Here is a 64,445-nt window from a genome sequence, read left to right as displayed (position 1 = left end):
AATGCCCTCGCTTAAAAAAAACTAATAGGAAGATGCTGCTTTACCGTTTTTTTTGTTTCAGGACAGGAAAATTGGATCCTGACATTTTCTGGAGTTTGGCTTTCACATATGAAGAACGCAGCAGGAGGTTGTCCAGATCAGACACACTCATACGATGGGAAAATGTGTGGAACACTCATGTAACGCCTGGGTAGCTCACGCAGGACACTGGACATGACGTAACAGTTGCGTTGCATATTTTTTACAGCACATCAACACCGACATCTGCCTTTGCCGCCAAAAGCTCTCGAATCTCATTGTCTTTCCAAGTCAACATCTTTGTTAGTGTCTCCTATGTGTTTGGCTCCGGTTTTTCATTGTGAAATATTTGTATTCTTGTTGTTTTGCATCTGTTGTGCGTTAACGTCATTCACACGCGCACTCGCTCGCTGTGACATTTTCCTGCTGTATTCTCACATGGGCTCACTCAACATTTTCCTGACCTGTCTAGAAAAGTCAAGCAACTGACTCGGACAGCCTCGAAAGCAGCGATACCATAACCATGGACACACACGCACAGGATCTATAGTGGAAGGTGTACATGTAGGTTGACACATGTGAACACAAATACAGTAGAAAAGAAATACAGTGTCATAACCCTGCGGTCCCAGTCTCGTTGGGAGCGGGACATCTTGAAATCTCCTGCTCTGAACAACACTCGTTCCCTCCTCTCCCTCCTCTCCCTCCTCTCCCTCCTCTCAGCTGCTGATGAAGACGAGGGCGTCCCAGCTGAGGGTTTTGTTAACATAGGAAAAAGTTACAAATCCCCGCTCTGCAACTGGCTGGAAAAAAAACTTTCACAAGCACAGTGCAAACAGAGGCAACTTAACAAACTGGTTTCACAGTTTATCTAATCAGGAATCAACATTGATACACTGCAGCCACAGGATGGTCCAGGCTTGCATTGCTTTGAAATAAACTTGGCATTTAGGGGGAAAAAAAATAGTGTTTGCTTTCAGCGGCTGATGCAACAGGAAAGCAAGAGATGAAAACATCCTAATAAGCATGTCTCGAAACATTCTACGTCTCGCTGATTTAACAGGCATCTAAAGTTAAGCGGCGCTGAAAATGCAAGCCCTGCTGTGCCTACTCTTCTGTCCTGATGCTCATTGACTCAAAGGATTAATTCCTGTTTGCAAAATAGCCCGTCGGTTCTTTGCAGGGAATCAACCGTGTGTTTAACTTGACCTGCGATTCATGAGGGCTGTTATTTTAGAGGCAGTGGTGTGTACTCTGTGTTTTTTTTTTCATCAAATGCTAGATTATTGATTCATTCTTTAGAAGGGGATTTCTACAATCAACAAATATTCAGTAAGGGACACACATGATGGTAACAGTGTGTATGGTGGTGTTGAAAATTCAAAATAGGAGGACCGATATTTACGGTGTTCATGAGGTTTTTCATGTGGCTCCAACATAATCACATTTGTTTCTAATTTGGCAAAAACAGACATAAAAAATTGCACATCTGCATAAGAGAAGCACGAACCCTGTGTTTGTTCGACAATTCATACAGTAATCAGGCAGCTGTTTAATGGTCTGTCACCAAAAGGGGCCTCTGGCATTTTTACCCAACAGATGTTCAGAAAGTGGGATATCATTTTATTTTGATGATTGACTCGAACGCAGCGATGGCCACTATACATAAAACGAGATATGATTTTAATGAGTATGATGCAGATGTACATATAAACTCTATATTCATTCATAATCATCACTAAATTATTGCCCTTTGATGACTCAAAAACTCACAGAGTGTCATGATGATTGGAGTGAACCTACGGGGCCAGAAAATCCCACCATCCTGATTTGCTACTGAAAGATAGACTTTTCTTATGTATTGTAGATTTCATTTCTTTGCTTAATTACACTGGCATTTTATCCTGGGACTGTACCCTCTGAGAAAAGTGCAGTTGAGAAGGGGGTGGAAAACTCCATCACAATTATATGTATGCACAGCCTTTTTCTGAATTCTGAGCAGGTTTTCCATCGGTGAAATTCCTGATGATCTGAGCTGGGCTGAGCGTGCGCTGGGTGCTGATGTGACTAACAGAACACTCCGGCAGCAGAGCGCATTTTGGGCTGTCGCAGAGGACTCTGGGTAATAAGGCTGTGCTTGTGTGCATGTGTGTGTGTGCGTGCGTGCCTGCATCTGTGTGTGTGTGTGTGAATGAAAAAGAAAGAACACTGCTTACGCCACCAGCCAAAACCACACTCTCAGATCTGCAGTACTGAATTGACCTCAAGCTAGAGACTTCCCCAAAGAGTGCAACATGCTCAAGTGAAAGAACACACACACACGTTTGTACCTCCATCTTATTGAGGTCACTCATCGACAGAATATATTCCCTTCCCCCTAAGCCAAACCTTTACCATCCAAATTAAATACCTAACCCTAACCCTAACCTAAACCTAATTCTAACCCTAAAACCAAGTCTTAACCCTCAAACAGCCCAATAAAAAAGGGAGGACCGGTCAAAATGTCCTCACTTTCCAAAAAAGTCCTCACTCTGTAGGGTCTATGCTTAAAATGGTCCTCACAAAGATATAAGTACAGGAACACACATACACAATGTCTCCATGACCTCAGAGGGCTTTGCATTGACCAACATTTTGACTCCCTGGAGACCTCCTCTAACCTGACCTTAAATATGTCTTCACCTTAAACTTCAATGACCTACATTTGGGGGACTTGCAATTTTCCCCCACAAGTAGGTGAATTTCCATTAATGTGACAGTGTAAGCAAATTTAGGTCCCCGCAATATGAGTATTACATAAAAATAAGATAATAAATAGTTTTGTATTTTGTATGGCATGCATTATTGGCTGCGTTTACAGCTTAGGGGCCCGTTTCACTGCAGGATTTCCTTTATATTTGTAATACAATATGTACTTTATGGGTCTTGGTAGTAGGCTATTTATGTAAAGTCAATATTTTAAGTATGTAAGTAATCAAGATTTTTACATAAGATTAACAATGAACGTAAATAATGTACAGTTCAATGTCAGTGAGTAAATGGGACATATTTTGCCAACATTAGCCACAACAATATATTTATGTAATATACATCAGTGTTGTGTTTGAAGCGTTTTGCTTAGTTCCAAAGTTGTCGAAATGGCTTGAATACTTAAGTATAACAATGTAAAATCAGTTGAAGAGAGTTTAGATTTGAGAGTTTGGCTTTAGTCCATCAATTGGCTCGACGTCACTATGACTGTGCATCCCAAAGAAGACATTGACTGAGAAGTTTACTTTGAAGGAGACGATGTGGAAACCGGGGAGGAAGAAAGTGGACATAAGACACCGTATCTTGTTTCAGCTCTCGCACTTTGTCTTAACATGGATTTTATAGCCTCAATAGATTGTACGTGATTATAGTATATTTCAACTCCATGTGAGGGCACAAGTGTCGTTTGGAGAAAAATGTAACCTTGAAGCAATGCAGCTTGCATTTGCTTTCAGCCTTTCATTCTCTATCGCATGGATTCCTGTTTGCTACGGTGTCTCTTTTGATACCACCTTTGCCAAATTAAAAAAAAACTCTACACATAGGAGCTGTAATAGGAAACTGGTAGAGTAAAGTTCACAGCTTTGTGTGTGTGGATATTTTTGGACTGAGGCATTTTTGCAGAACACGTGCCTACTTTGTTTCCAGGTCTCCAGGTCTCAACTCTGAGTCAGAGCAATTTGACAAAGCTCGTGCTGTGGCTTTTGTTTTGTCATATGCAAGCAACCCTTTATATTAACTACCATTAACAGCACCGATCAGAGAAAATCACAGTTGCTACTACTATTTTAAATTATTACATTCTATGTGTTTTTATAGCAGGTGTGTTATATATTACCCCTAATTCTCTCACCTCTCTCAAAATTCAGTACGGAGGCTGTACACTGACTAGGACATCGCGGCTTCAACCTGAGTAAAGTGTCCTCGGTATACCTCATCCCTTCTCTAAGCCCAGATGATGGATGGTCCTGCATCAAGGTCAGGACAGAGGTTGCGTGCCCATATTAACTACCCTCTTCCACTGATAGACTGTCAGACCCTTTGCGTCTGGAAGCCTCCCATTGGCCCTGATGTAAACAACTGCAGCGACAGTGGCTGCGCGGCGAGACAGAGGAAGGGTCCCAAACATGCATCACGCAGACAAAATATATATCGCAGACCGTTTCCTGGAAAAACAAGCCTTTTTTTCATGTTTTTATTACAACCTATCTTTTATGGCGTTTTAGTGCCTCATAATGTGATCAAGCTGCAACCCTCCTTAAACAGGAAATGAGAACAAGTTGAGTCAGGACTACAGTGTGATGGCGTCTCTTTCTTCACTGAGTCATAAAGCTGAGGCTAGAGGAGGGGGATCAACTGGATTTTATTTCAAGGATCTCCTTTGTTGCCTGGAAGATTTGCCTCTCAACAGCCGGACAGCTCAAGGCAAATATTGGACCCAGCTTTGACAGACAACTTCGTAATTCTGCAGTCAAGATGCTTCGAGTGACAATTACGATGAGATTTTCCAGCTCGGTGGTGTGCATATTTCTACACACACGCATATATATAAAGTTTTATGGAGCAGTCAGCGCCGTCTGGGAAGTTCTACCAAGAAAAGTGACATTAGCTCAAAACACTGCTGTGCCCAACTGCTACCTCACAGTGCGGCTCACCAGGCAATACACTCTTAGTCGTATATGGGAGTCTCACATAAATGCAGCCAGCAGGAACAAGTAAATGGCCTTATCAACCACACAAAGTGCTTCACAGTTCAACTCGCATTCACCCATTCACACACAAATTCACACATGCTACAATGCTTTTTTCTATCACCCACCATTCATACACTGTCGGTCAATTTGGGGTTCAGTACCTTACCCAAACACACTCTGGAATGCAGACTGGGGTTGCCTGGGATCGAACCACCGGCCTTCTATTTAGTGAATGACCCTCTCTTTCTCCTAAGCCACAGCTGCCCACTGTGCAAGTCCAGTCTCGGAAGTTGGAAAGGCTAAAGTCCTTTCGTCTGATGATTCCAAAGCAACATATGGAAAAATGTTTGTGAAGAAGACGATGTGGAAAGTCATTCAGGTCATGGTATATCCAAGTGCTAAAAAACAGGTCAACTGGACTTGGTTGAGTGTCTTTAAATTGTGTATCATAAAATGAATTCCACTCGTATTTATGTCTAGACTAAAGTCGTCTGAAATGGGCAATAGAGCTTGGATTTAAACAAAAAACTGATTATGCACGTGTGCTTCTTTGCTTTCCTGTCACACAATTCGTCTATCTGTCTGTCTGTGGCTCGCACATCTCAAGAACTGTTCATCTTTTTGGCTTCACACTTGCCATGTGTATTGTTAAGTGCCCAAGGAAGTGTGGCGTCCAATTTGGACATGAGATACACTACCGTTCAAAAGTTTGGGGTCACTTACAAATTTCCTTATTTTTCAAAGAAAAGCACTGTTTTTTTCAATGAAGATAACATTAAATTGATCAGAAATACACTCTATACATTGTTAATGTGGTAAATGACTATTCTAGGTGGAAACGTCTGGTTTTTAATGAAATATCTACATAGGTGTATAGAGGCCCATTTCCAGCAACTATCACTCCAGTGTTCTAATGGTACATTGTGTTTGCTAATCGCCTTAGAAGACTAATGGATGATTAGAAAACCCTTGTGCAATTATGTTAGCACAGCTGAAAACTGTTTTGCTGGTGAGAGAAGCTATAAAACTGGCCTTCCTTTGAGCTAGTTGAGTATCTGGAGCATCACATTTGTGGGTTTGATTATACTCTTAAAATGGCCGGAAAAAAAGAACTTTCATTTGAAACTCGCCAGTCTATTCTTGTTCTTAGAAATGAAGGCTATTCCATGCGAGAAATTGCAAAGAAACTGAAAATGTCCTACAACGGTGTGTACTACTCCCTTCAGAGAACAGCACAAACGGGCTCTAACCAGAGTAGAAAGAGAAGTGGGAGGCCCCGGTGCACAACTCAGCAAGAAGACAAGTATATTAGAGTCTCTAGTTTGAGAAATAGACGCCTCACAGGTCCTCAACTGGCAGCTTCTTTAAATGGTACCCGCAAAATGCCAGTGTCAACGTCTACAGTGAAGAGGCGACTCCGGGATGCTGGCCTTCTAGGCAGAGTGGCAAAGAAAAAGCCATATCTGAGACTGGCCAATAAAAAGAAAAGATTGATATGGGCAAAAGAACACAGACATTGGACAGAGGAAGATTGGAAAAAAGTGTTATGGACAGATGAATCAAAGTTTGAGGTGTTTGGATCACACAGAAGAACATTTGTGAGACGCAGAACAGGTGAAACGATGCTGGAAGAGTGCCTGACGCCATCTGTCAAGCATGGTGGAGGTAATGTGATGGTCTGGGGCTGCTTTGGTGCTGGTAAAGTGGGAGATTTGTACAAGGTAAAAGGGATTTTAAATAAGGAAGGCTATCACTCCATTTTGCAACGCCATGCCATACCCTGTGGACAGCGCTTGATTGGAGCCAATTTCCTCCTACAACAGGACAATGACCCAAAGCACACCTCCAAATTATGCAAGAACTATTTAGGGAAGAAGCAGGCAGCTGGTATGCTGTCTGTAATGGAGTGGCCAGCGCAGTCACCAGATCTCAACCCCATTGAGCTGTTGTGGGAGCAGCTTGACCGTATGGTACGCAAGAAGTGCCCATCAAGCCAATCCAACTTGTGGGAGGTGCTTCAGGAAGCGTGGGGTGAAATTTCTACAGATTACCTCAACAAATTAACAGCTAGAATGCCAAAGGTCTGCAATGCTGTAATTGCTGCAAATGGAGCATTCTTTGACGAAAGCAAAGTTTGAAGAACAAAATGAATATTTCAAATAAAAATCATTATTTCTAACCTTGTCAATGTCTTGACTATATTTTCTATTCATTTTGCAACTCATTTGATAAATAAAAGTGTGAGTGTTCATGGAAAACACGAAATTGTCTGGGTGACCCCAAACTTTTGAACGGTAGTGTACATTCAATATGAATACAGGCAACTAGCGGCGTCTGTCTCATCAACGTAAGTGATGATCACAACAAAAACATTGTTCATGACATTGACAAGTGATTCTTCAGTGCAGGGTTCTGTGTACTGAGTCCAGCAGCTGGTCTTCACTCACCACTGCTCAATTACTTTTCCAGTTTCAGAAAGAACTGCAACCAGCATCACCACAGGCCGAGCAAGCAGCCAATTCCTACATTAAGACATGTTTAGGACAGACCATGCGATAGTTTCATAAATGCTAAACAGTCAATGTCAAATGAAGACCTGTCTTGCAAAATCTATTAATTCTTCACAGAAATTAAAATCCGAAGGTGACACATGCTCTACGTGGATAAAACAAACCTGCTTCAGTCTCCAGCAGACTCTTTTTGTTCAAAGCTGACAGTACAGTCAGGTGAATAAGGAGCACGGTGTGTAGAGCACCTGTGTCTTCATGCTCCACTGACGGCTTTAAAAGAAAAGAGAGTTGCTCTGTTCCTCGCCGAGGTCTTTGGAAGGTGAACGGTAATTGCTGAGGGAGGATTTAGCCTGACGACGGAACAAAGCACCTGTTTTGTTTAACTGAGGTAACTCTTACTCCGAGATGAAGCACTTCTTTTCACGTGAACTTTAGACATGAATATATCATGTGGGTTGGCAGATCCCTGGGTGTTTGTGTGTTAACCACAGGGAGAGACAGACAGAGAGTGATTTGTCGGCTACATTATGAGACTCCTCACTGTTCTTGACTCATTAGCTGTAGTGTGGGCCCCGTGGTGATGACATCATGGTGACAGTATTAGCTTTTAAAGTCTGACCGCAGAGCGAGTGAACTGTGATGATCTTTTTGAAATAGGATTCTTTAAGTCTGACTTCACCGTGTGGTTAACTTTTCAGGAAACCCCAAACAGGTTATTGGACGGACACACACACACACACACTCACACGCGCTTCTCTCTATAGTTGTGAGGACACTTACCCTAACCCTAACCGTCACAACTAAATGCCTAACCCTAACCCTTGTCTTAACCCTCAAAAAGCCAATTTAATTTGTGAAGCCCAAACAAAATGTCTTCACAATGATGGCATTGAACTAAAATTGGTCCTCATAACTATAGATAGACATGCGCACAAACACACACACACACCTGACCTTGACCATAGTTACTACTTGCTTAACCCTAACCTCAACCAAAACTTAAGTTGAAACCAACTTAACCTAACCTTAAACCTAAACCTGACCCTAAACCTAAACCTTGTCTTTACCTTGACATTTAATGATTTACATTATAGGGACTATTTTTTTGGTCCCCATAAGGAAGACCAATATACTATAATATAATATAATACCTGGACTACACACACACACACACAGAGAGGAGAAAACACTATGAGCCACAAATCATTGGGAGTCATTGTCATTTTCAAGTGACTAAACATTATCTCTCCCTGTTACATGATGATGTCTGAGTGTTGATCAAGTCCGAGGCTGATTAAGAGCTTTGTTACGGGGCCTGTCGACGCTCCTCCAGAGCCTCCTCAGCCCCTGACTGGCATTGTTTGTGAGGAAGAAAGCTATCAGAGGATCTACACGAGATTAGAGTTGCCAAATGTTCCCTCTGCGGCTTCCTGTTTTGCCGCAGGAATTCTTTTGGCGAGTGCAAAAAAGAAAAAAGTACATTACTGCACAAACGTGACATAGTTAACCCTTTCCTTCAATTCAGCGCACTCCCATTGGAGGACTCAAATAAGATTTCTAGTAGATATTTTAGCTGAGGCTATCCCTTTAAGGTCTCTGAAACTTTGGTTAAATGAAGAGTTCAAGATTGTAGGAAACAGAATTTAGCCTATGTCCTTTTTTTCGAGAAAAAAATGAGAAGATCAATACAGCTCTCACTCTCTGGCTTTTTAAACAGATTGAGACATTTTTTATGTGGTTTCATCTTATTTTGGTATGATTTGTTTTTAATTTATCTATTCACTGTCTCACCTTTGGTCAATGTCCGTTTTAAAACACGTTCCATAAAGACACTGAATTGACTCATGTGTGGTAATTATGAAGTTGCTTAGCTTAGTTCAGCAGTAAGACTGGAAACAGAGGGAAACAGCTAGCTCTGAATATAAGATCACTGCCGTGTCTTGTTTGTTGTAAAAACAATGTGATGTCACGTGCCTGGCCAACATATAGTTTGGTGTGGCTTGATTTCATTTGAGGGGATTGTCGGGCCTTTGGCGGAGGTGTGCGCTCATGCCATTCTAGTTGAACTTGAAATCTCGTTTTCCGGTTTCCAGTCTTTATGTGAAGCTGAGATAACCAGCTGCTGAAAGTAGCTTTTACCGTACAGATTTGGGGGTCGTATCAATCATCTCATTAGACTGTCTGCAAGAAAGCATGTATGCATATTACTCAATTTTTTTTAAAGGCTATCTTATGAAGAAAAAAAGTTGCAAAATTTGATATGTTAGACTTGACATAATTTACCAACGTGTTGAGCCTCCTGCTGAAATTCTCATTTTCTGTCATTCAAATCCACCTACTCTATTCTCTATTTTCTTCCCCTTCCCATAACCATTTTCCTGCCGAGCCCCCGTCCTCCTGCTGTCTACTTTTTCCTTTTTATCCATCATCTTTCCCCCGTCACTCCTTTCATCCTTCCTTCACGTTCCCCTCCTTGTTTTCACTCTGCCACACCACCTCCTCTTCTTCTTCCTTTTCCTTCCATCTAAATTGCAAATGGAAGCAGCGCCGACTGCCAGAGGAGCTCCTCAATGTCATTAGAGCTGACCCTGTGGATTAACTAGACGAGAGAGGCGGTGTGGAGAAACTCCAGATCAATAACTCGGCTTATCCTCTGGGTTCCTTTACTTCACTTTGGATATAGATCGAACTAACTGCTGCTGTTGACTCTATCCATGTACAAACAAACAAAATGGTTATGATGTGTCAAAATATAAATCTGCATTCTTATGCCTCAGTCTTTTTTCAAATCATGCCAGGAAAACAGAATAATTAAGTAGATGGACAAGTTTACAGAAACCTTGAAACACATGCCAGCTACTGAGCTGATCAGGGCTCTTATAGATAGTCAGAAAAGACAATGTCATGTTTCCAAATCGGTAAATGTGTATCTGGGATAAAGTCAGACAACTTGACTCAAAGAAACGAGTCAAGACAAACAAAAAAATAAAGCAGCCATCTGACTGTGCCTCCACCTCTACTGGAGACGTAGATCAAAACACCAGCTCCTGTTGTCTGGATGGTCCAATTAACAAGGTGATGTGATATCTCTGAGATAAAGAGATGGATGGAGAGATAGACGTGTGTGTGTGTGTGTGTGTGTGTGTGTGTGTGTGTGTTACCGTCTAACTGCGAGTGGTTGATTTACCAAGTTGGCGGGCAAAGTCAAGTCACCATGAGCTCAAGTAAACCTGATAGGTGCCCTTATCAGAGACCGCTAAAGGCAAAGCCTATTATAAGTGGTCTCACACACACACACACACACACACACACACACACACACACACACACACACCATGTAGATCTCCATCAAAAGATCACATTACTGACACCAACTTGAAAGTAAAACATGCAGAGTTCTCATCTCCATCAATTTTACACATCCACAACAACCAGCTGCCTTTTACAAACCCTGATAAACACATTATCTCCCAGAAGCCAATGTTCTCTCTGCACCTTCACCACAGGACTTGTTCAAATTAAGTTGCTGTATCACATTAAGCTCACGGTGTATTATTTGGCAGCAGCAGATGCAACGTAAAAAAAGAGCTAAAGGATCATCATCACTCAGTGTTTTACTTCAAGTACAAAGAAAACGAGATCCAGCTTTTGATACCAATTATCATTTCTAGAGAATGGAAACGAACAATCATAAGCTCATGATTGGCTATGGGACACACCCCGGGACCCTGGCAAATGCCTACCTCTGGTGAGGGTGTGAAGTGACGATGGCCTAAACATCCTATGATCGTGGGGGGGGTTCACGTCTGATGATGGGTCCTAAAATTGAGAGAAAAAGATAAACCTAAAGTCAGGAAGGCAAAGCTTGAGGAAAATTAGTAGTGCAGCGAAGAAAAGAAAACCATGAATACACTCGAAATATGTGAACGTACAAAGCCAGGTTTAACACCAAATGAATGTGATTACAAAGCTGCACAGCTGACTCTGACAGGTACACAACTGATGATGTCCACTTGACATCTGCTGCTGGTTGGCAATTTATCATCGATTCAATTTGGAAGACCTTTACATTTACAAGGGTTATTAATCATCTCAACTCAGAATGTTTCCTTTTCGGTACTCTGCCCTTTTTGTTGTATAAAAGTGAACGAAGTCTGGAGAAGGAAGGGTTGCGTGTGTTTGATGTCAAAGTTTATCCATTAACACAACCCATCATTAATCTCTAACAACATCAGAGTCGTCCCTGATGTCAAACAGCTGCGATCTTGATTTCATGCGAATGCCACTCTGCACGAGATGCTATTCGGGGCTAAAGTACCACTGTAATAATAAACTCTTTCCACTGTTTATACGCCTGCATGGTAAAGTCTTTGAGCAGCTAATGGACACTTGGCTTCACTAACAGAGGTGATTAAAGTTTGTTGATTAAAGCGATTTCAGCTCTTAAGCTCTTCCTGTTTCAAACTGAGGAATTGCACTGAGATTCTGGTCTAAATATCACAAACTGTTAAACGTTCAACAACATTTAAATGTCTGTGTGGTTTAGCGATCGCCCTGAATCCCATTCTGTAACAGTGTCCCCCACACATGGAACAGCCTGGACGCAATCTCTAACAAGTCATTTGTCAAGTCAAGTGTTGTGCCTCACTACACTCCAAAGAAGAGCTGCTGGCAGATCCGTTTCCTCTCTCTCTCTCAAATAGAAGGAGACAGCAGGAAGGAGAAGATGTGTGGTCAAGTTAACTGGGGGCCTGGGGTCTTTAAACGCCTCGTGCTGTCATTGCTAATGGGTCGTTATCAGTGTTAAATGGCCGCGTTGAGTACCATGAACCTATCACAGCGCAGTGAACTCATTATGTTAAAAAATGTGGCTATTCATGTCAGCTTATTCAGAGGGCAATTCTGAAATGATTGATGCAAGTCTGGATGAAATAGGATGTAAAGGTTTGTAATGAAAAGTTTGGCTGCCAGTAAAGTTATAGTTGTTCTGTACAATGCACCAGGAGCATCACAATAAAGCATTTAGCGCCATCTAGTGGTTAGATGAGCTCAGCTGTTCGGGGTCAGTTCAACCAAATTACAAAATCCTATTTTCTCACTTAGGCCTATTAATAGATCATTTATGATTCCAATCAAATCCAATATGGATGGAGATAGAAATAGAGAGACAGAGAGAGTGATAAGAGATAGAAGAGAGAGAGAGAGAGAGAGAGAGAGAGAGAGAGAGAGAGAGAGAGAGAGAGAGAAAACAAAGAGATAGAAATAGAGAAAGAGAGAGAGAGAGAGACAGAAAGAGACACACAGATGGACAGAGACATAAAAGGAGACGGAGAGAGAGACAGACTCAAAGAAAGAGAGAAACAGTGAGACAGAAATGGACAGAGACTGACAGAGACTGACAGAGACTGACAGAAATGCTTTCTTCACATACTGGAAGACAAACACATTCTTGTGTAAGTGTGACTTACTGGAAGACAAACACTAGTTGATGCTCTAAAAAAAAGTGTGTGGGAACATCAACTTGTGTAAGTGTGACATACTGCCATTAAAATGAAACAACATCAATCTCCACTGTGTTGGTGAGGAAGCAGAGACGTGTAGAAATTTGTTTACTGTCTACACCACAAACTACACTCTCATCTCCAACAGCTCCATTTGGTTTATGATCATAAGAAATTCCACCATGTCACCTTTATGTCTTTTTAAGTGTCTGACACCAGCAAGTTCTTCTAGTTTTCTGTTTTGTTTTACCGGCACTGAGAAGGTTTCCTTTGTTCCACTGCTGGGGGTCATGTGGCAAACAGGTGGGCACCAGGCAGCAGTGGACTTAAATAGAGGAAGGGCCAATGAGGCGGTACCAGGTACCCACCACATCAGGGTCGGGGGACATTTAGTTTAGATATTTTGTGCATTTCATCAAACTTAATTTTGGTATTTCGATATTTTGCTTTGATTAATGGAGAGTCAACTATCCTGTTGAGTTTTCTTTTGTTGTTCGTTAATGTGAATGTGTTTTGTCTTATCCCCCTTTGTGGTGTCTGGTAAGTTGACAAAGGGAAAAGCAGCAGTGACATTAACATTTTTAGGTTTTTAAAAGAAACAGATTTAGTAATAATAATTTATAAAGTTGTCCTTATTTTATGTTATTGTCTGCTTAATCTCTCATTTTGTATTGATGCTGTTTTTATTTCCTGTTCCACAGTCCAGTTGGTGGCGGTTATGTCTCTAAGTTTGTTTGCCAACCACCAATAAACACCAAAGAAGAAAATGGCCGGTTAGTTGAGCTTTGTTAAATCAGTTGGTTTGTTAGCTTAATTTTATCATTATAGACTGAGTCTCTAGCTTTCGAACGCTTCTTTGTGCCCATCACGTAATTGCTTGTGTTTTATATATGATTTCCATCCTTTTTGTGTGAATAAAGTGTCATCAGGGCTTGTAGCTCGGGTCCTTCACACACCATGTAGGTACAAAGTTTTGATACTAATGAAAAGTCCCCTCATTTTTTTTTCAGTCAGAAAACTCCAGTTTGTGATATTTCAAGTCTTTGTGTTGAGATGAAACGATCCAGAAAAGAGGAAACAAACTCAGCTCTGCCCTCAGGCCAGAACATCAGGGTTCGTTTTCATCACAGATGAATAAAGGCAGCAAGAAAAACATCATGTCTATTCATGTCATAAGATAAAACACTGCAGATCAGATCCCATAGATTAGGATCACTACACTTAACCTCTGCCACCAGGTTGAGAAGTAAAATACCAAAGTCACCAGTTTATCATTCTAATACTACCTGGAGGCACAAGCGTGGGTAAGAGTAACAGATTCTGTTAAATTGGTCTGGTAAATGTCTTTGAACTGTCTTTTTTAAAATATCTATAACTATTATATTTTAGATGTGATGATTTATAATTTATTTGTTTTAATTGCTGCCTTGTGAAGCACCATGTAATCTGGATTTTAAAAAAGTGCTCAATGAATAAAGATAATCATCTCAATCTGTGTCGGACACGCTGGAAGCTGAATGACCTTCTGACTGGAGAACATACATTTTCTATGTAATCCTATTCGAAGGAACAAAAAGTGATCTAAATAAAAAATCTGATAAATGTGAATTAGAAACTAGATGGAGTTTACAAATACATTTGATAAAGGTCATTAACCAAGAAACAAAAGAGAACAGCAGAACGACACAAACCATAACACAAACCCTCCTATTCAAAGAACAGTTTCATGTGGGCAAGACATAGTACAGCTAACCGTTAATTGTTATTTAGATAGTTCACTCAAATGTTTTAGTTGTTGTTTACAATCTGGTTAGTCCATATGATAAATAAAATATGAGGTTGCACCATAAATATTAAGGTTTAGACCTAGTGAATAAAATATGTTCAATACTAGACAACTGTGGTAGTTTTCCTACCAAGGAGCTGATTCTTTACCTGTTTCTGTTGTTTGTTTGTTTGTTGGATGATTGGTTCATTTTAAGCAGAATTATGGAACAATTGGTGGAGAGATGGGCCCTGGGTCTGGGAATAACCCATTCAATGTTGGTGCAGATGCAGATTAATGATCGGATGCAGGTTTTTTTTTTTTTCTTGCATTTTCATTGCAACACAGGAGAAGTTTCATTGATGAGATCAGACATCAATGAAAATCCGATCAATAGATAGATAGATAGATAGATAGATAGATAGATAGATAGATAGATAGATAGATGATAGACAGATAGATAGATAGATAGATAGATAGATAGACAGATAGATAGATAGATAGATAGATAGATAGATAGATAGATAGATAGAAGGATGGACTAATAGATACATTTGTATTTTGTATTGTCTCCTCTAATTTACTCTGTGACATTGACTGAACTCTTCAGCCTCCTCTTCCTCTCTGACAGACACGCCCACCCTGGCCCTGACCCTGGACTGTGTGTTGTGGCTCCGCCTGGAATCAGGGCTGGTCCCGCTACATACCCTGCGCATGCTCAGTCGGATGAATCTGTTTGTTTTTTTGGAAGCTGTCAGTGACACGGTCTGTATCTCTGCTCACTGAATTACTAATATACATTCCTCCGGATTGTCTCACTGCAGGGAAGCGTGCTTTTTTTTAACTTTATAAAAAACTTAACTCGGGTTGTGACCATGTTGGAATCGACCGTCAAGAACTTCTGCATCAATTTCAACGTAGCGAGCGAGGGGAGGACATTCCGCAGCGGGCAGCTGGTCTCAGGACACGTCTCCTTCGACCTGAGCAAGAAGACGAAGATCACCGACATATCGATGCGTCTGAAGGGACAGGCCCACATCCACTGGTCCACTGGTGGAGGGAAGAAGAGGAGGAAGAGAAACTACAGTGCAAACGTCACCTACTTCGACCTGAAGAGCGTCATCCTGCAGGAGAACTCAGGTCTGATCCCGAATCAGCCCGTGTCTGTGATGTGCACTCACCGAGCTGTGGTTTGGATGCTGTGCACTTCCACGATACGTTTTTGTTCAGTGAACTTTTCTTTTTCTCCCTCACAGCCATTGGCGAGTCGGTGAAACTCCAGGCTGGCACGCACATGTATCCGTTTACATGCCAGATACCTCAGGGGTGTGTATGTGTGTGAGCTGCCCCCCCATCCTGGTTACTGAAGGGATGAGACTAAGAGGGAAACAATCTTTATTCAGATGCAACAGGGCCTGATGATATGGCTGGAAAATGATATCAAGATTTTCACATCAGTCGATATCGATAATAGCCCGATAAAGGTCACATTAAAGGCCATGCTGATGAAAAAAGAATCTGACTTTTCAGGAAAAAGTAGTAATGTAACGAGAAAAAGTTGTAATTTTAGGGGGTAAGTCCTAATGCAACGAGAATTAAGACGTAACAAGGTACAAAGGTCGTCATTTACCTGAAATAAGTTGTAATGTTACAAGAACAAAGTCATAATTCCCTCCGAATTTTTTTCGCAATATTACAAGAACAAATAATTTAACAAGAAAAGTCATGATGTGACAAGAAGAAAGTTGCCATGTCACTAGGAAAAAGACATTATTTTACTAGACAAAATTTGTGTCGTTATGAGAATTAAGTCATAATAGTTTTAGGCTATGTGTCATTTTACAGAGGGAATATCAGATGATCAGGCTGTGTTCTGTGTTAAAATTAGGAATTTAGAGCATCTTTGTAAGTTATAAGCATAGAAGTTTCAGGAATTTAAATAGCTTGTGTAAGAAACTCTCTTTTCCAAAGGAGACAAACACAGATTGATATTGTTTTAGTGTCCAGCCCTGAGATGCAGAGCCCATGGTGTATCAGTCCTGTTTTCTCCCCCTTGATCTCATCCTTTTAGATACTGTACTTTCCCCAGAGTTAAATGAATCTCTATTTGACCTTTTCCAACATCTCATCTTTGTTTTTTTATTTGTTTTTACCTCAATGCAGAGACTTCCCACCGAGCTTCAAGGGCGTTTGTGGAAAAATAGAGTATATGTTAACCGTGAGCATCCACAGACCCTGGCACATGTCTAAGGACTTTGTGACTGAGTTAAACCTCATAAACAGCATCAATACCAACCAGCCAGAGCTGAGGGTAAGTGAGCCATGAGCAGATAAAACACCCAAAGAGCTGCTGGGTCAATATTAACCCCCATGTTCGTCCTACTATCTTGGGAGTTGGTTCATTTTAGTACACAATTTTACAGCATTTTGACATTCTATCGAAAAGCAGAGGTGGAACCACCAGCATTAACAATGATTCTGTTACTGATTCTGTTGCTCCACTGAGCCTTCACATACAGTGCCTGCTTTGACGAGTCAAAACGAACACGTTTACACCATGAGACAGAAAGGAAATATATCTGAAAAGGCTCAAGTTCCATCATCATTAAATCAAATCATTAAACGTAATTACTGTCCATACAGACCAGTCCCAGGGTGTGTGGTGAGAAATTCTGGAGTTTTAACTGTGTTAAGTATGGGGACTACTTGTCCTGCTATGCAATGCAAACCTCTGCCAAGGCCCAACAGCCTCCTTAGGGTGATTTCACACGCACCTTGTTTGGCAGGGATCTTCAGATTTTTCAGTTGCATCCAAACTAAATTATCAGGTGTTAAATAACTCTGACCACGGTCCGCATCAGACAGACAAAAGTCCAATCAAAAGAGGTGGTCCAGTCTGCATCAAACTGAACCATGGTTTGGAGCGTTTGCAGTGTGAAAACATTTTAATTTATACATATATTATATTTTTGGGGATAGCAGACCAACTGCAGGAAGTTGTGACAGCGTTAAAAAGTAGAAGAAGAAAAAGACGCAGTAGCGGCTCGCAGGATTGTTTGTAGTCTTCACCTCCTGCAAGATAATGATCCAATGTAGACAATGTTTCAAAGACACGGTCCTGGGTTTAGACCACGGTTCAGACTTACAGGTGTGACAGCGTACTTAAATTCAATAAAGTCGCACTAAATTGCGTGCACTACAATATTTTATTGAGAAAATAAATACTACATCCACCCTGCCCAAAACTTGAACGCCCATCCCTACACCAAGTGTCGTGGAAATCCTTAACAATCAAATGGACTGGGTTGAAAACACAACCTCCTGGTGGAGTAAACACATTCTGAAGTCGCAGTGTGATTCATGTGCAGTTTGTGTATGTGTCGTATCATTTGTCTGTCAGTATGTAAAATCTGTGGATGTCTGCCGCACCTGTTTTTACGCTGGTCTTTTTCACAGGCTCCTCTCTCAGGCTCCAACCAAATGACTCTGTGCTGCCTGTGGTGTGCCTCACCTGCTATCACAATGACAGTCAGTGTGGAGAAGAAAGCCTTTACTCCTGGTACTCCATCCATCCATCCATCCATCCATCCATCCACCCTAACACACACTCATCCATCCATCCATCCATCCATCCATCCATCCCCCCCCAATACTATTGACATAACGAAAGCCGTGTCTGTTTTTTGCCTCCAGGTGAAACTGTGAAAATAATTTGTGAATTCAGTAACGGTTCATCTCGAACAGCCACTCCGAAGGTGAAGCTGTTGCAGAAGCAGACCTTCTACACCCACGAAAGGGTCAACAGGAGGGTGTATGACAAGAACTTGGCATCAGGGTTCGGGCAGCCCATCCACGCACAGACCTGCGACGTGCACACTGAGATGATGGTCTTGATTCCTCAGTCTGCGTCACTTACCATCTCTAACTGCAGCATCCTGGTCGTTAGTTATTCTATTGAGGTTGGTGCTAATCAAAGGCTGAATGCTGGACGAAATGATCTGGAAACAAATGTGCAGCGTTTGACTGTTCTCTTGTTTTTTTTCCCTACAGGTGAGCGTGACAGTGTGCTCTGGCCCTGACCTCACCGTTCTGTTTCCCATCATCGTTTGTGATACCCCTGTTCATCCTCAACCCCCTCCTTATGTGTGAGTTGATTCAGATGAATCTAATGAAATGCCAACATACTACAATTCCTCACTCTGCCCTGTGACTGGGGAGCCTTTCAGTATTTCTCAGGGTTTTCGTATAGGGCTCACCACAACAGGGAAGACCTTTGCCTCTAAGCTTTTCATTTTTTACTGCTGTTTGTGTAAAGATAACCTTTGTGTGTTTTTGTATGATGTGTTACATTTGCGAAAGTCTCTTATGCTCATTTTGACAAACTCCAGTTGCCAATTCTAGTCTTCCCACGATCAAATTCTGTCTCTTCAATTCATTGTGAACTGTTTGATGTTTTGCGTGTCTCTGTTCTGCTGCTGCAAATTCTCCTTCTGCTTAAACTTGCTTCGTGCATGTTTTCAGCAGGTGTTGTCAGGTCTTTAACACACTGTATGTTGCCAATGAAAAGTTTAATTTTCTACTCTGTTTATGATTTACATGCATACATGTATTTCTTTTTATTTCTGTGTCATGCTAATTGCATTTGGCCCATCTCTTCTTGGGATTACAAGACACCATTGATTTGAACACAAGCATCTTATTATGGCATTACTATTAGGGCCATATAAAGAAACCAAGTTTTTAGGAATTATTTGGCAATTTCATGAGAAAATGTCATACTGTTAGAAGAATAAAGAAAATACAGATATTTTCAGGAAATAAGAGGCCAGGAGAACGTTGGCTCTCCAGAGTTCTGCTACTTCTGGAGGAAAAATCTCCAACCAATCATATCATTTCTTGATTTCTTTAATTTCCTTGTCCACAAAAGAGGTAATTCTCTCCATGTGGCTCTTGCTTTGGAATAGACACTTTTTTACAAAATAACAAGATGCCCTACATTGCTCATTTTATCTCAGGCAACAGGCTGATCTTCTGATATTCCTCATCTAAAATGACACATAGTCTAAAATGACAACTTTATTCCCCTTAATTTATGACTTTATTCAAGAAATATCTTTGTGTGGCCTTAATATTATATATCAATATTATATCAATATTACAATGTAAAACAGTAATGTCATTTTTAAAGTGATATACACCAAAGTGCTTTGTTTATACAGCAAGTGACTCTTCATAGTATCACATATAAACCAAAGGTACAAAGCTTGCTTTGTGGAAACTGCCTGAAGCATCTTACTGCCATCAGACAAGATATTGTACATTTATCTCAGTATTAGTGTGTATAAATGCATGTATGTGATTATTGCCAATGTTTACAGGACATGTATTCGTTGTCAATATAAGAGTGAATAGACTGAGGTAGGAGGGAACATATGTTATATGTTATTGCTTTTTAATCAAGAAGCTGAATTGATGTTAATGTTATAAAAAAAGTACATTGGAATATGATATTGTGTTTTTATTGTTTCATCTCATCTTCTGTCACGTTTTTTAACAGATGAACTGTTGTCATATACACACTTTTGTATGTGAGCTGTGTAGAGAAGTGTTTCACTCTGCAATCTGACTAAATTAAAAGTTTAAGGACAAATGTGCTCGAACTGGTGATGATGATGATGATGATGATGATGATGATGATGATCAGCAGCAAACAGCTGAGTCCTCGGCTGAACCGATTCAACCCCATGCACCAAATTACTTTTTGCTCTCCCCTCAGCGGCGGAAACAATGCTAGTACTGTGAAAACTTCAGTTCAATCTTTTTAGCCCTGTTATGAGTCATAGTGAAAACCATTCACTTCATTTCCTGGAGGAAAGCCGCCTCCTCTTTGATTTTCAGCCAAATCTCCCTCTAATCGAGTCAGAACGGTTGATAATCACTAACTTCTGACATCTGGCTGATTTTGTTTTTTGTAGTTGATGACGACTGAGAGCAGCTTTACACATCTCAAACCTTTTACTGGCTTTCGTTCACTGTGTGTTCTCATCATCTCAAGCTGCTCCTTTTAACTTTAATGTGTTTGTTGAAACTAATGGAAACTAATGTTGTGATTTAGCTCTTTTCTAGGGTGCATGCACATCTCGACAGTCGTATAGCTGGTGAGCATACTGTCTAGCTTCAGCTGCTGCTGGACCAGAACCTCAGTGCCTGTTGTTTAGGTCAAGTCTCATTCGTGTCACCAACTGAATTGGTCAAATATATATGTTAAATATTACAATATAGTAATTATATTAATAGTTATGATGTGAGTGTGTCAAATGATATCGTCGTAATGTGAAGACGCTTTTTCACTTTTAGGTATCATTTAACTTTATCGTGCTATGCAGTAGCATGAGCGTATGTACTTTTGCACTTTTAGACATGGAATAAAATGTTGACGTGCGTTTATTTTGTGTGTGTGTCCCCCATCTTTTACTGTTTAGATATGCTGCTTGTCTTACAACTGTTATTGTCGCAAATACGGTGCAGTCAGTTTTCCTATAGGAGGCAGCATCGTGCAGGGTATTTATTCTAAATGCTGCTCTCCCTGTATCTTTCTTGCCCCCTCCCTTTATCATACTATCAAGCCCCCTTCTTTTTTTATTCCTAACAGAAAGCCATAAAGCTCTCAATGAGCTCTGAACACTTCCGATACCACGCACACATTTCACATACACTGGATGAGTCATCTGGTGACATCAACCCCTGCCAAGAGCAAACATCAGGGACATCCCTGCAAAAGGTGAAGAAATCAGTGGCCGAAGGCATTGTGTGTTTTCACAATGCAGGTCCCTCTGTCCGTCAAATTCTTGTGAACCATGATATCTCTAGTATAGGACCTGGGGGAATTCGGTACAAATAGTCTGATGGACTCAAGGATGACCTGATTAGAATTTGGAGGTTAAAGGTCAGGGTCACTGTTACCTCACAGAACAATTCTTTCCAAATCTTTCCAAAGCCTTGATAGGATCCAACTTTGGCACATATGCTCACATAGGGCAGTAATTATTGTAGTTACCGTAAGGCATTTTTTTGGTTACTATATAAATTCGAATTGCCATCAGTTGAGCGGATACCTCCACCAAGGCTGAACAATTCTACTCATGATAGTCTAGTTCTAGGTATGTAAAAGAAAAATGGAAGGGGTCTGATAACCTAAGTGATTAATCTGTCATTAAAACTCCCTAAACAATGAAAATTCTATCTAATCTATTTTATTCTTAACAACTAGTGCCACACAGTATTAAATAGCAACATAACTAGGAAGGCAACGGTTCCCAATAAAAACTTATTTTAAGAAATCTCAAAATATACAGCAGTTAGATATACATCATTATAATATCGTTATATATAATTATTAATATATAATTATTCCCCAAAAAATAGGTGAAAACATTTTTCTCATTAGTTTCTTCCAGGTCCCATTCCTTTATTAAGTTTGGTGGAAATCAGTTTAGTAGTAAGCCTGTTAAAGATAAAACCAACAAACAAACAACCTCCTTTTCAGAGGAAATAAAACTCTACATACTAAGAAACACCTACTAAAGTAATATTTACATATGATGAGGAATTACTACATGTTTTTCTGTTCAGTTATATAAATGTTCTATTACAGTAGCCATCCTCACATCTTTAGATACCAGGTGTACTGCTGATGCACCTCCCTTCATTCCTCATATTACTCATACTTTCCACTAACCTTTTTACCCCACATGATGTGTTGCGTATGTTGAACACACCGACACCACGAGATCCAGCAGCAGCAGCTTGTAATATGCTACAGCCATTTAGACAAATGGTGTTGTTGAACCATTGTTGATTTATACAAGAAACATAATATATATATATTTATATGACCCTCTATTTACTCCATTTTTGTCATCCCCCAGAGCAACATTCTATATATTTACAGCAAGTAATTCCGTCTGGCTGTAAATAAGCTGATTTACTGCGCTGTGGTTTAATCATTATCTAAAACTTCAGAGTTTATCTATCTGCAGAGACGCACCTCACACACAGGATATAAAATCTGTCTTCTCTGTCTCGACCTGGAACTCGCTTTGTACTCAACACTGTGCTTGGTGATCACACTTTATACAGGATGTCAAACAGTGTGAAGAGTTTTACAGTGGGAATTAATCCCATATCCAAAAGCGACGTTTTCACCAGTGGCGATTCGCTCACAGGACAGATCAATCTGGAGGTGTCTGGCGACTGCAAAATAAATGCACTCGTCGTGAAGCTGAAGGGAAAAGCAGAAGTGAAATGGACCGAACATTATGGAAAAACCACCGTAACGTACCACAACAAAGAGAAGTACTTCAGCATCAAACAATCTCTCTTTCAGGAAGGTCGCGGTGAGTGTACTTCTTATCTCATTCAGAGGAGAAGTAACCTGCTATGATCTGTTTGTTTTATTCACAGTGTATAATGGATATGGGGATACATAAGAATGAGTTAAGATATGAAAAGTTTATTTCATCTTTCATTTTTTGTTTTAAATATCATATATAGAAGCACAGTTGCTTTGCTGCTGTTTCTCTACATGTATCTCTCTTACACGGTGTCTTTCTCATCTCATGCATATACTTATATTTAGTGTAATATTTATTTTATTTCATATTAAATACATTACACATAAAAACTAGAGGGGCACTCAGAGAGCGTAAACCTCCGCCAAGACCCAACAGTCCCTCATGAAACCACATTTAAAATCAAAAGATCTACGGTTTTATCTGGATCTGCACCAAATGATACACATTCATTAAAATCCGTGAATTATTCTCGGAGAAATCAAGAAAAATGTCATGTCTCGCAATGTTGGAGAAGGTGAAATAAATCAACATGGATTAAGAAGGAGTTTGTAAAGTCAAGTCCCTGACTGACATAAGATTGAAGTTTTATGAGATGCCTATATGATTTGAATCAATCACACTGATTAAGAAACAGTTGTAAAAGGAACAGTTGCTCTTGAACTTTGTACCACTTCTGACATCTGGATCCTTCAGGGCAATTCATGTACACTTCTACCATTTAACATTAGCAGCCATGCTTGGCTGCCAATGTATTCATTCATTTATTTTAAAATCTTGCTTTAATCAGTGGTGGGTTAAGTCACTTAGTTTTGTTGTTGTTTTTCAGGCAGCACTGTCGGCCCAGGCTGCCATGTCTACCCATTCATCTTTCAGATTCCAGCACAGTGAGTCGATTATTATAAAAGAAAGAAACGTTAATGTAATATAAGACAGTGTTGTTGTGACTTACTGTTTTGTACTCTGTGTTGTCATGTCATGCAGAGAGCTGCCATCCTCCTTCAAAGCCTCCCACGGAAAAATCGTGTACACGGTGGAGGTGATCCTCAGCCGGCCCATGAAATTGGACAGTAAAGCTAAGGCTCAGTTCACCCTCATACACAAAGGAAACCCACACAGTGAGGCGTTGCTGAGGGTACCTACATTAAAACACACACAAACAAGGTCATGAATACACATCCATGGTGTTTTCCTGTTTGACTTTGACACAGTAATGAGAATTAACACTGTGTCTCACTAATATGCCTTTTTTCTTTGGTAGATCCCACAGCACAGTATCATCGATAAGAAACTGAAGTTCTTCACATCAGGAACAGTGGGCATGGATGTAAATATTGCACAGACAGGCTTCCGCCAAGGTATTACATAATCCATTCCCTCATTCACACCGATTATCTTATCAACAGGTTGCAGTAAAACAGCAAATCTTCCCAGCTGAACCATGTGTAGCTCAAAGTCCCTTTCCTTCATGGAACTTTTTTATGGTCTGAAGATAAGGACATTTATTTTCATATAAATACAAGGTTTTACCGTGTTTAGTGTTAAAACAAACCTTTGATGTATTCACACCTCAGCTTCACACGGTCTGGTCTGAGTGGCCAATATAAACAAATGAGAGTAAAGTTCGGTCAGAGATTGGTATTTAACAGATGAGTAATGTGGTAGATTATGAAACCAGTGCTGCTGTTTGGCTTCATTTAGCAGTTGTTTACATTTTTGTCACTTGTAGACAAGGAGGCAGCTGTTCAATAAAAGTTGCAGGGACTAGCTGCAAGTAATTTTTACTGACTTAAAAAATGTTTTTTATATATAAAATTCAGTTTTCTAATTTGAGATTTCAGCTTCAGAGACACACACAGTTACAGAACAAACCTGCCTTCAGACATGCACTGAACCTGCCAGCCGCCTGGTAAATTATCAGGAAAATTGAGCCCGGGTTACAATACAGCAGGAAAATGTCCAGAGAATTCACAGCGAGCGAGTGCTGATGGCATTTCTATCATGCAATGGACGCAAAACTGAAATAAAAAGAAATGCACATATCACCGGATGAAAAAGAGGAGCCATACACGTAGAAGATTCCAAAGAAAATGTCAACTTTGAAAGATTCCAGAGCTTTTGGCTATTAGGGCCGGAGCTTGTGTCGATATTCTGTAAACTAAAACTTAAATTGTATTTATTTTCGCAGTGATATACCTCAGCCTCCTGAACGCATTGTCCTGTTGTTGTGAACACTTATGACCCGAACAATCTCCTGTCCTGACATTACTATGTTTTTACCAGTGGACCAACGTATCTATTATACGTTTTGAGATAAGACTGGGTTGTCTCGACAGTGTTTATTGACTTTCGTCATTCTGAGTGCCGAGCTCCAAAGTGTAATGGAATGCGGCATCACTCGTGTGTAGGTGTCAACAAGACCATAAGGGCTGCTGTGTTTTCCAGGTGAAGGCATCAAAGTTGTGGCCTACATTCAGAACAAGTCATCTCGTGACATTAGGCCCAAGTACTGCTTGTACAGGAAGTACAGCTACTTTGCAAAAACGAAGAGGCGAGTCGAAACCAAAGACATCCTGAAAGAAGTGGGCGAAGCCATTCCACCTTCGGCAGGTCAGAATGTCACCAGGATCATCACCATCCCTGCCACCACGTGTGCGTCCATCTTGAACTGCAGCATCATCAAAGCTGAGTACAGACTCAGGGTGCGTGTCTCCCTTTCCAATAAGTGTCTGTGCATGTCTTCATGGCAACAGGGCTCCATGACCAGAATAATAGATGCTGAGTTTTTCTTCTTCACCACAGGTCTATCTGGATGTTAAATATGCTACGGACCCCCAGATCAAGTTCCCTATAGTCATCCTGCCTGCTTCACAGGGGCCTGATGATGAGAGGCCGCCCCCTGCATATGGATTAGATGGGTATGCAAACTCAAGCGAAGGGACCAATTTCCTACAAAACCCAACTGCCTTGGAACCATCTGCTCCACCTCCATCCTATGGCACATATGCAATGTACCCCTCATTGACTGGTGCTGTTGGGAAGTACTAGATTCTCAAATACAGATAATGTGAAGTGCGCAGAGAAGTTGTTTAATTCACGATATAACACATGACTCTAATAAGTTAGGGTCTACCACTATAGCTGTAAAGTATTTAATATGTTTCTGCTTAAACCCTTTTACTCAGACAAGTGGAAAGAATGCTACCTGCAAAACCCTGAAGATAATCTTAAATTGTTGGTTGTTGTAGAAGCTAAAAAGTAGAAAATGTAATGTAATAAAATACAGTATTGGTAGTATACTACATTTCAGTGTTCCATTTAAGCTGTAGCTCCTGTATCACAGATAGGATGTGGTTGCCAGTAAATACTGTAGCTTTCTTCACTTTATTTCATTGCATCATGTTGAATGACAATTGCTCAACTGCTGCATATTACGACACACAGAAAATGCCTTAGACTTGCTGCTATTACATAAACTATACGTGGGAAAACTATTTTCTATTGCTCCTTAATCAAATATCTTATTCCAGTGAACACAGAAGAAAATGTAGTTTCCATTCTTTCCATATCTATTTCAGATGTGATGTCACTCAGAGAACAATAGACAGTCGTATAGATGGCTTATTAAAAAAATGCTTTATATTGTCTCAGGGAATGAAGGCACCTCTGTGGATCCATAAACTGTTCTTATTTATAATGATTATGAATTATTGTGCCTATACCCCAATCAGTCAATGCTAGCATTTTTTATGTTACTTTTAAATTATGTAACTTATCATATTTATATCATACTTATATCATACAGGGACAACATTACAATGTTGGACAAGAAGAAACCAGTCAGCTCAGCAGTGCAATAGTTAAATTAAAATAAAAGCATGGTAGAAAGAGCTTACTATAAAAAAGTCAAAAACCAAAGCTATATACATTCAAAAGGGCAGTGTGACATTCGTTACAAAGTTATTTTGTAATTTTGTTAGTTATTGTACATGTGTATGTATAGTTAGTGTGTGTGCATCAGTTGTTTCACATTTGAATGAATCAGTAAATCAATATAAGCTTCAGACGGAACATATTTGTGTTGACTTTGAAACACACACACACACACACACACACACACACACACACACACACACACACACACACACACACACACACACACACACACACACACACACACACACACACACACACACACACACACACACACACACACACACACACACACACACACACGCTCTCTGTGCCTGTCACTTGGTTTGTGGCTGGTTTCTACACAAGTGCTGGAGGTGGGCGTGGCAGAGCGTCATGTCAGGTGACAGCACCTGGACTCCATCTGGCCCCTGTGTGCCAGGGGAACCGATATTAAAGTCTCAGTCAGAGCTTGTTTTTCTCAACTTTTTGGGTTGGTGGTTGGTTTGTGTTTTTGCACCACACACCATTACAGTCACATTTTCTTACTCATGCACCCACCCACCATGCTGATATGACTTCATACACTATTGTTAGTGTTAGATATCCTCCATATATTAATAATTACATAATAATAATTAATTGATTGTTATTTTCCATGTGTCTCCATCTTTTGTCATAGCCTCCCGTTTGGTTTGTGACAACCTGTTCTGGTTTTCACTCCTTTCTCTTTATTAATTGTGGATGTGTTTTGAGTTTAACATGTAATAAACCACAGTGACATCTCCCATTTGCTATAAAAGCCTGGTATGTTTGCATCTTGGCAGATTGCTATTATAAGGGAGGATTTCCTAGGTAGTAAGTGAATGCTAGCAGACCATCTGTGTGTAACAAGCAGAGTGTATGCCTATGTGCTATGTAGATGCATGTAAGATACTATTTTCCTCTTTCATCCCAGAATGCAGAAGATTGGCCTTATTGCAGCAGCAAAGACGACAGAGAAGCATTAGTAAAATGTAATAAACACAAGGAAATAAAAACAGGGGCAATCTTTAAATATAATGAAATATAGGAATGGCAATAATATAATGTAAACAGGATAAATAGTGTGTAAGTGGGAATGCACATAACAATGTTGCAGTTACGGGGACAGATTGATTACACAAACTAATGGGTTTTGAAATTGTACCTTAGTGATCAGTAGTGCAATAATGTGGATCGTGTAATCCGGGGAAACTGTTGGTTGAACACTGTAATAGATGCAGGAACTAACTACTAAAACTCTGCCCATCTTGCACCACTGAGTTCCGACCAGGTTTGGTCCAAATTTGGCAATCACTTTCCAGTGTGTCAAGATAACAATGGACCAACATCACGCCTGACCACACCTCATTTTAAACCAAACACTTCTGTAGGTGACACAGAATTTGCTATTTGATCAAGGTGGGAGCTGGAAAATAACTGAGTCACTGTACCTCATGATTGGTACTGCTTTGTCCCCTCCAAGTTGGTTATGTTCTCATATGTGTTTGTTTGTTTGTTTGTTTGTTTGTTTGCTTGTTAGCATGATTACACAAAAACTACTCAACCAGTTAACATGAACTTTCGTGGAGGGGTGGAGCAAGTCGGATCAGAGATCCATAATTTATTTTTCACTTTCTTTAACATTAGCGTTTTTTGACTGATCTTATCCTAGCTTATCTCATTTCCTCTCATTTCATCTAATCTTATCACATTGTATCGCATCATTGAGTAGCGTAACGGAGCATAGGGTATCGTATCATAGCGTATCGTAGCATAGGGTATCGTGGTATCTAATCATATCTTATGTTATTTTATATCATCTCATTTTATATCATCTCATCTCATGTTATCTTATCGTATCTTATCTTATAATGTACTGTATATTTTCTGAACCTACCTTTTGAATCCTATTTTTGTATTTTTGCAGTTTGCAGTTTTGTTACTTAACTGGTACGGAACGACCATTAAGGATATCCCACCAACTTTTATCTTAAAACAGACAGGAAATTAATGAATATAAGATATGTCCAACAATGAATGTCTAACAATTAATGAGTGAATGAGTGGTATAGGAAATAAGATATATCGTATTATAATGAATAAGTGGTTTAGGAAATGAGATATGTCTAATAATGAATGTCTAATGATTAATGAGTGAATGAGTGGTATGGAAAATTATATATGGCTAATAATGAATGACTGAATGAGTTGTATAGGAAATAAGATATGTCTGATAATGAGTGAATGAGTGAAAGAGTGGTAGAGGACATTATGTCTAATAACGAATGAATGAGTGGTTTCTTGGGAGGGAGTAAACATCTACTCGCTACCTCCTCAAAATTAGGACACACCCACTGAAGTTGTTGTACTTCTTCTCTCGGTTCAGACAGTGGGTGTGTGTGTGTGTTTGTGTACGTGTGTTCACGAGCCATGTCGTCCACCGTGAAAAGTCTAAAAGTCACCTGCACGCCGGTGAATGAGAGGGACACGTTTACGCATGGAGACTTGGTGTCAGGCCAGGTGGTCCTGGAGGTGGTTAAAGAATGTCAGATAGAGTCTCTGTCTGTGAAGTTCAAAGGCAAAGCCGAAGTCCTGTGGACCGAGAGATACGGACAGACCACTGTTGTTTACAGCTCCAAGGACAAGTACTTCAGTCTGAAGCTCCACTTCATCAAGAAGGACAAAGGTGAGCGGTCCACTGTGACCTCACACGGTTTGAATTTAAAGTCGGATTCAAGTACGCTCGGGTGGTAACGCGATGGAGAGTTTGGCGCGGCTGCACAGGCACTTTCAAAATAAAAGCTCTCGGAAATATCAAAACAATTTCCCAAACGCCGCGGTAAAACTCAACAAATCGAGAAGCAGCCGTCAGTCAAACCTCCTCTTCTTCCTCCTGCTCACTCACCTTTACAGAGATCCTCACAGGAAAACTGTAAAAACGTCAAACCAGGTGTAAAAAGATCATTTGTTTTATTTTGTGTATTACACAACACAAAACCGAGAACTAATTTGCTCAAAAAACCAAAATGTACAAAACAAAGTAATCATATAAATCAGATATTTTAACCGATTATTATTTGTTATTTATTATTACTTATTATTTTTCAGAGCCAAAGCCCAGAATTAGGGAGTAAAAACATTTCAGATACCAATATATCAGCAGTTATATTATAGAAATCTGGCAATGAATCCGATTCGTTATCAAACCCCAAATATAAGTTAGGCTTTATATTTCCCACTTCAACCATGACCTTTAGTTTGAATAAAACACAAATACTACAAAATGCTTGAATTGGGAACAGAACCAGATATGAAATGAAAACATACATGCACACACTGTCTGCTTGGTTTATTCTGTGAGATAAAATGTCTCCTATTTCTGGATATCAGCAAACATAAACACCTCCACCGATATGAATATGAAAACCTGACATTGGCTGTTTTTTTCTCAATTAACTGATGTGTAAGTAGATGCAGATTATTAATTTAAAAAAACATTAATGATTGTATTTTTCCCAGCCTAAGTAACAAATGCTAATTCTTGTTAAATCAGTGTGTTGCTTTTTTTTCTTCTTTTTCAGACGACTACACACTTATGTCAAGCCAGAATGGAGAAACATGTAAGACACCCTTTGTGACACTTTTCCTGCTTCTGTCTCTTTACCCTCTCATCACATCAGACCTCCAAGCCACAAATTCCTAAAACATCCTTAGGGCTCATTCCCCACATTCCTTCAAGGCTGTTAATGAAACACATGTTTAGAACATCTTATTTAACCCTTTCCTTTTGCGTTTTCAGACAGTAGTGTTGTTGCCCCAGGATGCCACACCTACCCATTCACCTTTCAGTTCCCTTCCCAGTGAGTAACATATTTTTAAATAGTTTTTATTAATAAAAAGAAGAAGAGGGAGTTTTATTTGTACAGAATGTTTCAAAGCAAAAAACAAAGGGCTTCACAAGAGGATAAAAAAAACAATAAAAACAAAAGCAATAAAAGTGAATAAAGAATAAAAATAATGTGAATTAAAACTCACTCAGAGATAAAAGCTTTTCAAATAATGGTGTTTTATGAGGGAATTTATAAGCAGATCAGCCTTTCTGATCACAGCTGGTAAAGTCATTGCAGAGTTTGAGGGCCTGTGCTGCAAAAGCACAACGGCCTCTAGTCACCAATCGGGCTCTGGGAACTACAAGAAGACCACGTTCACAACTATGACTGTCACTCAGTAGAGCTCATACCTCCGTCAAGGCTCAACAGTCGCCTAAATATGCCAGATTTTTTTTAAAACAAAGACCCATCCATATTTCTCTGGGAAATCAGTGAAAAAAACATTCTGTCTCACAATGTTAAAGAAGGTGATTTACAAAAATCCTGGATTGCTAAATGTATGACACAAAATGCGTTCCGTCTTGGTCCATACTCCACCCTTTCACCAAGTTCTGAGAAAATCAGTTCAGTCGATTTTAGATGATCCTGCTAACGGACAGATAAATGTTAAACAACGATGAAAATATAACCTCCTTGGTGAAGATACAGTAATCAGAGCCGAGGAACCCTTTTCCACACTTCAGCATATGGCACTGTCGTGTTATCTCATGAAAAACTTCTAGATCATGTTTTACAGGGATTTTGATGGAATAGGTTCGCTTGGTTAATTTCAAAAAGATGTTGGTATTACCACTGCACATTAACTGTATTGCCTTGACTTCTCGTGTTCTTCTGCTCTCGTGCTGTAGGGATTTGCCGTCCTCCTTCAATGGTTCTGTTGGTAAAATCGTGTACTTGCTGGAAGCCAGGTTGAGCAGATCGATGAGACTTGCCAAGAAAGATTCGACTAAGTTGAACTTCCTTGCAAGAGCCGACCTGAACAGTGACTCTAAGCTACTGGTATGTGCTGAGTTCATTCCAGTCATTCCTCCCAAAAAAAAAAGATGCTCTGCAGGGGTTTGGTGATAGCAGTTGTGTGACTACAATGCTGCCTCTGTTTAGTGGCTGTGTATACGTTGGTTGAGCAAGGACCTTAAAGCCACCAGGTGTACATATATTTGATCAACTATTTCCCAGCCTGTAAAACATGTTCTAACTATTACCTGAAAAAACAACATGTGTTGGCCATATATTGAAATTGAAATGCTTGATGTGAAATTATGTGTTCAAATGTTTGAGTCCACAAAACCCTTTTGGGGTAAACAGTGTAGCTGATTAGTGACCTGTCTTCAGACGTAATAAAACAGAAAAAACACAACAGGCCTCCATACTGCTCGTGTTGTGTCATCAAAGTGTCTGGAAGCCCTGGCATTCAAATTCAACTTGAAACGAGGTCATTTCCACCGTGTTTTAAGCCTAAAAGTCCACCAGAAGTGGCTAAGCTAGTGGACGTTAACATTTCCGACGGTCCCTGAATGCACCTCGTTGGAAGATATCATCTGACATTTAGGCTAAAAACTTGGTGTAAATGACCTCGTTTCGAGTTGAATATGAATGTCGGTGCTTGCGGACACTTGGATGACATCATGCTCTAACAAAGTTTACTCCTGAGACTCAAGAAGTGTTATGTGGACTCAAACACTTCACACCCCCCCCCAATCGGCATAGGGGTGAGTAGATAATGAGGGAATTTTCATTTTTGGATGAACTATCCCTTTAAGTGTGGTCTCTCTCTTGTTGTCTAAGTGTATTGCATGAATTTATCTGTTTCTTCAGGCACCACAGCACGACTCTAAGGACAAAAAATTGAAGTTTTTCAACTCAGGATCAGTAGCCATGGATGTACATCTGGAGAGAACAGGTTTCTTCCAAGGTTAAAGGCCTCATTGTTAATAATGACACTTCTCGCTCCCATGCTAACGGTTGTTAAGGATGTTTTTTGGTCTGTTTTCCAGGAGAAGGGTTGAAGGTTGTGGCCAACATCCAGAACAACTCCGCCCGTGAAATCAAGCCCAAGTACACCGTGTACAAAAAGCACAGCTTCTTTGCAAGTGGAAAGAGAAGAGTGAATACTAGAGATGTCTTCAGGGAGGTGGGAGAACCCATCCCACCTAATACTAATGAAATTGTAACAAGGTTCCTCGCCATTCCCCTTGATGTGGAGCCCTCCATCCACAACTGCAGCATCATCACAACAGAACACAGACTTAGGGTACGCAGCTTTGACCAGGAGATTCGTGTGCTTGTTCTAATTAGACTGTGCATAAAACGTCTTCTGAAATACATTAATTGAAAGTTGTAGGGGTTTAATAGATAGTGCTCACTTTTGTGCAACAGCAAAAGCCCCTTAATTATGACACAGCTTACGTTTGTCTACAGCGAGAACCCCCTTAAATTCTTTGATGGTCAATGTTCAGGAGACTGCAACGACACATTGGTCAGAAACCCCTCAACAAGTCCCCATGCCACTAACTTTCTGCCAAAAGCTTTGTGATTTCAGAGGTTTGTTTTAAGACCAGAACATCTAAACATGTTTGTGTGATGTCCCTTTTATTTATGTGTATGCACAGTTTTATAGTAAAAGAGTCATTAGAAGATTGGAATTATGTGGTTTTCTTCCTGAACACATGCTGGCTATGTGAGCGGCGCATACAAGCTTTTTCATTTTGAAAAGCAAGATATGTTATCCCTGTTATCAGATTAGAGCGTCCACACTGTCTGTGTGAGCAGCGCAGCTCAGCCACAGTTCAGCAGACTGAGCAGCACGGCTCTTATTTGAGGTCCTGCCTATTTTCTTGGCATACATCTGTTTGTCAAATGAGTCGGTTATGCACAAAGCTTGTCATAATTGCACATGAACGTATGTAAAAACTTGTAAGATCATAATTTGTCCCTAAGACACAGTAAAACAGAATATAACAAAAAGCCTAAGAAGACATGAATAATAACTGTTTAGTTAGATGAATTGATAAGATAAGTATTATGTTGTTACTCATGATGCACAACAAAATCTGCGACTGCCAAATACTAAGGCTTAACCACCTACTTTTCTTTATTACAACAGATTAAAGAATTATCCTTTTGTGTCTATAACATTTTAAAACTTTTTTCCACAGGTCTGTCTCGATGTCAAATATGCTACAGACCCAGAGATCAAGTTTACCATAGTCATCCTGCCGGCCGGTCAGGGTCCCACTTGGGCACCACCACCTGCTGACTCTGACTTTGGGTCTGGATTCCCAAGCGAAAAATCCGGGAATCCAGAGCTGGTAGCCTGGGGCGCCGCAGCACCACAGCCGCCGACCCAAGCTTTTGGTCCCCCCCCTGCCTATGGCGAACACGAGATGTACCCCCCTATGACAAATTATGACAACAAAGTATGAGTGACGGTCCTGAGAAGATGCGTCGACATTTCAGGGAAATGGAATTAAGAGAAACGGAAGAAAGGAAAATTATATTCATGCTTTATGTATATCACTATCCTTGCTATGACTTTCCTTAACTATAAATGTTTGTATTGTAGAATGACCAAACTGCGCTGTAGTGAAACAAGCTACCTCTTTTAATACTTTCTTTTTTTGTGTGATAGAGATTTGTTTCTGTACAAATGAGTCATGACACAAAATACTTAATTCAAGATTTTGTTTCTGCTCATCCATGAACTGGTGAAAAGTAAAGAAAGTGAAAATTCTACTTCTCAGCTGGTACCCTTTTAAAGTGAATGTAATTTTAGACTGAAATCCTTCCCTGTCAAATAGCTGTAACCAAGGAACAATAAAGGTTTAAAATTTACATCAAGGATTATTCTTATTTCAACTGGTAGTGAGAGGTCAGCATCTCGGAATTGACGGTGTGATCAAGTCCCGCCTCCAGCTCAACATGTTTGACGGTTTTAACTAGTAGTTGGAGATCCTTTCTTATTGATGGCGAGCCTCCCAACGTGATCCTATTTGGAAGAAGAGATCCATTGAATATTCCCTGTAGTGGTAGGGTGGTGCTAGTCACCAGGACTTCATACACTCATAAAGGGCGCATGCTCTTTGAAGGAACTGTCACAGGACCAGTCACTGATATTAACAAACCAAAGACAGTGGATTGACAAAACACAGACCGAGACTGATCACAGGTAACAGACTGTAAAGACGACTGGCGTAAAAAGACTCATTTATTTTAAAGGGCCCAATTTTTATTTTCACACAAATTGTTTTATTAAATGCTTGTGAATTATCACCTTCCAATTTAATTTAGTAAAGTTACATTTTGCATTTAACGTGTTGTGTATCTTGAGTAATTTCATTTATGCTTCTAAAGTCTATGTCCCTTGCAGCTCAGTGAATACACATTTGTTGTCATGTGACCATCTGCATGTGACACAGAGAGAAATCCAAACCTGGGCCCTGTTCAGACCAGGTATTCACATCCATGTCAGGTGATCCAGTCACAAGTACACGCCCCAGATGAATTATAATAACAAAAGGTGTTGTAGCCTAACAGGTTACTAACCATGCTCTCCGCCCACTCATGTGGTTGTCAGGTTATCATTCTTATTCTCAACACAGACAAAGTGTTGCTTTGACTGTGAGCATCCAGTTGCTTTGTAATCTACATCTTTGCATTTGTTTGGTTACAGAGTTGTGCAGGACTGACAGCTGTCTCCAGTCACCTTGTGGGGCCGCCGGCGTACACCAGAAAAACCAGTTCCACAAGATCTGCGCGACTGATGTCGGATATATAGCAGCTGTGCAGGGCCCACAAGGCTCGAGTTTCTTCTTGGATTTCACAAGTGACTTGTCCTCCGTGTGTTTCTCTGCGGACAATGACCATCCTGAATTTCTCTGTTGAATATGACGCCATCAACAGCCACAACACCTTCACCAATGGAGATACCATCAATGGAAGAATCATCGTGGAGGTTTCTAAAGAAACTAAAGTCCAGTCTCTTGTTTTCATAGCACAAGGAAAAGCTCGGGTTGTCTGGCATGAGTATTACGGGCAAAATAATCACCGCGTTTTCTGGGCTGATGAGAAATATTATAATATCAAGCATCATATCCTGAGAGAAGCAAGACAAGATGGTAACATATTAAATTAATACAGTAATTTATATGTGATACATTGTACCTAATACAATGACTTGTGAGATGATAAGCTATCATCAATGTACTGTTTAAAGATATTTAAGACTTATAATGAGTTATTGTTTTCCAGGTACTGAAGTCATTGGCAAAGGAAGACACGTGTTTCCTTTTTCATTTAACATTCCTGACAGGTGCCTTTTATTCTTTTCTTCATCTTTAGATGTAGATTGACTTTTATTTCTCTCCAGGTCATTTAATTATTTATTTTTGATTTACCTTCACAGAAGAATCCCATCATCTTTCAAAGACTGCACTGGCAAAATCGTTCACAAGTTGAAGGCTGAGCTCAAACAATCAATGAAGCTGACAAAGAAGGCGAAATCCCACTTCACGTTCCGCTCCAAAGCGGACATGGATGTTCCCGGACTTCTGGTGAGAAATCCTTAATCTTAACAACAAGAGTAAAAAAAGAGACAATAATTATCTCCCTGCATTTATCTGAAGTGGGGATCTCTTCTTTTTTAGGAACCCCAGTATGGCTCCAAGGATAAATCTCTCAAAGTTTTCGGCTCTGGAAATGTTTCTATGGACATTCACACTAAACGAATGGGCTACAAGCAAGGTAATAATGTAAAAGAGGTAATCCTGCACCCGGTGAACTTTAATCCACTGCTCGTCCTTGTTCAGAAACTGGTCGGAACTCTCTCTGTGATTTTAGAAAGCAGGTGACAAATGTTACATCATGGAAATCTTCCTGGCAGGCTCTTGTTTTGTAACATGTTCCTCTTTTGTAACATGACACTGCTTCCTTATATGTGAACACAGAAAAGGTGTGTTAACCCGCTCAGTATATCAATACTGACCCTCTACAGAGACCTCTCTCTGGATTAGGTCATGAGGAGGATGTGAAAGTGCTCAATCTGCTTGAAAAGGACAGTAAAGATAGAATTCATATATTTAAATAGGGTTCCAACAGGCAATTTTATTATTAGACTGTATTATTGGTTGTATCTTGTCTATTAACATGCTCCTCAATATGGCTCCATATTGACCTGCAGTGGATTCTCTCTCTGCTAATGTGATGTAGAAGTCACGTGTATTTCACATCATGTTATCACTGTTGGGTCTTTGTTATGCAAATACAGGAAAGAGGTGTGAAGTTGTAGTGTAAACGCTCCTCAAGTCAGAAGCACAACACATTTTGTTTACAGCATCCATATATTTTCCACACTCCAACCCCAAAGTGAATACACCAAAGTCAGAACAATGACTTCACAAGACCTTCCGAGGAGCATGTGGATGCACAGGTAGACTGTCTATAAAGATGGACGACACGTCTCCACTTCTTCCCACTGTATGGAAATCAAACAAAATACCCTGGATACAAACGGCGCCATCTTGCACATTGGGAGACAGAGTCTGCGCAGATCGGAGGATGGTGGCAATGTCCCGCTGCGAGTCATCCTCTGCGGTCCAAAAATGGGGTGAACTGACCCTGTGTTTATAGAATAAGATTACAAATTAAAACCACATTTACTGGATAAATTAACACTTTGACATACATCAGTGTGATAAGCATGACCTAAATTGATAGAAACTATATTTGAGAACATTTTATTTGACTTGACTTTATAATTTGGTGCAAGTCCCAGTCATTAACATGGAGGAGGCAGTGTTTATGACTTTTCATTCTGGTTTTAAGCTTATCTTATCGATTTCATGTCCCTGGTAACAATTGAGCAGGTTTTTGGGTCACTGGTCATGTAAATGTGTTGTATGCATTAATTCGGTGCCACATCAGAATAGTTCTACCCTTTGGAAACTGACTGTCTGTGCTTTATTCTTTTTACAGGTGAGAATGTCAAAGTCATGGTTGAAATCGTGAACCACTCCAGTCGTTCGGTGAAGCCCAAATTCAAACTGTACGAGAAGAGGAGTTTCTTCGCCCAGGGACACAGGAGAGTCCTCACTAAAGAGATCCTTAAGGACAAAATTGAGGCTCTTGCATCTTCGAGCAAAGACACTGTGACCAAGGTGATGTCCATCCCCAGAGAACTACCCGCCTCCATCCTGAACTGCTCCATCATCAAGCTTGAGTACAGACTGAAGGTAACGTGCATTAAATTATCCAGTGGACTGATCGGATTGACTGCATTTTCTCTTTCTGACCTGCTCTTTTTGGTTACTGTTAAAATAACAAATGGGGGGGAGCTTGTAGAATGTTTTTCTGTGTTCCTATCTCTTATTTTCAGTTACAGGTGACATGAAAATCAAAAAACTGAGATAAACAAATCATTTGGAATACTTGTGTGCCATGATCTATTCAATGGGATAAAGGAAGGATTTCCTTGGGCACAGTCCCACACACGTCAGTGTAACAATGCCTGAAACCTTCGCTTCCTGTGGCAAAGCAAATCCGCAGTGTGGCTTTAGGGGAAGTTCAACTTTGGTGAACTTTAACCTGTGATATTCGCTTTGCATTGGTGTATTGGCATCGGCAAATGCTAAAAGAAACTGGACTTATAAAAAGTGCACTCCGACATAATCAACAGATAAAACTGCAAACAACAATGAACTCAACATTTCAAGAAAGACAAAGCCTGTAGCAAACAAGAGGATCATATGCAGGCCCCACTGACCTAAACACTTAGACTGATGGGAAAACTTTCTGAATAAGAACATTGACATTTATCAGGAGATGTAAAGACGAAATACAAACTAGAAACTACTGTTTTTTTTTACAGGTCTATCTGAATATCAAATGTACCAAAGACCCAGTGATCAAACTCCCCATCGTCGTCCTTCCTGAAGCTCCTACAGCAACAGCAACAGCAAAACAACAGCCTGCGTCCGCTGCTTATGGATTTGAAGCATTCGGGAACCCAACCCAACCGACCTGGAGCACCACACCCCAGCAAGCAGCACCCCGACCCTTCGACCCCCCACCTCCCTATGAAGCATATGCAATGCCCCCCACTGCTACTTATTCTGAAAAAAATAGCTCTTTGTTGTAGATACCTCCCTTAAAAGTAACAAGCAGGCCATTTATTTAGCTTTGCACTCCTTTATTGTGTACTGACTTGTGATGGACACATTTTTCAACAGTGCAGTGTGAGAGTTTGGTTAGAGACTCGGATGTGAAGCATGTAAATAGACAATGATGGCAGCTGACCAGTTCCTCTGGTTCAGGAAGCCGGGGATCATGGGTAATATCCACCATTCCGTTGGGTTTCAGTTCAGTGAACCACGCAGTCAGAGCCCCGGTCAATACATAGATAGGTTTTGTTCTTTTTTTTCTCATTCTTAATCCCTTGGACACATCATCCAACAGAATGACATGTGGCTGCAGGGGGCGCTGTTGCTCAGTAAAAGAACTAATTATTGTCAAATTTAATGTGCAGGAACAATGCACATGTAGAATGCACATTGATGTAGATATGATTGCTGTAGATAACAACTGTTAACACTTTTTATGAAGCCCAAAGAGTTCACTGTTCAATATTAGATGATTATGAAATGCAACTGATTGAGTCTTTAACATGTATAAATGAGGCTTTAAGTTTTAATGTAATGCTGTGTTATGAAATGTCATATTTACTATTATACTTTTTAAGTAAATTTTCTTCCCAGTGACACTGTGACAAATACTTGAACTTGGCTTTAGGCTTAACACATGCTATCGATACTCATGCTAGATGCTTAATTTGAAGTACAAGCATATCTGATTCTCTCCAGAGGAGGACTCCCATGACTTTGCTAAAGGACTGACTACATGCATCTTTTATTCATACGTTATCGGGTAACAATATTTATATCATGTTTCTACTCTGTTTTCTAATAACATCATTTTGTAAACATAATAGTGATAGGAGATAGAGCGGGTCGTCCACTAACCAGAAGATCGGGGGGTTGATCCCAGTCTCCCACATTCTGTGCGCCAAAGTGTCCTTGGGCAAGAAACAGAACAGGCTCAGACAGCGTGAGTGATGTGTGATAGAGAAAGTGCTGCACATAGATAATTGTGTGAATCAGTGAAAAGCAAAACCGTCCTGTCAAGCGCTTTGAGGGGATTAGAAAATACTATATAAATACAGACCCTTTTCCATAATGTACTTGATAAAGTGCTTACATTACGCTGTGCTGTACTGTGACATCATTATCAATAGTATTGATTGAGGAATATGAACTAGCACACTGTTGATCCACAATATCATTCTCAGAAGATGGAGCCTTGTGCAGGCTACACGGCCGCTGGCTAGAGTTACCTGTGTGAAAGGGACACCTGCAGCTCTCGATCACGTGATGACATGTGACACAGATACAGGCTCAGGAGAGGCCCACTGCTGCTGCACACAACATCCTTGAGCAGCAGCATAAGACTCCACTTCAGGTCAACTGTGGATCTATTCGCAACCTGCGTCCAGTAAATTTACAGGATTTATTTTGCACATTATTTCCCCTGTGCTTTCGCTGCATAAATCTTTGCGAGGGCATTTATTTTCACCATGACTGTAAAGCATCTCTCGCTGGAGTACAACAAGCTGAATGAACGAGGGACCTTCTCCCCAGGGGACGTCATCTCTGGAAAGGTGACCGTGCAGACCAACAAGGAAACCAAAGTGCAGCGTTTCCTGGTCAGAGCAAAAGGAAAAGCTGAGGTGACGTGGTGCGAACAAGAAGGACAAACCACAGTGGTTCAAAGTGACAAGAGGAAATACTTTTATTTTGAACATATTATTCTCCAGGATAAAAACAAAGGAGATGGTTAGTATGGTCCCACTCAAAGCTTCTGATTTGACGAATCTTTTTTATATTTAACCCCCAAATTTCTCTCTTTCTAAGGTTCAGAAATCATCAGCCCCGGGAGAAACGTGTATCCTTTCACCTTTGTGATTCCCAATAGGTGTGTGTGTGCTAATCTAACCTCACCCATTCAAATTTAACATACATTTACCAGCTGGTGAGATCAAATAATTTCTCATATTTATTTGGATGGTTATTATTATTTCCTCTCAGGGACATGCCCTCGTCTTATGAGGGGAAATGGGGCAAGATCGCCTATAGTCTACGAGCGCAGCTGACTCAGTCCATCTGGCTCGTCCACAAAACCAAGATGGAGTTTCCTTTCCTCACCAAGTCTGAGTTCCCCTTTGCCTCCAGATCAGAGACGATAATCATCGGACTCAAGGTAAGATATTTTTGTTTCTGTTGAACTTCAGTGAGATATATTTTCTACCCACTTCTGTCCAGTTAAATTTACGACACTTTAATGACCAACTATTAAATTTTGTAATAATCGACCATGCAGCTAATGCCAGATCAAACTGTGTTAAAGACCTGACTCACTGACAGGTCATGTTTTCATTTGTCAGGAACAGCAAAGTGCGACCACGATTTCATTTTACGGCCTTGGAAAGGTGACCATGAAGGTTACCTCTGAGAAAATGGGAGTGAAGCAAGGTAAACAGGTTCTTTAAATAAAAATGACCTGATATCTGTTAAGTGCTCTTACCTCAATCATGATGAATGTCTGTGGGTTTTTTCGTCAGGAGAGGCGATGGGGGTTTCTGTAGATGTGCTCAACGACTCAGCGCGCACAGTAACACCCAAATTCTACCTCTGTGAGAAGCAGACCTTTGTCGCTCAGTCGAAAAGGACCGTGCACACAAACGACGTGCTCTTCGGGACAGGAGACTCTGTTCCGGCCGAGACGAGTCACGTCGTAACCAAAGTTCTGAGTATCCCTCCACAGACGCCCCCCACCTTCTTCAACTGCTGCATGATGAAACTCGAGTACAGACTCAAGGTACAAATTCACTGTGATGGGTTTATTTCACCGTTGACACTGTCCCGCAACCAAATCCTTTGGTGATATATATATATGTGTAACTGGGCCAATTGTACAGCAGTATTCTGCATCACTGAGTCCAATATGCATCAAGATCTATTTCATTTTATTCTACTGTTATACTTCCAAAGAATATTTGCACCTAGTTATAACCTGGAATGTATAGGCCTGCATTGTCAATGTGGAGGGTTTGATAAAGTCCTTTACAACTACGTCCACTTTTGGGGGACCCGTCCTTATGAGGGTGCATCCCCCCCACATCACCTCTCCCCTTTCTATTGTTGTACTCGTTATAGGTATGTTACATTTCAGTCATTCAAGTTTTTGTAGGTTTGCCTCTGTGTTATTGTTAAGTTACTCATCATCTGAAAGTTACAGTGATGACCTACCTTTGATGTTTGATTTGTGTAGGGGCTCCACATATGTACAAAATTAACCGGAGGATTAATGTTCTTTATTTACATCAGATAAATCCCAGCCCACGACATTGCTGGACGCCAGCAAATATATACTGTATCAAAGTGTAACGAGAGAATGAAAATGTTCACAACCTCAGTGAGGATGAGATCCTGTGGTGTCAGATTTCTGCTGATGAGAGTCGATGCAAAGAGAGACACTCGAGAGACACACTTGACTTGAATTTATAGTAAAGTGCCTGCAAAAAAATAATTCTTTGCAAGACATCTTGTGACAACAGCACCACATGGTGGCTGTGTGACGGGGTGAGACAGAGGGGGTTACAGGGAGGTCCCTCAACATGTCCACACACTAATGAGGACGCGGTAAGGGGAAAGTCTCACATTACAGTCAAACCTGTTCTGTTGCACCATTGGCTCAACAGTGCTCTCAGTAAACGCTGGTTCAGTGACAGACCCGACAAAGTCATCATACTGTTCAATGAAAACAAGACTTTAACTGGATATTTCTATATTTAAAATGTTTTGAATGACCTGCATTTGATATGCATAAGCTGAAAGAACTTATGGAAAATTGTGTTTCTTTGGTCACAGGTCACTCTCGATGTACCGCTGGCAAGAGACCCGGAGATCAAACTTCCTCTGGTCGTCCTGCAGGGTTCACCAAAGCCACATCAACAAAAACCAAAGAGATCCATCTGGTTCAGGAAACTTCCTGGTTAAAAAGGATGCATTGGCTCAGGAGAGGGTGGCACATGTGCTGTATGACATGGAGAGACAGGACTTAGAATAACAACCCAGTAACTCTGCCTGTCTCTGGGAGATGTTCAAACTACATCAAACTCCTGAGAATCTGCTCCATGTTCTCTTGACCACTAGATGGAGATGTGCCACTAAGTTATGTGCCAGTAACAGCTGATTCATTTATATGAGAGGATTTGAGCACTGTAATCCAAGTACTGGCTCCAAAATATACAAATATACAAAAAGTAACCTGAGGTAAAAGTCTTGCATTTTAAACTATGCTTAGATAAAAATATGGCAGTACTATCATCTAAATAATTTGTCAAGTCCAAGCACTAATTCTTATATATTATCATTAGATATTAGATCATTGATATAATGCTTTAATGCATTTTTAGTCTGTTCAAACAACTTTATTTAGGTAGTTTGCCTCAATGGTTCCAGGGTCAGAGATCTCCAGCGACTCATGAGATGATTAATGAGGTGGGGAAGCAGAAAAAACAAATCTCTGCTTTTCTGGGGTTTTCTCTATTCTTTGCCTTTTGTACAACATTGGAAAATGTTGAGCCTCAAGCTGTTTGTTAAATGAAACCATGTGAGAAGTTTAGATGGGAAATGTCTCAGCTAACAACTCACTGACATCTGCAAATAACAAGGGACCCCGTGTCGATGTTGCTTTTTTATTTATTTAAAAGGGTCACAAGCCCAAACATCCTGGGCACCTCTGGTTAATCAATAAGCATCAGTTGTATAAGTTAACTATTTAATTTATGTTTTCATTTGAATTTGAATTTGATTGCGACTAGTTTAACTACACTGGTCAATTATAGTGGAGTAGAAGCAGAAGCATTTCAAGGGACTGTGGCTCAGAAAAAAGGGACCAGGAGGCCCCGACATCAAACCATAACCTAAGTGCAAACTCCCACCACCATCTCTGTTGGCAGAAGTCTAGTGGCGTGGGGCCTTGTTATGTGGTTTCTGACCATTCTGTCCGAGCCTATCAAAGAATTTAATAGGGGTTGTCACAAATGTAATCAGTGGCGTTTTGGGGCCCCCACTCAGTCCTGGGGCCCAGGCAATGTTGTTCTTTGCCCACCCTGTTGAAACACCCCTGCTACTCAGTAAAATAAACTGAAAAAGTACTTTAAAATGTCCTTGACTATGTTACTTGAGTAAATCCACTCGGTTAATCTCTTCACTGCACTGGCATGTATACAAAGCTGAACAAAATATAAATAACATCAAATTGCTCAGGTGAAGAAACACTTGTATTAACACTAATCACTGTGAACAGGTATGAACAATTTAGATGTTAGAAGTCATTCATCGTCTCCTCACAGCCGCAGCGGGATCAAAGACACAGGGCAGCACAGAGACCAACAGTGATTCAGTGAGAGCTGAGAATTAGATGTCAGGGATGTCTCATGCTCATCCTTGTCCATGGACTCATTTTGCAACAGAGCAAAGTATTGAACAAAGGCGCATTCATGACACTGACACTACATGTGTTGCCCAACAAGCGGCTCTTAAGTGAAAGCAGGCCCATGTTCTTCACAGAGACTCTGGGACCGTTCCCTGCCCAGGAGGGGAAACATGTTGAGAGCTAAACATTTTATGGTTGGGATCCATCCTGGAAACATTAGGTCTGGCTATTGTGACACCACAGACAGCACACAAACCTACCCAGGGAGGGAGAGAGAGAGAGAACATAAGAGGTGTTTGGTTCTGACTCAGCGTAAACAGACATCATGGATTTCATCTTCATCCCACGAAGCAGCGAAAGAAACCGACAATGTTCTACCCTGGACATAAATTATACAAAAGCACAAGAGTGACCAACAAAGGCTTCAGACTCCACTGGGTGGGTGCACATGTCCTCTGTACTGCTGCTTGCGGGAACTGAAAATTAAAACTCATATTTCACAATTGACTTGTCATCATGTGTCACTTGAGTTCCAGAGTAATTCAATATACGTCACAGTGTCTTGATCAGATTTTAATTCATAAATGATTGTAACCGATATATTTGACAGTATCGTCAGTATCACACAATGTGGTTTCATAGAGATTTAACTGATCCACCCTCTTTCATCTGCAGAGCGTAGCGTGCCTCATGTTCTCCACTGAAACAGAGCAGAGACTGATGAGCGTGGTTTGGTGTGGTGCAGAAAACAGTGTGACAGATTCCCATAATTCCCCTGAATCCCTCACAGCAGCAGTTTGGTTCGCTCTCGGCTGCAGTCATGTTCATGTTCATGGCCGTGCTGTACGCAGAGCCTGCCTGGTAACTAGTCTGGCTCTGCGTACAGTGTGCAGGCTGTAAGCCAGCCAGCTCCCTACACACGCACACACACACACACACACACACACACACACACACACACACACACACACGCTTGGTTTTGGAGTAGGGAGGTGTGGCCTCTGGCACTCTCCCTCCCACCTCTGTAGCCAGAGCCAGTACCATGACAACCATGCGGGCCTGCTGGCGACTCCCTGTCTTCATCGGCCACGGTTGCCATGACAACTCCCCATGGGGCTCCCGCAGATCAGCGGGACGGGCGTCCAGTTGACTAACCCTCTCCCAGCTGGGGAACGGCTGAGGGAGAGTGAGGGAGCGGAGTGAAGGGGGAAGGAGGGAGGGTGCATGTGTGTGTGTGTGTGTGTGCGTGCATGCGTGTGTGAATGTGTAGGATGGCACAGCAGAGCCTGAGGAGGGAGGAGAGAGAGGAAGGAGGCCTCAGAAGGAGACACAGGAGCCGGCTAGTCTGATGTTTCTGAAGCAGCCTCTCTCTATCTACATGCAGCCTTTAGCTTTCCATCCTTAAAACAGAGTAGACAGGGAAGCTTTGACCAAAACACCCAACGGTGGGTTTAACAGTAGCCACAAATAATTTCTTTTAACCATTCTCCTGGGCGAGCAGGGACAGCTTTGATCCTGGACTCACTCTAACCCATCAGTCACAGAGACGCTGCTCCCAGAAAAGTGACTTTCTGTCATCTTGCTTCCATTCTCCAAACATGCCAGTAACAAGTACGGCTCTTTGCGTTTGGATTCTGTGTAATAGGGCCACAGATGGCTCTGTGTCTGTAGTGCGGTTGGAGAAAGAAATGGCATCACTAGGTCCGTTGGCTGCACAGCACTGAGGGGCTTTTTCTACTCTCTAATTGCTCCAAGCTGTGTCCCTTTGAAGGCCCAGAGACGCAGAGATTTTCATGTGTGTCTCTGGGTGAAGGAACAACAAGCAAGCAGAGCTAAATCCATTTTAAACCCCTGTTTAAAATACTCCATTCAATACTCAGATCTCATTAACATTGCTCTTCCTCTTTAATATCTACGATGGTGATGTTATCCATGTTAATAAAAGAGGTGATTCTGTTCAGTTCATCATAGTGAAGTTTTTATTCTGGAAAAGGAGAGATAAACTTCCCATAATAAACATTTCCTGGTCTACTGTAAGTGCAGAAAAGTTTGTTTTTCTTCTTTTTTCATATAAAATACTTAACATGTTTTAAACGTATAAAAAAGTGACACAAGGCAGTTCCATCAGTGTTACAGAGGGCGAGGAGCCAAAACATTCTATACCTCATCAAATAATCGACAGTTTCTCAGTTTATTTTCTCTAGTATACGTGCAGTAATATTACTATCCTAAAACTAGCTCTACATAAAGTGTGTGACTATGTTGTGCACTTGTAGTGGTGACCTTTGGAATTACAAAGTCTTTTACTGTTTTTAAAAAATCCCTTGACACAAATAGTTTGATTACACAAAGGATAGAAAAAGAAAAAGAAAAAAAACAGCAGTTTTTATTTATGAAACTCAGAGAAGCACCCTCCCCTGCATAGGTGGACGTTGCATATCTTGCAGCCGAACACACTTTCGTGTCGCAGTCCCTTGTTGGTGCAGTTCCTGCAGCGGCGAGAGCGCTCGGACATGCGCTCCAGGCGGTGTCCGTACTCTATGGGTGAATCTGCGTGTCTCTTGCGTGCTGCCCGCTCCATGCCCCTTGCCCCTTGGTAGTCTCCAATCAGCTGCTGTGCCAGGCGCACTCTGAAGTGGCGCTGGGTGAACTGCTTTCCGTTGAAGCCTGCCGGTGGGCTGCCCCCCCTGCTCTCCCTCAGGATGATGTAGGCGTTGACAATGCACAGGTTCACGTAGAACCACAGGAAGTAGCGCCACCACTTCTTACACGGCCGGCCGACCTGGTAGCATTCCCTCAGCTGGTCGCACAGATCCACTCCCCTCATGTTCTCCTGGTACAACAGCAGGGGCAGAGGTCGGGGTACACCGAAGGACAAACCTGAGCCGTCCATGCTGTCACTCTCCCCCTCCCCATCTGCCTCATGCTGCTGCCGGCCTGGACTGATACCCACAATCCCTGGAGCAGAATTGGTGGAAAGGCAGCTGACCATCTTGACATCCCGTGTCACCGTGGCAACCAGGTTGCCACGCTGGCACTGGTAAAACTCACCCTGGGCCAGCTTTCCGACGTTACGGGGCCTGAGGACTTCTGGGTAACCTTTGCGCCCTGGCTGTGTGGGCCCACAGGCGTACAGCCCGTCCCTCAGCAGCCTCTGGAGGAGGGTCACGGAGGTGAAGAAGCTGTCCATGAAGAGGTGGTGGTACTGACCCTCCAGGCCACGCACCAGGGAGGCCACCACCCTGTAGCCCAGAGAGGTCATTGCCTCGTCTTCACCGGGCTTGCCTACGTAGATCTTGGCCCGGTGGCAGTAGCCTGAGCGAGAGTCACACAGCATCCACACTGTCAGCCCCTTGCTCAGGGGCTTGGAGGGCATGTACTGTGTGGGGGAGAAGCGTCCCTTCATGACAATGGCACACTTGTCTATGGTCAAACAGCGATTGGGTGTATATGAATCCCACATGCTGTTTTCCACCACATCGAGGAGAGGCCTGATTTTGAAGAGGCCATCGTAGCCACGCTCCCCTCGCACCGGCTCTGACTCACGGTCACACAGCTGCAGGTACTGGGTGAGTTTCTCAAAACGCCTGGCTGTCATTGTCTTTTTAAAACCTGCGTTGCCTATGAAAATGTCACTGGCCCAGTACATGCCTGTGTCTGGCAGCTGATTGATGCCCATGAGGATGTTCAGACCCACGTAGGCCTTCATCTCCCTCACATCAGTGGGGTGCCAGTGGGGGTCTGACTTCCCGCTCCTCCTTTGCCGATAGAGGGCGTAATTGTTTGTTTGTTCTACCATGTGTTCAAAAAGAGAATCTGGGAAGAGTATCCGGAAATAGTCACGGGTGTCAGCATCGTCCCCCAGCGAGTGCTGTGGGCCGCTGACGGCGGAGAACGGTTCGATCGCGATGACCTGGTCCGGTTCGCCCCAGAAGTCCGGAGACGTGCAGTCCTCGTCCGAGTCATCGTCGAGGCGGAAAAAGCCCCTGCGCTCCTCCTCCTCCAAATCCGAGAAATCGATATCGGAGTCGTTCGAGGTGGTGTCGGAGCAGTTTGTGGAGGTAGAATAATAACAGTCCTCCGCGTACTCCTCCTCGTCGTGCTGGATCCCGTTGCTGCCGGTGACTAAAATTATGTTGCAGCCGCCTCCCGCGAGCAGGCTGGCGGCGTCCGCAGCCTCCGCCGCCGCGGCCGCCGTGAAACCATTCTCCCCTTCCTCCTCTCCGGCACCGTCCTCCTCCTCCTCCTGCTCCTCCCGCTCCCCGTCTTCTTCTTCCTCGTCCGAGTCCGGCTTTCTGTACGGAATCTCAAACCACTTCACATCGGCCGAAAGATTCAGCGGCGAGTCTTGACTGTCGCACACGCCGCCACTTTCTGCGTCCGCGCTAGTTTCCAAAATAGTAAAAAGCTCTCTCCCTTTTCTTGCCGTCGCCATGTCGGGGTATTAAAGTGCCCCTGCATGAGTTTTTTATGGGTATTCCTCCACTAATCTTAGAAATATTCTCATCCCAAATGAACTGATGTGCACTTAACTGCAGCCTCCTCTCGAAAACTTGCCCGGTCGCGGACCTATGCGGCGTCTATAAGCTGGATCCTCATTGTTTCCGCTCCTGGCTTTTTCTGCTCTTTGTAGCGCAGTGTGGCCGCAGACGTCAGAAGCTGCATGCATGTCCTGCTTTGTAGGGCGTTTTGCGACTGCAGCTGGTGGGGTTGCTAGTTCGCTCGGCTGGCAGATGGCCGCTCGCTGTTCTAATGCCCGCTGGCATTCACCACTATCAATATGCCGGATACCCATCTCTGAGGCCGCGGAGATACACAAACCACTGCGTAAAATGCCCCAAAACATCAAACCCAAATACTGTCACCCAGCTGGGATGTGTGTGGGGGTGTGGGGGACACGTTCATGTAGCATCTGCACACAGCTCACCCATTGCAAACACCCATCACACACTATATCTCCCCCAGATACATTTAAAGTTTATTACATGTTTTAGAGATGCGTAAAAACGCACACCGTGTGGTTAGAACGCAGTGATGGATGTCGCCACATCACACAGGGCTCCCTGTTCATCCCTGTGACTACACACTGAACCCCGGGCAGAGAAGTAGCTTGTTCATTCATAAACATGCTTCTTCCCTCTGACAGGTTCCTACATGAATCTGAAGCCCTATAGGCTATTGTGGAATTAGGGACCTCCCTCTATTTTATGAATGTGGGCAGATATACTCCTGTGTTTTACTCCAGAACTGAGGTTGAGGAGCTCTCCCCTGATTAGATTGATTTGAGCCTCTGCAGGTTGTGCCCGCAGAGATTATTTTTTTTTAATCTATGCTACAGCGTGTTTTCATTAAGCTTTAATTTCCTCTGTGAATATTCACAACAACAAAAAAAAGTCAATTACACTATCCTGAGAGCTGCATGGCTGTAAAAGTTGGCCACGAAAGCCAGGTTTATCATGATCAGCTTCACTTTGTGCATTATGTTTTGCTTTTGACCTGTCGTCATAACTGATATTTGATAATTAATGGCGGAATAAACAGCTCACCCATTATTCCTTACCTTTATTCTGCAGTGTTTGCCCTCAGGTGTAACATGATAAGTAGAAAGAAACGTGATGTGGGACTAGAAAGTCATCGTCAAATTCTGGGTCAAAATATATCCCAACATCTTTGAACCGCAAATGATTTGTCATATATTTTGTCCTTTGGTCGATGCAGTGTTATCAGCTTTATCCACAGTACTCAGTTAGTTTTACTGCAACAGAAGGCCGTTCATGTAAAACAAGACCCTTGGCTTTGATTTAAAGGCAACATAACTCCGGTCATGGACTCTTTGCTGGCTTGGGAGCAGACGAGTAAAATCATGTCTTCTTATATGGGAGGGGGGGGGATGGGCTACAGGAAGAGTCCTTTCCAAATTCTTTTAGCTATGGCCTGAGTCTACATGGCTGGCTGAGCACTGGGTTGCTGCCCCTGGGCCCTGCAGTGGAGGCACGATTTATGCGTCCTTCCTCACTGGCTTATTGCACAGATTCTCAGTGGTATCATATTGCCTGTCTGAGCTACACGGCCTTGCTGTTTCTATCTGCAGAGGAGGGAATGGAGCTGTATTAGCAGCCGGCACACTGGGAACCAGTATGTGGAGAAACAGTGGAAAATGAGCGAGGCTGTGGACCTCCACTATCCAGCCCAAAAATAGAAGTAAGGGAAAAAAAAAAAAAACGTCTCACTCCAGCGTTTCTAGGCCCCTGGAGCAGAGTACTGCAGCAGACCCCTCAGAGACTCCCGCGGTGGGGTGGAGAGACGCCGACCAATGGGGGCTCAGGCGTTCAGTGTGTGTGTGCGCGTCTGTGGTTATCTGTGTATGTGTGTCTGTGCGGCTAAGTCAGCTCCTCCACAGCTCAGATCCCTCTCATGGATGAGTTCAGAGATGGTTTCTGTGTGCGTGCGTGCGTGTGTGTGTGTGTGTGCATCTGCCAGCATGTGAGCAAATGGTGCAACCACTGCAGCCTCTGCTAAAGACAGACCAATCCTACTCTCTGTCATTCCCTGACTGTGTGTGTGTGTGTGTGTGTGTGTGTGTGTGTGTGTGTGTGTGTGTGTGTGTGTGTGTGTGTGTGTGTGTGTGTGTGTGTGGCGGCGAGGGCTTATTAATAGTGATGTTTTCTACTTCTGCCAACGGCATCCTCAGTCTCAGCAGATGTGATTGGAATTAAGAAGAATCTTAGTCACTGTGTTGAATGTGTTTGTAACTAACTCACTTATAACACACGTGGTCACAATCCGCCACGTATCTGGTCAAACTGATTTGAACTAAACGAGTGTATTTCCAGATCAATTGGGACTGTTGTACTTCTGTACTTCTCCTGACATGTTCACAACCTCTTCTCCTCTGAAGTGTTGTCTTGTCATGAACTCATCGTCCACTCTGTCCTGCTGTACATTTAAAAACCTTGTCACCTCCACATATCATCCATGTGATGTGTAATACTGACCTTGAGAAACACTCACCTGGTTGCCCCCTCCCCTCAGACAACAGTGGTACACTGCCCTCTGGTGGTAATGCGGGCGAAGTGAGTACTCATCAGCACTATGGAACAGTGTATCATTATGTGTATTTTATTTTCATTTTCCTATTGATAAGTTTCATATACCAAGGTATCATAAACCTTGGTATATAATAATAACTTGATTTGTATAGCACCATGTCAATGTCAATTCAAATAAATAAATACAGCACTATATGTTATTATACTAAAACCACATATATAGCGATTTCCAGATATAATACACTACTAGGATATTAATATGCCACATATAATGTATGTATAGTAATGTCTTTACTTTGAAATAAAACAGCTGAAGAACGTCATTTACTTGTCACCACTAGATGGAGGTAGAAGACTGAATACAGAGGGAGGAGGACAGAGTCTTTATCATAATGAACATCATGTTTTATGTTTTGAATATATGTAGAGTCCTCTGACCAGAGCAGTGGATTCAGGAGTTTTAAAGAGAGGCTATCTCTGAGTCTCACATACCGTCCACAGATCTGACTTCTTGGCCCGTGGTCGTCGGACCATGTGTTTCTCATTACACTTGATGCTCTGGAGCAGAACAGACAGGCCCCGGTCAGTGAGGCCTTGGCTCTGGTCTCAGCATATTCTCAGGGCCTCTGCTGGTTCTAAAGCCCAATTCAGAATGAAACATATGCTAATTATCACAAAAATGTTTTTCCTTCTGGCATCAAACTCTCATCCAAATGGGGTCAGGTTGTTTTCTCTGTGATCACTTACTCAAGTGACAAGGTCTACAAGCTCGACAAAAATTCTGGTCATGATTATTCTTTATATAATATCGTCTAAACTGCTCTAGAAAAGTAATACAATTTATAGTTTACCTTCATTGGGGATACTTTTTGTTACTGAAGCTTCAATAGTCCCCTTATGAAACCACATTTCTATTCATTAGATCTGGATTTTTATTTAGATCTGCTCAAAACTGCTCAACCTTATGAACATCAGTCCTCTACATACATCCGATTTTTTCATCACAATCCATGAATTATTCTCCGAGAAGTAAAAATGCCCCCTATCTCACCAAAAGTTAAAGAAAGTGAACGAAATTCCTGGATGTGCCCCCTGATCTGGATCCGCACCAAACTGTAAAGGCTTCTCCCTTGACCCATACCACATCCTGTCCACCAACATTCGTGGAAATACGTCAAATAGTTTTTGTGTAATATCCTGCTCACAAACAAACAACAAACAAATGAAGACATTACCTCCTTGTCTGAGGTAAAAACCCACGTAACAAAGCAACCTGCATTAATAATAATGTCAAAGTATGACATTGTTGTTTAAAAGACACTTATCAACGGGACAGAAAATTTGGAGAAAATGTCTTAGGAAACTGAGCATTTCAAGAAGTGCTGTTATTATTGGGGAATCTCACTTTGTCGTCTCTAAATCTGGTACAGAACATGGGTGTTGTTCTTACCGTCATGTGACCCAACACCCAGTGACAACTTTCCCACAATGACGCATCGAAGACCACAAAATATGGCCCATTTGGGGATTGCGCAAAAAATGATGACCGGAACCATCTTCACACGGTAATAAACAAACACAACAATTGTTTTGAAGAATGTTTCACTAATCCTCTAACATATGTCAATAATTCCACCCTTTGTATGCATCCATGGTACACTTGAGAATTGCAGTTGGTTTGAAATGTAGTTATTGTTCTGTATGTGGGACTGGATGCAGGGAGCCGATCACTGGCTCATCCCCTCCGGTTCTGCACTCTGCTGAGATTTTATTATTTACCATAAATCATCTGATTGCGTCGCAGTCGCCTAGATTACAAGAACTGTTTACATGTTGACATTAATTGGATCCAAATGGCCTGGATGGGAAACATATCAAGCAGTGGATTGTAATGGTTGTTGTGCACAATCAGTTTTTCTCGGTAACAAACGATGTATTCAGAGGACTGGGCCATCCAAGGATCATTCACAGGGTATTTATCAAACAGCTTCAAACAGCACGAAGCAAACACTGTACAACACTTGTCTGTAAAGGCAGCTGCAAAAAGATTTATTGCAATTTTTTTTTTTACATCTGATCTCCGTTGGTATAATGTTTCCCTCCCGTCGATTGTGGGGTTTTTTCAGCGTCATGTAGACACATACAGATTTAGGGAGTGATCATCAAAATCATTATTCACAACCCGATATCTGAGTCATTGGGGGAAATCGTTTCTCCCTTGCACTTCAAAAGCTGATGACGAATTAATTACCCACCACTTGGCCAACATGATGCAACCAGAAGGTTGTGTGAACCGTTCATTCTATTGTTATTTGGAAATGACCTCAAGCCAAAGTTTGACTTGCAGGAGCTTGAATGTAAGCTTCTGCAACAAGCGAGATCAGCCACAATTTGGCATATTACTGTAAATGATGTTTTGAATTTTCTTGTTTTTATCCCATTGTCTAATACTGTATCTCTTGAAAACCATTAAAGTCACAGCTGCACCAGTGCTGAGTATCTGCATTTGGGATCGGCTCCACCAAACACCAGTGACCAATTGCATGGTCTGGGATGGGAAATGTAGAAAACTTCCAGAGCTGCTTCTCCATGCCCACCCTCCATGTCAAAAAGATTAATACTGAAGGAGGATTGTAAATGCCCTTGTGTCTTTCTTCCTCCTCTGAAGAGTAAATCAATAGATTCTGTGGTCCTGTTAATGCCAACCCCCCCCCACGTTTGGGCAGCGCAGGGAGGAAGTGACCACATATGGACCTTGTTACCCTCCCTCGACACTGCAGGCCACAGAGCGAGGGAGGGTGCGGGGTGGGGCGCGTGCGTGCGTGTGGGACAGGGACTCTTTATTGTAATCGTGCACGACCACCACCACCCCTCTGAAGTCATATCTCTGGGTACTTACCTCCTCTTGGTACCCAGGGGGTATGGGCCATGTGTGGTGATCTTTTTGTATTGTTTTATACAGATGGCGTCCATGTAGCCTGAAGTGGAAGTCTGTGGAGGGGGAGATGAGTTTCAACAAGAACATTTGACTGTGAGAAACACACTGACAACCTGAACCTGAAAAGTTTGCATTCTGGACAAGAGAGTCCACTCTTTTGAAAGGGAATTGACAAATGAACAGATCTGAATCCAAACATTCTCAAGACTCCAGCAAACACAAAAAGAGTAAAAAGGAAAATATTTCAAAGTGAGAAACATCACTCTGGAGTGTTTGGACTGAGCCCAAACTATTCTCTGAGTTTTCTATAAATCATAGGTGATGATTATTTTCACCAGGAGTGCAACGTTTGGAGAATCGGAGCAGAGGGAGGAACACATGGGCAGATGGCATTATTTGTTTCAAACTGTCAAGCAACACTTCCACAAGAGACAAATGACATTATGGGATGTTTTTAATGTGCCTCTAACTTATTTGTTTAGATGGATTATGGAAAAACTACCCAACCGATTTCCATGGAATTGTGTGGAGAGGCTAAGCATGACCCAAGAAAGATGAAACCAGTTAAATCTAGGTGGGGTTCCAGATCAGGATTTAGTGTTTTAATTCTCTTTAACATTGTGAGATAGGGCAATTTTAAAAAACATGTTTTGTTCATTTTTCTGAGTCATGGATTTTGCTGAGACATGTTTATTGGACTGATATTTATGTGTGTGTGAAATTTGGAACAGACCCACATAAAATATATATGGTTTCACAAGGGGACTCTTATGTGTTGTGGTTGCCACTCTTGCCTCTAGAAAGTTAAGCTGTGAGTTGATGATCTAACAGTTACACATGTGGTTGTTTCCTATATGAGCATAGAACTCCATGCCGTGGCTCACCTCTCACAGTAACTGGTTTCTACAAAAAGAGACCATGATACGAGAGGCATTGCTAGTCTCTGAATATGTATGTGACTAAAGACACTGATTTTCCCTCCTTGCTGTCAGGAGCAGGGAGGGCTGTTGCTGCAAGACCTCATCTCCCTCTCTCAGCCTGAGTCATGTCTGAGAGAGCGGGAGGAGACAGAGGAGCCTTTGTAGCCCTCTCCCGTCCCACATCTAAACAACTGGCTCATCTGAGCACAAATATATTCTCACTTCACTGGAGCATGTCGAGTTTGAGATGAATGATGCTCCTCAGTGATAACGGGTTAGAGTTTAAGACAAAAACAATGACTGGTCCTGTGATCAACCACTTTGCTACTGGTCGAACTTCTTTTTTTGTCTAAACATCACATACCATTATAAAAAAAGACGTGATGGTTGAGATTTGACACAGCAACTGGAATAAAAGACAACAAATAACATCTTAACAAATTAAGCTGTTAACAATGTGGAAGTGAGCTGATCCCTTTAGACAGAGTTCACCATCAGAGGGACAGAAGATGTCTCCAAAGAAGTGTCCCTCTGCAGATCCCACTGTAACAACGGACATCCCAGCTTTGTCTGAATATTATAATTATCTTGTGTCTACATGAACTGTTTATTGAGATGGACGATGCGTCTCCACTTCCTCCCACTTTCCAGAACTGAAGCCAAAAAATCCTGGATACTGAAACGTTGCAATTTGGCCCATTTGGAGCCAGATTCTGCCCTCTACTGGTTGTGGTGTCGAGCAAATACAGGTGCTCTACGTATCGTGAGTCTAAGCTGCCAATCACGACCGCTCACCTCATCTTTACTGCATCAAATAACTGATTTGTACCAAAGTTACCAAACTGATAATTTAGAACCGGAACCATTCCTAAAATAACACAAACCATCTTTGAGGAAAATGTATTCAGAGTGTTCTTTGACTTTTTTAGTTTTGGTCCATGTCCCATCCAACAACAGGGAGGAGGTAGGATTTACACTCCAACCAGCCATTAGGTGGCAGTCGAGGCATTTTGGCTTCACTTTCTTTATGCACAGTTTGTGGTTGTGTCCATGTGATATGTGTAACAGATGAACTAACTCGGTCTTCACCAGTGTTTCCTTATAAGTACAAACCAGGAAGCCTTCATGAAGTATTCCTTTACTTTTTTTTTTTTTCAGAACATTATTGTGTTTTCTTTGCACAAGGATTTCAAACACTCACAGCTTTTATCATACTTCCCACACTAGCTTATTGTCAGAGTTGCTTAGGAGCCTGAAACACAAAGACTGACCTGTGACCCCATCTTCACTCGGTATCTTTTAATTCGAAATACAAACATCTCAGAGGAGAAGTGTACAAACTGAATCTGACAAGCTTCGATAATTATAATATATAGTCATGCTTCTTATTCCTAGGCCTAACGATTATGGTATCGCTTTAACACGATTAACTGCCTCTGATGATGCCATGTTATAAATACATAATTTTGGATTTCTCCCAGGAACTTCTTATTAATCCTGCTATTTCTTGACATTTTCACAGTGTGAGCATGTCACAGTGTGACGAGAGGTTAATCTGTATTGTATGTTGACGATTTAGTTTTTAAGCAAATTAACAGTTAGGAAATAAATACAATTTAAATTTAGGCTGATTACTCATTCTCTTGCTTGAGTGTGATCTGGCCGACACATGTTGAAAGTTCCTGTCGGGAAGATTCATTTCGTGGGAAATTTTTTTCCCTGCATAGATAAACAGTCTGAGGAAATAAAGCTGTTGCCTTTCCTCTGGGAATTTTTACATTGAAGGTCCACTTAGATATAGCATTGTTCTGATTAGACAAATTTATCTAAGTTTGCTCCTTTATGTTGTGATTAGGCTGTCAAATTTTAAATATTAAAATTTCAATTACTACACTATGGCTGAAAATAAGGCCACACTCACACATGCATGAATGCAGGTGAATGTCACAGGTCAAAGTTCACCTAGGTTGAACTCTTCGTGAAGCCGCCGTGGAGTTGATTTGTCACAGGAGGCAAATGTTTTTTCCGCTCGCTCGCACAGATTGTGAGTTACACAGGAGGCGAAGGATACAATGCTACATTCACATGTACTGTGTCATAAGAATCATCATCATTCAGACATAAAAAAAAAGTTGGGAGTAACAACATTTAATTCTGAGTAAATGAGAGTAACAGCCGTTTATCATCTTTCGTTTCTGGAACATTCAATGTATGAAAAATCACAGCCAATAGGTTACATCCTCATCACCATTGTTGCCAGACAATGACTCAAAGGTTGTGAGAGCCAACGAGTCGACTCATTGGCTCCCCCCCCGACCTTCGTCTTTGATTCTCCTCAGTTTGTCTTCATCTTATAGGTCCTGCAGGTGTGAGTGTGAGGACTGTTCCCCTCTATCATCCACTGCTTGTCATTCAAACCCTCCAACACAATTCTTCTGCAGACAAACAAACATCCTCAGCGAAGCAGGAGGGTTGTTGCTCAACAGAGAGGATTGATATTTTTATTGCCCAGCTCTGAATCCTGTGGTCGGCTGAGTGTGAAAATGATGCGTCTGTGGTCCTGTTTTGATACATCACAGCAGTTTCCATCGTTCAGACAAAAAAGCATTCACTGCGAACTGAACTGGGGTGCCAAATGAAATGTGGTCGCACGATAGATAAAAACAAACAACACACTTTCAGAGTAATCAGAAGCATTTATTTTCTGTTCAAGTTTGCATTTGTCCAATCTGGATGTTTACGCTCTGGATCCCTGCCGACCTCTGATACAACACGTCAGCTGGTCATGTTATTATTTATCAATCTGAGAGTTACACCCAGAAAAGTGTGACTCCAATGGGCATCTGACAGAATCGTCAAACCGATGATTCCAAGCTAGTCGCCATGTTTACGTTGGCAACATGTGTCGAACCACAGCTCTGTGAGTAACACTGCTGTCATATCTGTTAGTGGGACAGCATCTGCCTGGTGATGTCTACAACCGGGGGTATGAATAATATGCTTTACTCTAAACTTAATAATTGTATTATTTGTTTATATGGAGACTAATAAAATAGCTGAGGCGCTGCAAGTCATTCGAAATCAGAGCGGTAGGAGACGGAGAGAAATGTGTCACTGAAGAGAGGATTAGAGGCCAATGAAGTGAGTTATTGTTATGTGGGGAAGTCAAGATAAATCAAAGATGTTTACAGAGTCTTCTTGTGGAACAAGGAAAAGTCTATGGTCTTGCATTGTGATCATTACTGTAATAGACTCCATGTAGTGATGGTTGAGGATTACTGAAGTGCATGAGCCAGCATTTATTACATGTCTTTACAATGGTGATTATTAAGTATTCTTCAGTGCATACCAGTGCACAGGGGCCAAGGCCCACCAGTCCCCTTATATTCAATCAAGCTGCACCGAATTGCACACACTCACAGACATATTCATTAAAGTCCATATATGATTTCCTGGGAATGTGAATGATAAAAAAAATATTATCTGGATCTACTCACTGATTTGGATCTACACCAAGTTTCATGAGAATCCGCTCATTAATTTATAACCTAATTTCCACCTGAAGCAGATCTCAGTGTTATTCATCTTTTCAAGGTTCAAGGTTCAAGGTTTCTGTATTAGTACCCAAAGTTAAATTTGTTATGCAGACAGGGTAGAACAATCCAAAGTTAAAAACAGGAAACATAAGACAACACAACATTAGTTCAAAGGAGGACATCACACCTTATCAATTCATAAAACATCAAAGCAAGACTCAGACTGCCATGCCATACAGCAGACAGCAATGGAACCGTATACAGCCACGACAAAGTGCTTTACCTCCCCCACATGCACCCGCTCCTCCTAAAGAAGCCTTGAAGTGCTACAGATGAGGTGCATCCCTCGTACCAGTTTTCTTCAGCAGCGCAATCGAATTTATTAGTTATCGACGTAAAACGTGGACAGTTGTTAAAAAAATAGAGAGAATGGCCAAATGACTGTAGCCCAGGACAGTGACATAATGTTTTGCTAACAGGGGCAAACTGCTATAAAAATACTAATCAGATGCCAGCAATCACAATGTGGTGTTTAAGACTGGATTGGCAAAAAAAAACCTTTTGACAGACTCACATTATTCCAGAGGGCCTTGAGAGACCCATACCCATGCCAAGGCTGATTGGCTGCTTTATTCCTTAAGAAATTTATGAAAATGTTGAAAAGATTCCTGGATACGCCTGTTTATCCGGACTGGGTTTCTCACTCGGCTCAAGCCCCACCCTTCCACATAATTTCATGGAAATCTGTAGTTCTTGAGAAAAGTGACAGAAAAACAAACAACAAATAAGCGGGAGTGAAAACACAGTTTCCTCGCTGGAGGCAATAAGCCCTTTCTTTTCAAACTTGAAAACTCCCTATTGATATGTGGAACAACAGCTTAGGTGATCTCACCCTATGAAGAGGTGATCATTTGAGTGTATTCATGCACGTATTGTTTTACCATGAAACCTCAGTATATCTGTGTCCGTGCTTGCGTGAGTGGGTGCACAAGAAAGAGTTTGGATGTATACGTTGATCAGATACCTGTATATGAGTAAGTGCAGGGTGTATGTGAAACACACATCTGCACAGTGACTCGCTCTGGGCTGCTGACGTCTGATATTACTGTTCATCGTCTGCAGGCTCCACTCAACTGTACAATACCAGCTGTTACAGTGCGAGTGTTGTTCCATCAACTGCACGGTTCCTATGGCAGCTCAGAGGGATGAAGTAAAGTCGTGCGTGGCCCAGTTCATGTCTGGAAACCTGCCCTTGTTGGACTGGGGCGACCACCTCATGGGCCAAAATGGAAACAGTCCTCGGTCTTCCTGGAAGTGATGGAGGACACGTTCACACTGCGGACTTACAGGACTTCTTACATGGGAAAAAATGACTAACTGAATGCATTTTGGATTATTGTCAATTATACACAAAATAACACTGTGACAAAGGTTTAAAACTCCTGCAAGGCCCAGCATTACGGCGCTGTGATTCATATCAAGGATTGTTCAGACTGAAAGCAAAGCAATTTTCATTTTGATTTATTTGTATAAATTCTACCACTGCAGTGTCTTTTCTGTCTGTGTTAATTGGCCACAAATATGTCCTTGTTTTCCAGAGACACTGACATTACAGACAGTAGCTGTTAGCACTGGCTAGCAACATATCCCACAAAGTGAATATTATAATATCGAGCAGGTTTTTCACTCAAGTTCTCACAGTTGCAGCTTCTGCAGAAAACACCATACTTTACTTAACAGGAGTAAATAAGGACATTCCTGTTATATAACCTATTGTATTCTATTCTCCACTATCAGTAGAAGTTGGTGGTGTGAGTAAAATGTATAAGAAATAAGAAAGATAGTGTCAATGGTAATAGGTCGCCAGGACATCACAGGGACAAAATACAAAGAGAAAAACAACCATTGACAATCACAGGTACGGTCAATTTAGAGCCTCCAGGGACGACATACTCTCTTTGATGGTTCTATGACGCACAGAGAAAGCTAAACTGGTTTTGATCACACTTTCTTAGAAAATCATCATCAATAAGAAGAAAATTAGTCATTTAAGGTTCCCACACACTCATGGGAATCTGTGCCAAACGTGGGTGTGTTCACGAAAAGTTCACACCGTTCACAGACAAATACAGAACCTGTACAAACCCAATGTGGCTTTGATGCGTATAAAGATGCACCCATGAAACTATTAACTTTATTGCAAAACCTTGAAAAATGTGTGAATCCTTCGCTGAAGGAGTGGGACTGGATGGGACACAACCTGCGGAGCAAGGGCAGGTAATGGCACGGAAGCTTTTTCTCCGTTACTGTTTTGCAACCAACCTGCATGTTTCTACTGATGACTGCATTGAGAAATGTGGACAAAATGGTCATATCAGAGCTAAAATCGCTTCGATACCCCCATTGTCTCATTTGCTTGGAAGTCACATTTCAAGTGTCTAATGTTGAAATTTTCACTTGATATCCATTTCCACCACTGACAGAACCTCCAGCGGCAGTGACCTGGAGCTCTCTAGCTTTGTGTAACGGCCTTGTTACGCAGAGACAACTCCTGCCTCGGGCTAATGAGCATGGAGCGGGCTGTCCTCTGAACGGGCTGCAGATGCCACCTTCAAAGGAGACACGCAGCGCCCCAGTTTCTGAGGCCGCAGGGAGCTGTCTAAAGGGGCTACGTTTTAAAATTTATCTTGTTACCATAAAATATCTGGCAATAAATTACACGTGGAAGGAGTTAGAGTGACCCAGAAGGCCTGAGTGCCAGGACGAGACTACACAAGCGAGTGTTTGAACTATCCGATGTCCATTATAGCGTCGCTTACACGCACTATCATCGGGCCTGCCGCCGACCCAGACTTGTCCCACATGAAGGATATTGGTGGCGACTATATTCTTGTCGCTTGTTCCCTCAGGAGGCAGAAAACAAAGGTTGCATGTTCCTAATGAGGAAGTGAGGACAGAATAAAGGCTTCACAGTATGGACGGGATGTCAAGCATTTTTTATCTATCATGCTGTAGCCTCTGTGATCCTCCACGTCTTTAAAGGAGTTTGGGTTTGTGGCTGAAACTGCAAGCGGACCACAAGAGAGAGGCTGCCCTCCTAGGTATCAGTAAACAACGGAACCGCAAGCTTTTAAATAAATAACCAGCTAAAGAGGAAAATATGGGGTCATTGGGAGGTTGATCACTGGAATACCCCAGTGGTATAATAAGGGCTAATCCACTCTCCCTATGTATTGAATGCTTCCCTCCCCTTCTTCCATCTCCCTGTCATTATCTCCCTCGCTTTCTCACTATCCCTTTGCCGCTCCCTCCATTCGTCTTTATTCCCTCCACATGCAGAGTCAGTGCAGTGATTCAAGCAGGCTCCACTGAAGATTTAAAGGTTCAAGGTCTGTTTGGACACCTCTGGTTCGCTCAGCGGGACGTGGTGGAGACTTTATTGGCCCGATTTACTTTGAAGTCCTCAAAACGGCGGCAAGAAGCTCCACTTTGTGATCAAAGGGGGAAGAGACGAGTAGATGAAACTTTTATGTTTTGAATAAGGGCAGTGGTTATAGCACTGTCGCCTCACGGCAAGAAGGCTCCTGGTTCGAAACTCTTCTACCACACCTTCTGGGTGGAGTTTGCATGCTCTCCCCATGTCTACGTGGATTTTCTCTGGGTACTTCGGGTCCTCCCACGGCCCAGAGACATGCAGAATGGGGTTAGGTCAGAGGTCTGCACAATTCCATTTTTTGCAAACCCGCACCTACAAAGCTCTGTGCTGGAGCCGACCTGTTCCCCAGTATTATCTCCACGTGAAATCCAGACAGACCTGGACCTGTTAACACGCGTCCCTCAACACAACCCATCATACACATGCTACACAACCAGTCATTCACATCAAATAGGTTATGTTCTCCTTGTCCTCACGTTTAGGTGGTTGAGTTGTGTTCTTGGAAAAGTGTCTGTCCATTACCTCAGCGCCTGTGCTCCTGCAGCTGTCACTGTGTTTCCTTACCTTCGACGTGACCAGCTTGTGTCTCTCAACGGCTAATACACTGTGGCACTTTTCATAGCAGCAAAGCCACTGACAACGTACAGTATTCACCACCGGCTATTTTGTGTCTTTAGGTGATCCATTTTGATGTCCTTGCTAGTTCACTGTTGGTTGTGACAATTATTTGAGCAGAAGTGAAGGGGTCAAAGGTGAAGTCGACGGCATTCACAATAAAACAAATCCTTGCAGCTGATATAAGATGATTTAGTTGTTAAAATTACGACATTCATTTCTGATTTCTCAGTTCTGCTGCCCACATGCACTTGATTGATTTTTATCTATGCCTATACTGATGGATTTATAGAAATAGATTTTTTTGACTTTTTTGTGGGTAACCAGCTCAGTGAGGAATCGAGGTTAGGTTAATTGGGGACTCTACATTGACTTTAGCTGTGATTGTGAGTGTGAATGGTTGTTTGTCTCTATATGTTGGATATGAGCTATTGCTAATAAGAGTGTAGACGACAGTAAAGTGTAGAGCTGCACTACGAACATTACTAATCGTCCACTCTTCTGCTAAGGAACATTTAGCAAATGCAATGAAATGTTCAGCAGCTCATCTGAGAATAATTTCCACAATCCCTGAGGGAAAACAATGATAACAAATTATTCGTAAATTAAACTGAATTTGCTCAATTTAATTCCCACAATCATTGAGGCCAAGAAAATATAACAATTTTGAAATTAAACTGAATTATCTCAGTAGTGTTCCAGTCAGTGAGGTTGACTTGACTGTATCTGCATCAATGCACCTCTTTGTTGAAAAGAGAAAGACTCTGGTCCACAATGACACAGCTGACATCAGCCATGATCATCCATGTAAACTAATGTTGCATGAAATGTTGTGAATTAGGTTTTTTGGATGAGATTTCATGCGACCTCATGCTGTCTCATACTTGGCTGCTTGTCTAATCCCTATGAAACCAAAGGTTGGAGGGTTCATGGAGAAAGACTGAATTGGCCTCAGATATGAAAGATAGTAAAATGTTGCTTGTACTTATAAACTATGGGAGTAGAATAGCATTCAGAAGATTATTAACCCCTTTGACAGAGGTAATAATCACAATTTAAACTTCAGCAAAAATAAAGACAGTAACAGTGCAAACCCAGTAAATATATATTTTCTTTGTATAGATCATATTTTGAATTTAATGGCCATGTGTTGTTTTGCAAAGCCTCATTTCAAAACCCATGGGGTCTGTTGGTTCTTTTTTTCTAATTACAAAATGCTAATGGAAAATCAGTGCTTGGCAAGATTCTGTATTGCATTTCAGTTTTATTGCTTTATATTGTCTTAACCTTCACGAGGAACAATACAGGCTACAGTAACATTGAGTGTATTAGTTTGCTAGTTCCCATAAGGCTCAACCAGCTTGATTCACAGTCAGTGAAGTGTTGTTAGTTCAGCCTGGCAGCCAGCCACTCCCAGGGGCGCAGGAGCCGAGAAATAAACACAAACTCAGAGGATGGAGGTAATGATTCTCACCAGATGACCTGTAAAAGTGAATTCTGACACACCGAGTAGAAAAAAGCGGTTTTATTTTGTCCTTTGCCATATGGCATCCACTTGAGTAAAGTTTGATGAGCCAACTCAAACACAGAAATCAGGACATGCATTAAGCCACTTTAGAAACAGCAGGATCGGTCCAAATGTTGTTTTAGGCATCCAGTCACTGAGCCGCTGCCAGATATTCTTCATTGTTATTGTTTAGCAACTGTG

General features: G+C 41.7%; 5 protein-coding genes and 1 long non-coding RNA gene across 6 annotated transcripts; 5 read left to right on the top strand and 1 right to left on the bottom strand.

Annotated features, from left to right (window-relative positions):
• Nucleotides 1-15,245: 15,245 nt before the first annotated feature.
• Nucleotides 15,246-20,021, top strand: LOC118115550 (arrestin domain-containing protein 3). The gene is made up of 6 exons (XM_035166770.2): nucleotides 15,246-15,658; nucleotides 15,775-15,844; nucleotides 16,682-16,829; nucleotides 17,975-18,077; nucleotides 18,212-18,477; nucleotides 18,569-20,021. The coding sequence occupies exons 1-6, from the start codon at nucleotides 15,394-15,396 to the stop codon at nucleotides 18,665-18,667; spliced, it is 951 nt and encodes a 316-aa protein (XP_035022661.1). The 5' UTR covers nucleotides 15,246-15,393; the 3' UTR covers nucleotides 18,668-20,021.
• Nucleotides 20,022-22,658: 2,637 nt separating this feature from the next.
• On the top strand, nucleotides 22,659-25,917 carry LOC118115190 (arrestin domain-containing protein 3-like). Its single transcript, XM_047341257.1, has 6 exons — nucleotides 22,659-22,920; nucleotides 23,699-23,756; nucleotides 23,854-24,004; nucleotides 24,131-24,227; nucleotides 25,315-25,571; nucleotides 25,672-25,917. The coding sequence occupies exons 1-6, from the start codon at nucleotides 22,659-22,661 to the stop codon at nucleotides 25,915-25,917; spliced, it is 1,071 nt and encodes a 356-aa protein (XP_047197213.1).
• A 3,274-nt stretch (nucleotides 25,918-29,191) lies between these two features.
• Nucleotides 29,192-34,526, top strand: LOC118114572 (arrestin domain-containing protein 4). Its single transcript, XM_035165085.2, has 7 exons — nucleotides 29,192-29,491; nucleotides 30,387-30,425; nucleotides 30,605-30,665; nucleotides 31,544-31,694; nucleotides 32,511-32,607; nucleotides 32,690-32,946; nucleotides 33,851-34,526. The coding sequence occupies exons 1-7, from the start codon at nucleotides 29,236-29,238 to the stop codon at nucleotides 34,115-34,117; spliced, it is 1,128 nt and encodes a 375-aa protein (XP_035020976.2). The 5' UTR covers nucleotides 29,192-29,235; the 3' UTR covers nucleotides 34,118-34,526.
• A 1,024-nt stretch (nucleotides 34,527-35,550) lies between these two features.
• LOC118114472 (arrestin domain-containing protein 3) lies at nucleotides 35,551-39,445 on the top strand. Its single transcript, XM_035164900.2, has 6 exons — nucleotides 35,551-35,809; nucleotides 35,943-36,003; nucleotides 36,097-36,244; nucleotides 36,338-36,434; nucleotides 37,665-37,921; nucleotides 38,557-39,445. Exons 1-6 carry the CDS (start codon nucleotides 35,551-35,553, stop codon nucleotides 38,824-38,826), a joined length of 1,092 nt encoding a protein of 363 aa, XP_035020791.1. The 3' UTR covers nucleotides 38,827-39,445.
• LOC118114474 lies at nucleotides 35,654-36,545 on the bottom strand. Its single transcript, XR_004697453.2, has 3 exons — nucleotides 36,464-36,545; nucleotides 36,089-36,260; nucleotides 35,654-35,787 (listed from the first exon to the last, which is right to left on the bottom strand). It is a non-coding gene; the product is annotated as an uncharacterized LOC118114474 (long non-coding RNA).
• Nucleotides 39,446-39,581: 136 nt separating the features above from the next.
• On the top strand, nucleotides 39,582-43,970 carry LOC118114473 (arrestin domain-containing protein 3). The gene is made up of 6 exons (XM_035164902.2): nucleotides 39,582-40,576; nucleotides 40,655-40,715; nucleotides 40,829-41,000; nucleotides 41,185-41,272; nucleotides 41,362-41,618; nucleotides 42,671-43,970. Exons 1-6 carry the CDS (start codon nucleotides 40,318-40,320, stop codon nucleotides 42,797-42,799), a joined length of 966 nt encoding a protein of 321 aa, XP_035020793.1. The 5' UTR covers nucleotides 39,582-40,317; the 3' UTR covers nucleotides 42,800-43,970.
• Nucleotides 43,971-64,445: the final 20,475 nt, after the last annotated feature.

This window comes from Hippoglossus stenolepis, chromosome 9, assembly GCF_022539355.2.
Source record: "Hippoglossus stenolepis isolate QCI-W04-F060 chromosome 9, HSTE1.2, whole genome shotgun sequence".
NCBI classification, from domain to species: domain Eukaryota; kingdom Metazoa; phylum Chordata; class Actinopteri; order Pleuronectiformes; family Pleuronectidae; genus Hippoglossus; species Hippoglossus stenolepis.
This window is presented reverse-complemented; position numbering and strand designations above follow the sequence as displayed.

Coding starts and splice junctions, on each gene's coding strand:
- LOC118115550 (XM_035166770.2), top strand. CDS start 15,394: ATGTTGGAATCGACCGTCAAGAACTTCTGCATCAATTTCAACGTAGCG. Junction 15,845..16,681: donor ACATGCCAGATACCTCAGGG/GTGTGTATGTGT, acceptor ACCTCAATGCAG/AGACTTCCCACCGAGCTTCA. Junction 16,830..17,974: donor CCAACCAGCCAGAGCTGAGG/GTAAGTGAGCCA, acceptor TCTTTTTCACAG/GCTCCTCTCTCAGGCTCCAA.
- LOC118115190 (XM_047341257.1), top strand. CDS start 22,659: ATGTCAAACAGTGTGAAGAGTTTTACAGTGGGAATTAATCCCATATCC. Junction 24,005..24,130: donor ACAGTGAGGCGTTGCTGAGG/GTACCTACATTA, acceptor TTTCTTTGGTAG/ATCCCACAGCACAGTATCAT. Junction 24,228..25,314: donor ACAGACAGGCTTCCGCCAAG/GTATTACATAAT, acceptor TGTGTTTTCCAG/GTGAAGGCATCAAAGTTGTG.
- LOC118114572 (XM_035165085.2), top strand. CDS start 29,236: ATGTCGTCCACCGTGAAAAGTCTAAAAGTCACCTGCACGCCGGTGAAT. Junction 29,492..30,386: donor CTTCATCAAGAAGGACAAAG/GTGAGCGGTCCA, acceptor CTTCTTTTTCAG/ACGACTACACACTTATGTCA. Junction 32,947..33,850: donor CAACAGAACACAGACTTAGG/GTACGCAGCTTT, acceptor TTTTTTCCACAG/GTCTGTCTCGATGTCAAATA.
- LOC118114472 (XM_035164900.2), top strand. CDS start 35,551: ATGACCATCCTGAATTTCTCTGTTGAATATGACGCCATCAACAGCCAC. Junction 36,435..37,664: donor ACGAATGGGCTACAAGCAAG/GTAATAATGTAA, acceptor TTCTTTTTACAG/GTGAGAATGTCAAAGTCATG. Junction 37,922..38,556: donor AGCTTGAGTACAGACTGAAG/GTAACGTGCATT, acceptor TTTTTTTTACAG/GTCTATCTGAATATCAAATG.
- LOC118114473 (XM_035164902.2), top strand. CDS start 40,318: ATGACTGTAAAGCATCTCTCGCTGGAGTACAACAAGCTGAATGAACGA. Junction 40,577..40,654: donor GGATAAAAACAAAGGAGATG/GTTAGTATGGTC, acceptor TCTCTTTCTAAG/GTTCAGAAATCATCAGCCCC. Junction 41,619..42,670: donor AACTCGAGTACAGACTCAAG/GTACAAATTCAC, acceptor CTTTGGTCACAG/GTCACTCTCGATGTACCGCT.